Source organism: Monodelphis domestica, chromosome 6, assembly GCF_027887165.1.
Source record: "Monodelphis domestica isolate mMonDom1 chromosome 6, mMonDom1.pri, whole genome shotgun sequence".
NCBI classification, from domain to species: domain Eukaryota; kingdom Metazoa; phylum Chordata; class Mammalia; order Didelphimorphia; family Didelphidae; genus Monodelphis; species Monodelphis domestica.
This window is the reverse complement of record NC_077232.1, coordinates 300,841,288-300,900,151: the sequence shown is the minus strand read 5'-3', so window position 1 is coordinate 300,900,151 and position 58,864 is coordinate 300,841,288. Positions and strand designations below refer to the sequence as shown.

The following is a 58,864-nucleotide window of genomic DNA, read 5'->3' as shown; positions in this document are numbered from 1 at the left end:
ATTTACTGACAAAACTCCAAAAGTAAAGATGGAAATAAAAGCCCAAAACCATTAAAAAAATGAGAGAGGCAAGAGCTCAGGCAACAGCAGGGAGTAAAGAAGGGGTAAATAAGAGCAAACAACAGAAAAAGAAAAAAGAAACTACAATCGGCAGCTTCTATACAGGCAATGAACAAAGAGCAAACAGAACAGAGAAGGACAAGGGAACACCAAGCAAAAAAACAGAAACCCCAGTGAATTGGGTACAGGCTCAGGAAGAACTCGAAATACAATTCAAAACACAATTAAGAGAGGCTGAAGACAACTTTAAAAGCAAGATAAGTCATCTGGAAATAGAAAACAGTGTCTTGAAAGCCAAAATTAATCAGCTTGAAAATGAGGCAAAGGAGATGAAAGAGGAGGCAAAGAAGATGAAAGATGACCTCCAAAGAAAATCAGACCAGAAAGAGAAGGATGACCTAAAAGCCAGGGATGAAATCCCAGTCTTTAAGAACCTGAATACAACAATTAGAAGCAAGTGACTTCACAAGGTAGCAGGACACTATAAAACAAAATCAAAAGAATGAAAAAATTGAGGAAAATATGAAGCATCTCATTCACAAAACAGAAGATTTAGAAAATTGTTCCAGGAGAGACAACTTAAGAATCATTGGTCTACCAGAAGACCATGACAAAAGAAAAAGTCTGTGTAAAAATGGAGATTTTGAACCTTAGACTTAAATCCCCAGAAGTCCTTGGTATTTCCCAGAATTCCCTATAATCTCACCTGAGTCTCCACCTGGGCAAGATCATAATTAGTATTTAACTGGCAGTAATGCCTCCCTCTCTCTCTTCCATTCTATTGCAATGATGTATTAAGTAAGCTAAGCGTGGGGATTCTGAATTGGCTAATCAGCCATGGGCACATGATTTTTATTTGTATTTTCTTTATTTCTTGATTTCTAATGATCCTTAATAAACCTCATAAAATATAATATTTTTATTATGAGATATAATTTAATTTTTATACCTGGACATCATACTACAGGAAATTATCCAAGAAAACTGCCCTGGTATTCTAGAACCAGAAGGAAAAGTGGAGATTGAAAGAATCCACAGATCACCTCCTGTACTTAATTCCCAACTGACAATACCCAGGAATTTTATAGCCAAATTCAAGAACTATCAGACCAAGGAAAAAATATTACAAGCTGCTAAGAAGAAGTCATTCAGATACCATGGAACCTGTGAATTTCAAAAGTACTCCACCCTATTCAGACCATTCTTTAGAAGATCAGATTTAGCTATTTCCTGATCAATAACAATAGAGATACTTGGAATAACAGAATCAGGTCTTGGAAACTACATTCTCCACCCTACTCAGTGTAACAAGATTAGGAAGGGCTGCAGCAAACTCAAGATTTAATTATTTGAGAATATGGCCTTCAACAGACATGTGAAAAAAAGGACAGACCTCCAGAGGTCCTAAGTAAAGCTTGAGTCACCATTGGCACATGTGAGATGCAGGAAGTGAGGTAGAGAACAGCCTCTGGAGTTCTAGGGACTTCTTGTGAGGAGGGCGAGAGTTCAGTGTATCCTGGAGCCTGAGATTGGAGGAGGCCCGCAGACTGTTTTCCTCCAGACTGGTCACGTGAATGATAAGGACTGACCCCTTTCCCTGCATTTGCTCTCCAAGGCCTTAATGCCTGCTTTGGCTCAGCCTGAGCCAGAGTGGGTCTGAGTTAAACTTCTTTCCTTCTCTCCCTTTTCCTTCTCTCCCTTTTTCCTCCTCCTCCTCCTCTCTCCCTCCCTCCCTCCCTCTCTCTCTCTCTCTCTCTCTCTCTCTCTCTCTCTCTCTCTCTCTCTCTCTCTCTCTCTCTCTCCCCTCTAATATTTTCTTACTCCTGTTGTAATTAAAACACCATAAAATTTTGGCAGCTGACTTGGGTATTTTATTATTTGGGATTTCCCTTGGCGACCATTTAAATTTAGATTTTTTTTTAGTGTCAACCATAATATTCATCCTTTACAAAGCACAGTGAGGATAATACAGGATCTGGCTGCATCTACACTAAAGGACTGAAAGGCATAGAATATGATATTCTGGAAAGCAAGGCAACTAGGTCTACAACCAAGAATCAACTACCCAGCAAAACTGACTATATTCTAACAGTGAAAAGTATGGTCATTTAACAAAACAGACGAATTCCAAGCATTTGTAAAGAAAAGACCAAACCTAAATAGAAATTTTGATGCCCAAGCACAGAACTCAAGAGAATCATCAAAAGGTAATTAAAAAAGAGGGGGGTAAAGAAAAACAAAACAAAATTTTTTAAGAGACCCAAAAAGTTAAAATGATATGTATCCCTATAAGAAAGGAGATCATTGGTAAGTCTTAAAAACTGTTATTATCCCCTGGGTAGCTAGAAAAATTACACTTAGAGGGAATGGTGACAAACTGTATAGGATTAAATGCCAAGATATCAATATGTATATAAATATATGTATGCATAAATACATATATATGTGTGCACGTGTGTGTATAACTAGAGCTAAAAAAAAAGAGGTTAATACTAAAAGAAATGAGAAAAGAAAGAAAAGGGGGTAAATTTATATGTCAAAAAGAAGCTCATGGCAGAAGAGGGGAGAACATCAATACACCAGAAGGGTAACTAGGTTGGAGGTAGGAAATACTCAACTCTTACATGCATTGAAATTGATTCAGAGAGAGAAGAACAATCCAATCCATTGGGGCAGAGAATTGATTTGCGCCTGTAATAGATAGTAATTCTGAGGGTGTATATCGATTGATACTGGATAACTAATATATCAAGGTTTTCCTACCCTCCTCCTTTTATGTCTCCCTTCCTCCCCCCCCTTTCAATCTCCCTTCTTCCCCTCTTCAAAAGCCTTCAGCTTCCCCCTCCCTCTTCTTTAGTAACACTCAGTGTGAACTATGATATTTTAGAGAAAATACTCTTTTCTCTTCTTTAACTCAAGTAAGGGTTTATTGGGAAAGACAGGAAAGGATGGAGGATAAGGTAAGAGGGATAGGATTTCCCTATTATCTACAGGGAGCCTTGGTTTGGAGGATATTGGGGAAATGACAATCAGTCACTAGCAGGAACAGTCAGAGAGATATGAGGACAACTGTCTTTCTTCTTCTTCTTTCTCTGTAAATCAGCCAGGTAATCTCAGCCAGCCAGCAAAAGCTTCAGGGTCTCCACCATCCACCACAAGCCAAAAGCTCAGTCCAAAAACTCCTCAGCCCAGTTCAGCCTGGCTTGGCTCCAACTGTCTTTCCCAGTAACATTCCAATGGAATCTTCATTTTGATTGACAGTTTCTGTCCTCAACTTTCTATCTTGCATGCACTATAAATTCTCTTCCACACACCCTATAGGGAAGTAGAAGGGTAACAAATGGACTGATGGGGAAGGAAGCAGTACGAGGGAGGTAGAGGGTGGGGGGGTTAATTTAAAAAGACTATAAAGAAAATAAGGGGGGAATAAGAAGGGAGGGAGGTAGAAAGGGAAGTAAAATAAGGTGGGAATTAGGGGAACTGATTGAAACAAAACATTGGTGTAAAAGGAAATAGTGAAAAAAGAAAAGGCAGGACTAGGAGTAGAAATCAGCTGGGAAATACACAGCTAGGAATCCTAACTCTGAATGTGAATGGAATGAACTCACCCATAGAATGCAAGCAAATAGCAGAGTGGATTAGAATCCAAAACCCTATCATATGCTGTCTACAAGAAACACACATGAGGAAGGTAGATATGCATAGGGTCAAAGTAAGAGGATGGAGACAAATCTATTGGGCATCAACTGATAAAAAGGAAGCAGGAGTTGCAGTCATGATATCTGAGAAAGCCAAAGTAAAAATAGATCTAGTTAAAAGAGATAGGGAAAGTAATTACATCCTGATAAAAGGCAGTATAGACAATGAGGAAATATCAGTACTCAACATGTATGCTCCAAATGGCATAGCATCCAAATTTCTAAAGGAGAAACTAGTGGAGCTCAAGGATGAAATAGATAGAAAAATTATACTAGTGGGATACCTGAACCTTCCTCTACCTGAACTAGATAAATAAAACCAAAAAATAAATAAGAAAGAGGCAAGAGAAGTGAATTAAATCTTAGAAAAATTAGAGTTAGAAGATATGTGGAGAAAAATAAATAGGGACAAAAAGGAATACACCTTCTTTTCAGTAGCACATGGTACATTCACAAAAATTGACCATGTATTAGGGCATAAAAACATTGCAAACAAGTGAAAAAGAGCAGAAATAATAAATGCAACCATCTCAGATCACAATGCAATGAAAATAATAATTAGTAAGGTTACATGGAGAGGCAAATCAAAAATTAATTGGAAATTAAACCATGCGATTGTCCAAAATCGGTTAGTTAAAGAACAAATCATAGAAAAATTTAATTACTTCATTGAAGAAAATGACAATGATGAGACATCCTTTCAAAATCTATGGTATATACCCAGTGGAATTGTGCGTCGGCTACGGGAAGGGCAGGGGGAGGGGAGGGAGGAATAGAATATGATTTTTGTAATCAAGGAATAATGCTTGAAATTGACCAAAGGGAAAAAAAATAAACAAAATCTATGGGATGCAGCCAAAGTAGTACTCAAGGGGAAATTCATATCCTTGAATTCATATATTAAAAGATTAGAGAGGACAGAGGTCAATGAATTGGGCATGCAAATTAAAAAACTAGAAATTGAACAAATTAAAAATCCTCATATGACGGCTAAATTAGAGATCCTAAAAATCAAAGGAGAAATTAATAAAATTGAAAGTCAAAGAACTACTGATTTAATAAATAAGACTAAAAGCTGGTACTTTGAAAAAACAAATAAAATAGGCAAAGTACTGATCAATCTAATTAAAAAAAGGAAAGAAGAAAACCAAATTGATAGTATCCAATGAAAAGGGAGACCTCACCTCTAATTAGGAGGAAATTAAGGCAATTATTAAGAATTATTATGCCCAAATATATGGCAATAAATATGGCAACCTAGGTGATATGGATGAATATTTACAAAAATATAAATTGCCTAGACTAACAGAGGAAGAAATAGGCTGCCTAAACAACCCCATATCAGAAAAAGAAATTGAATAAGCCATCAAAGAACTCCCTAAGAAAAAATCCCATGTCCAGATGGATTCACAAATGAATTCTATCAAGCATTCAAAGAACAACTAATCCCAATATTATACAAACTATTTGACAGAATAAACAAAGAAGGAGTTCTACCAAATTCCTTTTATGACATAAATATGGTACTGATTCCAAAGCCAGGCAGGTCAAAAACAGAGAAAGAAAGCTAGACCAATCTCCTTAATGAATATAGCTGCAAAAATATTAAATAGGATACTAGAAAAAAAGACTGCAGCAAATTCATTTCTAGTGGAGTTGTGAATATTCATTGCTGGTGGAGTTGTGAATTGATCCAACCATTCTGGAGGGCAATTTGGAACTATGCCCAAAGGGCACTAAAAGACTGTCTGCCCTTTGATCCAGCCATAGCACTGCTGGGTTTGTACCCCAAAGAGATAATAAAGAAAAAGACATGCACAAGAATATTCATAGCTGCGCTCTTTGTGGTGGCAAAAAAAATGGAAAATGAGGGGCTGCCCTTCAATTGGGGAATGGCTGAACAAATTGTGGTATATGTTGGTGATGGAATACTATTGTGCTCAAAGGAATAATAAAGTGGAGGAATTCCATGGAGACTGGAACAACCTCCAGGAAGTGGTGCAGAGCGAGAAGAGCAGAACCAGGAGAACATTGTACACAGAGACTGATACACTGTGGTACAATTGAATGTAAAGGACTTCTCCATAAGTGGTAATTCAGTGATCCTGAACAACTTGGAGGAATCTAGGGGAAAAAAACCAATATCCACATTCATAGGAAAAACTGTGGGAGTAAAAACACAGAAGAAAAACAACCTCTTGAATACATGTGTTGAAGGGATATGATTGGGAATGTAGACTTTAAATGAAAATCCTAATGTAAACACCAAGCACATGGAAATAGGTTCTGATCAAAGACACATGTAATACCCAATGAAATTGCACATTGGCTGCAGGAAGTGTGGGTGGAGGAGAGAGGGAAATAATGTGATTATTGTAACCAAGGAATAATGTTCTAAATTGACTAAATACATTAATTTAAAAAAATTATTCTCATTTGCCAGTTCCATCAAGGGAAGATTTTATATACCTGGGGTACACATTCCCCTCCAAATATATTGGCTTCAGACTTTATTCTTCCTCATCCTCTAATTTATCTTGCCCAGCAATTTTAATGTTTTAATATTTTTCCATGGTAACATGATTTGTGTTGTCTCCCATACCTCTTCCCTCCCCACTCCCCAAGGTGACAAGAAATTGCATTGGTTTATACATGTGTTATCACTTGATATCTATTTCCATTTTATTCATTTTTGTAACAGAGTAATCTCTTAAAACCAAAACTCCAACTCATATACCCATATAAATAAGTAATAAATCATATGTTTTTCTTCTGCATTTATACTCACACAGTTCTTTCCCTCAGTGTGGATAACATTCTTTCTCATAAGTCCCTCAGGGTTATCTTGGATCATTGCATTGCTATTAATAGCAGAGTCTATTACATATTTTTTTGATCATTACATAATGTTTCACTTTCTATGAACAATGTTTTCCTGGTCCTGCCCATTTCTCTCTGCATCAGTTCATGAAAGTATTTTCAATTTATATAGAAATCTTCCATTTCATCATTCCTTACAGCACAACAGTATTCCATCAGCATCATGAGCCACAATTTGTTCAGCCATTCCCCAATTAAGGGACATCCCCTCATTTTCCAATTTTTTGCTACCATAAAGAGTGCAGCTATGAATATTTTTTCTTTTTTTTTAAAATAAACCCTTACCTTCTGTCTTGGAGTCAATACTATGTATTGGCTCTAAGGCAGAAGAGTAGTAAGGGCTAGGCAATGGGGGTCAAGTGACTTGACCAGGGTCACACAGATGGGAAGTTGTGAACCTTAAAATTTCACAGACTTATGAATGTTAAAAATTTTACTCCACATTGAGGAATCCTCAAATTCCCTACTGAGAAATATTCCCCATTTTGATGTGAGAACTCACCAGGATCAGAAATGGGAGAACCTCTATTCCACCCATACTTAATAATGCTTTAGGGCAGAAAACTCCTTGCTAAACAAAAAAAGTACTTGGATCCATACTTATGGGGTGGCAAGGAGTTCTGTGAACCAGGCCTGTTTTTAGAATTGACACGAGATGCTAGGTACCTAAAAGGATCAGGCAAGTTTTCTCAAGTTGACTCAGCTGTGTTTTCTCTAGTTCAGACTTACTGAGGATCTTGGTCAACACAGCAGCATTTTTTCTGGTTCAGACTTACTGAGGAGATTTGTCGACTTAGCAGGAATTCAGATGGGCAGTCCTTTGGAAAGCGTCTACAGTGATTGGTAGATGTAAGGACTTAGGGGAGGTGACATGGGAGAAAAACCCCTATATAAGAAAAAGCAGAATCTCTTGATGATATATATCCCTTTGGAGAAAGCCTTTTGGAGGATCTCTGATGAGGACCGCTTGGGAAGAATCTCTTGAGAGAGGCCTTTTGGAACAGTCTCTGGCTGGAAGGCTCTCTGGTGAAGTCATCTGAGATGGAGCTGGCCTGATGTCACTAGAATCCTTGTTTAGTCAGACCTTGTGGTGAGTGTTAAAAAACTGACTGATTTCTCTCTTAAGACTCAGGTCTAGGCCATATTGGCTTGAGGCCCTTCATACTTATTCCTTTCTTACTCTCTCTCTCTTTCTTCGATTACTCATTGTGTTGTTAATAAAAATCTCTATAAAACCCAATTGACTTGGGTATTTGAATAATTGGGAATATTTCCCTGGCGACCACCTTATATTTGATTTAAAAACCCAAGACCCTGTAGTGAAACATATTTTCTGCAGTCAAATTTACTCACCCTCCCTTATATCTATCACAATTTATATCTTCCACCATTTTAACTCACTACAGTTTAAGATCTCAACCATTTTAAATCTCACAGAGTGTCTGAGGCCAGATTTGAACCTAGGACCTCCCGTCTCTAGCCCTGACTCTCAATCCACTGAGCCACCTACCTTCCCCCAGCTATGAATATTTTTGTACAAGTCTTTTCCCTTATTATTTCTTTGGGTTATAAGCTTAGCAGTAGTATATCTGGATCAAAAGGCAGACAGTCTTTTAAAGTCCTTTGTTGCCCATCAATTTTAGGTTCAATTTCCTAAATAAAATGCCATTTCAATCATCTGAGCCAGATTTCCAATGTGAGTTCATATTTCTAACTCCAATTGTAGCACTTCACTCACCATACAACCTAACAATTAAACAAAGTAGGAGATTTTGATCAATGATACATGTAAAACCCAGTGGAATTGCTCATTGGCTATAGGAGGGAGGAGGAAAGAGGGGAAGGAAAGAATATGAATAATGTAACCATGAGAAAATATTCTTAACTACTTAATTACATTTTTTTAAAAACATAGTAGGCCTCCTTTTGTTCATGTTCCAGGAGACACAGACCTGAGAGGGTAGAGACATCCTTAGAATCAGGAAGATTTGGGTTCAGTTCTTCCCTCTGACCCAAAATGACTATATAAACTTGGGCAATCATTCAACTTCTCAATGCTTTCGTCTAACTCTTTATGACTATTAAGTTGCAGAAAAGTCTCAATCTCTGTTGGTACAGAGGATTTCTTCATTTGGGACATCTTTCCCATTGAAGTCAGAGGTCCAATCTCTGTGTTCTTTCAAGCCACTACCCAGAGTACTTTTCCTCTACTTAGCTACTGGAAAACAATGCTACTCAGTATTGTAAGTAGTGTCACGTATCTGCGGGAAATCCCAAAATTATGGCCTTTATTTGTGATGCTTTGCATCCTATAATTTTGAAGGATATTTTTTTCCATCCACCCAAATTGACTAGAGTGTTCTTATTCTCCTGTGGATTCCAGAAGGCTGACTTCTCCATTTCTATTCAAATAGTAGAGGGAGAAATGCAATTTCTCAAGTAAATATATCCAGAAACAAGGCAGAAAAATCATACAAATAATGAAATACTGTAAACTAGCTTGTAAACAGTTAATATACAGTTTTAAAAACACTTAACACATTCAATTTGCTTGTTTCTCTTTTTAATAGCAACCATGGCTTTCCATTTCTGGCACACTCTGGAAAGGGGCTGTTTTAGATTTTATGCTAATTTGAAATCTACTGAGTTGTCAGGACTCACAGGCAGGGGAACCACCCTTTCGGGTCTTGTTAATACGTGTATGTGTATTCATACACACCTATATCTATAAACCTATGAGTTTGGGGGGCAATATATGTAACATGCTTTATATATGTAAAATGAATAAGTGCATAAGATTGAAAATTATGTAATTAGTGATCTTTTGAATCTTTAAAAATGAGAATTCTAGAAAGATAATTGAAAATGTATCTCATGGGGCAGCTGGGTGGCTCAGTGGTTTGAAAGGTAGTCCAATAGATAGGAGGTCCTGGGTTCAAATCTAGCCTCAGACACTTCCTAGCTGTCTGACCCTGGGCAAGTCACTTAACCCCCATTGCCTAGCCCTTACCAGTCCTCAGTCTTGGAACTGATACTTAGTATTGACTGTAAAACAGAAGGGAAAGTTTTGTTTGTTTGTTTTTTTAAGTGGCCCATTCTTATATACCTGGATCATTACCATTTCAGCTGGGCATTTTTGCTAACCTTTTCAGGCCACAATTTATTAACAAAATACTATTACTTGAATTCACCTAATACTACCATTATGTGCAGGGTGTCAAATGCCAAAATAAGGAATTTGCATTTTATCACGGGGGCAGTAGAGAACTCCTGAAAGTTTTTGTCTGGAGAGTATGACATGGTAGAATGGAAGATAGAGTCCAGGATTTGAGATTAGGAACAATTGTGTTCCAGTTTTACTTCATACATTCACTAGCTATATAAACCTGACCTCAGGGACACAATTTCTCTAAGCCCCAGTTTCCTTATCTACACACTGAGGATAATATAGAACCTACCTCACATATTTATTGAAAGGATTAAATGAAATAATAAATCCATAGCAGTTGGCAAACCCTCAAATACTATATAAATGTTAGCTATTGTTATTAACTAGTCATGTGTTCAGACTTGTACCATAGAAAGATTATTTTGACGTTTCTATAAAGGATGTGCATTTGAATTTTGTGTATTTATATTTTATTCTGCTAACCTTATGTCCATCTTATTTGGAGGAATAATCACCTTTATAGTATTTCTAATGAATAGTATCTCACTTTCAGGCCAGACAATGGTGACTTTCAACTCTTGAATGACTGGATAAAATAGTTTTCTCCTTTCCCATATCCTGATTCCTACCGACAAAGAGATGGGACATAGACAGGAAAGAGTGTGAGACTTGGGAGAAGCCTTCCTTAGGATCACTTAGATGATTCAAAAACAGAAGCAAAGGAAAGAATTAACAAGGATGTTTTCCTTCCCCCAACCCCCTTTATTTCTTCTTAATTTACTGAAGAAAAACTATTCTTTTTTTCTAGGAATATACCATAAGATGGCTAGAATCTATTCTATACTTGACCTTAAGTATAAAATAAGCTTAAAGAATTATTAGATTACCTGAAAACCATGATTTTTTTAAAAGTCCAGACATCATATTTCAAGAAATGTTAAAAGAAAAATGCAAAGTAGAAATGGAAAGAATGCACTGATCATATACTGCAAGAGATCCCAAAATGTAAATCACTAGGAATTTAATTATCATTAGGGAACTTAGGAGGAAACTACTTAGAAAGGGCAAGGTTGTAAACCTGTTATGTTGAAATTATCTCAGTAGAATAGAAAGGTTAGAAGAAGAATGTCCTTGGAGAATGTTGAAAGAAGAGAAAGAATGGGGGAAATTATCTCATATAGAAAGAGGCAAGAAAAGAAGAGTTTTTACAATGGAAGAGAAAATGGGAGTGGGATGAGATCAGTGCATGAATTTTACCCTTATCTAAACTAATTCTAAACTAAACATGGAAGTAGGAGGGGAAGAGTCTAAGAGAAAGAAGAGTGGTGACAAGGAGAGTAGGTTAAAGAAGTTAGTGGACAGAAAAAGAGGGTTGATTCAATTAATCAACAAAAAACTATTTATTAAATACCTATTGTGGGCCAGGCACAGTCCTTATACTATCTCAATACAAAGAATGAAACAATCTCTACTCCCAATGAGCTTAGGACAATGGAAAGAAGCACTTTAAATCACATAATGTGTAGGCATACAAAAATCAGTAAGTATTTGTTAAGCACCTACTGTATACTAGACCCTAAATTAAAGCCTGGGAATACAAAGACAAAAGTGAAACATTTCCTGACCTTAAGGAGAATTCTATTAGAGGAGAGATAAATATATTCACAGATAAGTGAATCCAAGTAATCCAGACTCAATCTCCTCCAGCTAGGTTACCTACAATTCCCTCTCAGGCTACTAGGTTTACAGCTGATGAGATTGGGCTGGGGAGAGAGAGGTGTTCTAATGCTATCAGTTTGAGCCCCCATTTTACTATGTTCCTCCTATTATCAGCCACCAGCAAACAATACCTCAGTTCTAGTTAACCAATTAACATCAATTAAATTTTTACAAAGGAATATGAACATGAAGATAGAGCAATCCCAGAAGCACAAAGCTTTCTCCTCCAATACCTCAGGGACACACTCTATCCCTCTCTCAGCTCAGTCTCTAGGGACAGAGGCCTCAAACTTTCTACAGAGCCTTGGTCACACCAAGTTCATGCCCAAATGGGGTGCTAATGCTAGGGGAGTCCCTGATTTGGCTAACATTTGGCTCAGTCCCAAAGGTCACTCCTCAGGACCTGAGAGTCAGACTGGAAGCTAACCCTAGCCTGGATTTCACTCCAGGGACCTCCTGGGGGGTGCCCCCTGGTTGTAGCTTTTAATCTCCTTCATCCAAAATGAAAGAATAAAAGCCAAGGTAAAGAAGAGAGGGGGCACTGAGACTTCTCCTCTCTGGCATGGTCTCTTTTACTTCCCCAGAACCCTGTCAGGAAGGCAGAAGTTGGCTGGAGAGAATGAAGTGGTTTGGGTCATGGAAGGCCTTTTGAATGCCTCAAAGTTCTGCCAATCAAAAAGTCTCTGACATGTAGCTAAGAGCCTGGAAGCAGAGACAGGCTATTTGTCCATGGTCCATATCTCTGAAAGGCATTTATGATAGACGTCATCATAAAGCAGGTTCCTCCAGGCTCTTGCATCTACTGGGCACTATAAAAGTTAAAATTAAATCTCAATAATAAAAATATTATATTTTAAGAGGTTTATTAATGATCATTAGAAATCAAGGAATAAAGAAGATACAAAATAAATACCAAATGCCCATGGCTGATCAGCCAGTTCAAACACCCACCTTACCACCATCAAACTCAGAACAGGAAGTAAAGAGCTGGGACCTTCCACATCCCTGCCTAATATCCCCTATCTACAGGAAGTACAGAATGACAGGAAGTCAATGGGCTCCTAGGAAATGTAGTTCTTTTTTAGGGTAACAGATTTTCAATTATACAGCATGCTTATAAACACTGGTCTCATTAGCCAGTCCCTTTTGGAATGCAACATACTCCTTTTTGGTAAACCCTTAGCTTCCATCTTAGAATCAATACTGTGTATTGCTCCCAAGACAAAAGAGCAGTAAGGGCTAAGAACTAGAACTAGAAGTGACTTGCCCAGGGTCACCCACATAGGAAGTGTTTGAGGCCAGATTTGTACCCAGGACCTCCATCTCTAGGTCTGGCTCTTAATCCACTGAGTCACTGGGCTTCCCCTGAGACCAAACACCCTTAGCTTCATGCAGGTTCTGAATAAAAGAGGTCAGGTCCCCAGTTATATATTTATACATATATGTGGAGGCATGTAACATGCTGTGATTGTGAAGGGTGGGAGTCGATTCAACTGCAGAATCAGGAAAGATCTCAAGTAAGTGATGGAGATGCTTGATCTTGAATGGAGCTAGTTGATCCAGGAGGCAGAGGTGAGGAAAGAGAATATTCTAGGCATGGAGGAAGCTGATAGAAGACACAGGAGGAATATGCAAGAAAGAACAGGTAGACTAGTTTAGGCAAGGTTCGGAATGTAGAATGTATGAAGGAGAGAGATATGTAGCTGGGCTGCAAAAGGGGACTAGAGTCAGACTACAAAAGGCCTTAGATCCAAAAGAGAGGAATTGATAGTTTGTCTTAAAGGTACCAGGGAGGGGTGAAGCTTTTTTAAAATTATTATTTATTTATTTTTAAATATTTTTCCATGTTTCCATGATTCATTTTCTTTCCCTCCCTCCTCCCAGAGTCAATAAAGCCATTCCACTGGGTTGTACAAATGTTGTCACTTGATACCTATTTCCATATGATTCATTTTTGCTATAGTGTGATCTTTTAACCCCAAATCACATCCCCATATATACATGTGATAAGTGATGTCTTGTGTTTTGCTTTTGTATTTCTACTCCCATAGTGAGTGAGGCTTTTTGTGGAGGAAAGTGATCTGGTAGGATATGTACTCTTGGAATAGGAGTGGTAGCTTAGTAGGGGATAGCCTGGAGAGAAGGAAGCTTTGGAATTAGGAAAAATATGAGGGGGCTAATGGAATACAAGAGGAGATAAGAGATAAGAGGTTGGACTTGGGTAGATGTGGCATGAATGAGAGAGAACTGGATGGATGTGAAAAATCTCAAGGAAATCCAATCAAGACTTGGCTACTGATCAGATGAGATGGGGAGGACCTGGAATGAATGAAAAATCCAGGCTGACTCATAATTTGATAACCTGGTGGAGCTCTTGATAGAAACAGGGAAGTATGGGAGAGGAGGAGGTTTGGGAGGAAAGATTGTGAATTTTGTTTAGGACACGTTGCATTTGAGATGCCTACAGTCCATCCAGGAGGAGATGGATGCAGGCAGCTGGAAATGCTGGACTGCATCCCAGAAAAGATATGAGACAAGGGCTGGATGTGTAGATTAGGGAATTATTAGCATGAAAATTATCACTGAATCCAGTGCTAGGGTAGGCAAGGGTAAAGAGAAGATGTATGTCTACACCTTAAGGTATGCCCTTTCCTAGCTGAAAGAGACCTTAGAGGTCACTAGGCCAAACTTTGAGGATGGTAAGGCCCAGAGAGGCTAAATGGGACTCTGGGTCACATAAGACAGAGGCAAAGTTCAGTCCATCAGTCTGCATTAAGTATTTACTTTGAGCCAGGCACTATGCTGAAAGCTAAGAATACCATGAAAAGCAAAACCAGACCCAAATCAAAGAGCTCATATTCTAATGGGGGAGACAAGATGTCAATAACCAGACCTCAAAGACATATAGGATGAGAAAGAAAGAAATCTTATTGGTGAAGGAGATCCCAAAAGGCCTCCTGGCATAGATGAGATTTGAGATGGTCCTTGAAAAAAGCCCTGAAACTGAAAGAACCAGTTTAGGGGATAGCAGAAACAAAAGAACATACATACAACAATATCTAGATCAAGGAAGGTGACTGTAACTGCATCACTAATGGTCTAGAAGGGTCTAAGTTAAAGGTTGCTGATTGATTTCATTAAAATAGACAAAGAGAGATAATTCTATCTGCAGACTTGAGAATTTTTTCTTAGAGAGTTCATTGATGGCTTATTCAAATTCTTTTTCTGAGATTTCTGAGAATATTTAAGTATTCCATCTCCTCTTTTGTTAATCTGGGCAATTTAGATTTTTTGTAAATATTCATCCATTTCACTTCAGATTTATTGGTATATAATTGGACAAAATAGTTCCTAATTGCTTCTTCATTTGGTGGTGAATATGCCCTTTTCATTTTTGATTTTCTTCTTTCATTTTTTTTCTTCTAAAAACCCTTATCTTCTGTCTTAGAATCATTACAGAAGAGCAGTAAGGGTTAGGCAATGGGGATTAAATGACTTGCCCACAGTCACACTAGGAAGTAAGCGCATGAGGCCAGGTTTGAACCTAGGACCTCAACTCTCAAATCACTGAGCCACCCAGCTACCTCCTCTTCTTTCACTTTTAATAAAATTAACCAATGCTCTATTTATTGTATTTGTTTTTTCATAAAGCCAACTAATAGTCTTATTTATTAGTTTAATGGTTCTCTTTGTTTTATTAATTTTTTCTTTTGATTTTTAGCATTTCCAAATTAGTCTTTAATTGGGGATTTCAAATTTGTTCTTTTTCTAGATTTTTTTTAGTTGTATGCCCAATTCATTGATCTGATTTTTCTATATTTTATTGATGTAAACATTTAGAAATATTAAATTTCTCCTAAGCACCACTTTGGCTGTATCTCATAAATTGTGATATATTGTTTTATCATTGTCATTCTCTTTCATGAATTTGTTTCTACAATTTGTTCTTTGACCTACCCCTTTTTTAGAATTATGGATGTGCCCTGTGCTGCTGAAAAGAAGGAATATTCCCTTTTATCCCTATTTAATTTTCTCCAGATATCTATTAAATCTAATTTTTCTAAAATTTCATTTCATTCACTTCTTCTTTGTTTATTTTTTTGTTTGATTTATCTAGTTCTGAGACAGGAAAATTGAGGTCCCCCACTAGAATATTTTTACTATTTGGGGCTAAATCTCATTTAACTTCTACTTTAAAAATTTTTGAGGTATCATTCTCATTCAGTTATGATAATTAACTATATTCCCTTCCCTCTTACTTTCCACTCTTGATCCTGCTTTCTTCTTTTACTCTGTCCCTCCACGTGTTTTGCTTTTAATCACCCCTTTCCTCCACATTTCCCCCTACTTCTCTATAAGATAGGATTCTATACCCAAATGAATATGGTGGCTATTCCCTCTCTGAATCAATTCTGATAAAAGTATGGTTTAAGCATTGCCCATAGCCATTCTCATCCTCCCTCCACTGTAATATTTTGCCTCTCTGTAAGGGAGATAATTTAATGGTTTTATCTCCCCCTTCCCTTTTCAACTAGTGCAAACCTGTTTTTTTTCACCCCTTGATTATTTTTTTGCCATATCATGCCATCCTAATCAACTTACTCTCACACCCTCTCTCTATGTATATTCCCTCTAACTGTTCTAATAATGATGAAAATTTAAGTCAAAAATATCAACTTTCCACATAGGAATATAAAGTTTGACCTTATCCAATCCCTTACATTTTTTCTTTCTTATTTATGTTTTTATTCTTATCTTGAGTCTTGTATTGGAACATCAAGTTGTTGTTTTTTTTAAATTTATGTCTGTTCATCAAGAATGCTTGGAAATCTTCTACTTTATTAAATGACTATTTCTCCCCTGAAAAAAATGTACTCAGCATTGTGCCTTCTTATCCTTTAATGTAAGAAGCTTCTAAGTCCTGTGTAATTCTGACTGTGGTTCCATATTTGAACTGCTTCTTTCTGGCTGCTTACAATATTTTTGCCTTGGCTTAGGATAAAATGAAAGTTTAAAAGATGCCTTTTTGATAGTTAAACATTGCCATCTTCTGGTCAATTGACTAATTTCAGGAAGATTTCTGTTGAAGCAATATTTCTCCCTTTAGTAGAATCCCACTTGCCCACAGAAGGAAAATCCTACTTAAAAATTAGAACTTTTTCAAACCAAATTTACAAGAAAGATTCCTTCAATATTTCCAAACAGCAATGGACTATGCATCAAGTTTGGAATCAGGAGGAGAATCTAGCCCAAACTTTTATAATCATCTGCAGAGTAAGCCAGATCAAATTATCTAACTTCTCTGGACATCTGTATGACAAGGGGATTGAGCTAGTACTAATATTATGATGATTATAAGTTTCATTTGTTATTTTACTATTGAGTCATTTCAGTCAAGTTCAATTCTTTATCACCCCATTTGGAATTTTCTTGGCAAAGATGCTTGAGAAGTTTGCCATTTCCTCCTTTAGCTCATTTTACAAATGAAGAAAGTGAAGTAAAAAAGATTGAGTGTCAGATCAGAACTTAGCAAGATGTCTTCTTGGATCGAAGGCTAGTCCTCTATCCACCATACCACCTACCATTCTTATTATTCATTATAATAACAAAATAGTTGTGTAATGCATAATGTAATTAATAATATCACTAATCATAATAATAATAGGATTTATAAAGCACTTTAGGGTTCACAAAACACTCTTTCATCCAATCATCAAAGGAACTCTAAGAGATGTGTTATTATTATCTCCATTTTACATTTAAGAAATCTGAGGAGGGTTATACAGTTCGTAAATGCCTAAGGTAGAATTTGAATTAAGGTCTTCCTGACTCCAGGCCCAGTGTTTTTATCCATTATACAAAATATCAGCTTAATTCTGACTATGGCAATTTATTTTGTATTTTGAAAGCACTTTTATATTCATAGCACATAACCATAATAATATAGGTTTGTTGTCATTTGTATTTTTTAAAGTTATTTCATTTTGCCTAATCACTAGCAAGTTGTCTTTTTTAATGGTCACTGACCTCCTGGGGGCATTTCAGCCTCCTGCTCCATCCTAGGTGAGATTGGTTAACTCATCCAGGATGATTTAAGAAATTCTACCCAATAGCTACCATAGAGATTTTTTGAATTGAAGACACATGATTCTAGAGATTTTGTTATCAAGCAGAGAGAACTCATTTGAGCCAGGGAGACTTTTGCCAAATCTTGAAGAAGAGGGTGAAATTTGTAGCTGTCATATCTGAGTTTGGTATTAGTGGTGACTGAGATTCTGAATGGACACAAAGTGTGGGAAACTGACCACTCTATTCCCTTCTAGGTGCTCTGGGATCTAGGGACACTGACTTCCTGGCTAGTCCCACAAAGAAGACACTCTATCTCCAGAATCAGGGGCATTTTCTCTGATTGTGCCCCCATACCTGGGATGTTCTTCCTCATCTTTGCCTCCTGCCTTCCTTCAAGTTTCTGCTAAAGTACTATTTGGATTTTATCACCGTTCCATATTTCTGTGTGCAAAAATGTATATTGTCTCCAGGAAAAATGTTGCTTCTTCAGTTAAGCAATGCTAGATCTTTTATGGGAATTAAATAAAGATTGAGGGCAGATCAGTATCACTGTAAATAAGATAGTTCCTTACTGTATACAATGTTCTCTTAGTTCTGTTCTTCACAATCTCATGTGGGTCTTTCCATGTTTTTCTCATATCAACCTGTTCATCATTTCTCACATCATAATAATACTATGCCATAACTTATTCAGCCATTCCTTAATTTTTGGGTTTCCTTTGCATTTCCAGTTCTTTGCCACCATTAATATGATATAAATATTTTAGAACATGTAGGTTTTTTCTTTTTTTCTCTGATCACCTTAGAAAAACAACCTAATAGTGGTATTACTGGGTCAAAGAGTATACCCAGTTTTGTAACTTTCAGGAAATAATCCCAGATTGCTCTTCAAAATGACTGGGTCAGTTCACAGTTCCACCAACAGTGTATTAGTGTCCCCATTTTCCCACATTCCCTACAACATGTCATTTTGCCCTTTTATCATTTAATTCAATCTGATAGGTATGGGATATCTCAGAGTTGTTTTGGTTTGCATTTTTCTAATCAATGACTTGGAGTATTTTTGTCATATGGCTATAGATAGCTTTTCTTCTTCCAGAAACTGCCTGGTCATTCCTTTGACTATTTATCATTTGGGGAATGAGTCCTATTCTTATATATCTTTCAGTTCCCTAGGTGTTTGAGATATGAATCCTCTGTCAGAAAACTCTAAATTTTCCCCCAAATTTTCTATTTTCTTTCTTCTCTTGGCTGTCTGTTTCTTCGTGAACCCATCTGGGGCTTTCCTAGAAAAGACAAATGGCAATGAAGGGATCCAAACCATAGACTACCAAGGCCACATGTTGATTTTTTTTCCCTTTTTAAAATTTAGAATATTTTTCCATGGCTACAGGATTCATGATCCCCTCCCTTTCCTCCCCCTCCCAAAGCCAACAAGCAATTCCACTGGACTATATATGTATGATTGTTCAAAACCTATTTCATGTTATTCATATCTGCAGTGGAATTGTCTTTTAACATCAAAACCCTAATCATATCCTATTGCACTATGTGATCAATAACATATTTTTCTAATGCATTTTTGTTTCCACAGTTCTTTCTTCTAAATTCCTCTGGATTGTCCTGGATTATTGCATTGCTACTAGTAGAGAAGTCTATTACATTCAATTGTGCCACAGTGTCTCAGTCTCTGTGTACAATGTTCTCCTGGTTCTATTCCTTTCACTCTGCATCCATTCCTAGAGGTCCTTCCAGTCTCCATGGAATTCCTCCAGTTTATTATTCCTTTCAACACAACAATATTCCATCACCAACAGATAGCACAATGTGTTCAGCCATTCCCCAATCAAAGGGCATCCCCTCATTTTCCAATTTTTTTTTGCCACCACAAAGAGCACAGCTATGAATATTTTTGTACAAGTCTTTTTCCTTATTATCTCTTTGGGGTACAAAACAAATCTACAAGTGTAGATTTGTCTCACACTTCACAGTTCAGTAAACTGAGGCCCAACTTCACATTTCCCCCATCAGGCGCCAGAAAAAAGCACCCCAGACTGGGTCTCATTCAGTGAGAGGCTGTCTCGCTTTTTCCGTTTTCAGTTCCCTGGCCTCAATGTCCTCATCTGCAGGGTCCCTTGTTTCTCTGAATTCCCCTCCAGCAGCCCAGGGACAAGTACATGCTTGTAGGAAGACTTGTGCCTATGTTGCATCCTCCAGGAGGTGGGGTGGGGAAAGAAAGCTCACCGGACAGGCTGCGCCTGCGCAGAGAGATAGAGGCGTTTTTTTCCGCCCACAACAGGACGCCAGAAGTTTCAAAGAAGAGCGGGAAGCGGTGGGAAGGGCTGAATGTGATAATTTGCGCCTGCGCAATGGTGGAGACGAGGGAGGAAGTCGAGTTCACAGGACCTGGTTGCCCTTGCGCGGAACTGCGCGCAGGCGGACGACGGCACTGCGCGTGCGCTGCTCCTGCCCCGCCCCACGCGTTCGTGGTGACGCTCCCGGCGCGGTTGCATTTGAAAGCTGTGGCCTGGCTGTTGTGGGGCCGACTCGCGCCCGTGCGGCTCGACCTGACTGTGACCGCAACCATGGAGCTTCAGCTCACCCGGGACCAGGGCATAACCCTGCGCGGCAGCGCCGACATCGTCGCTGAGTTCTTCTGTGAGTACCACCCCTTCCATACATACACACACGCGTCTGCGATGCCTCAGTTTTCCCGTCTGTTAAGTGGCCACAGGGGCTGGGCAAGGGGTCCAGAAGCGCCGATCTCACTTGCGGCCGGAAGCCAAGGACCCATGCCCTCCTTGCCCTGCTCCTATTACATACAGGGAAACTGAGGCCCGGAGACTGGAGCCCTCTCCCCCATTAAACACGATCTGGAGGGCAGTTAGAGTCCCCAAGCCCACGGATCCAGCCCCGTCTGCCCTTGGAAATCACAAGGCACTGAGGGAGGAAGGGAGCTGGAGGACATTTGGCCATCTCTAAATCTACAGCACCAATACATATTTATATGTTGCTCATGTGGTGCGTGCATATTACTATTACAGATTACTGCTACGTGCCAGTGGCATAGTAAGGGATCCAAAGGCACAAACAAGCCAGACCTTCTACAGGAGAAATGGATGAAGAGGGGCTGAGAAGACGAGGGATAGGGGAAGGTGCCTGGCAAGCTGGAGAGGGAGGACAGTCCAGAGAATAGGAAGGTGGGCACAGCTGAGGCCCCTCGTGAGATGGGCTCTGACCTGTGATAATGGCTCACCCACTATCAGAATTAAAAGTAATTGAGGTCCAGGCAAGTCACCCGGGTAATAAGACAAGATTCATTGTCTGACCCACCGGGTTGCCTACAGTTTTGTCCCCTGGACAGCTTTGATTTTGGTGATAGAATATTGATCTCATTGTGAAACTTGATTCATTTCAGTGTTTACTTTTCAATGAAATGAGCACAGTATTGGGTGAGCAGTCTCTCCACCAACACTTGTTGACTGACCAAACAATTTTATTTAGGCTATATTTGGGAGTGGGGAAAAGGAGAGCTAGGGGTAATAATAAGCTCTTAGTGACTTGTACTGTTACTGAAGGGAAAACATGGTGAACCTTTGATTTCATCCATGTTAATGAGCATACACCTTGAGGTCCTTTCATACCTCCACTATATCAGATACCTCATTTTGTTATCAGTGACTTTGGTTTTCTCTTAGGATATCAGCAGAGTGCAAAACTATCAGTTTGGAAAACCTCTTTAGTACCAGCATAGTAATAAACTTTAAAAACTAGTTAGCTAAATTTCGAAAGGCTCATCATAGATAGTCAGTCACTCCATGATTAATAATATCTTTGTCTTTAGCAAACTTAAAATCTGTAAATGCCAAACGTTATAGATAGATGATGTTTTCTATTTTCATATATTAGCTATTTTAGCATTGCATTAAGACATAAACATGAGAAAAGTAACATTTTTGTGGCCATACGTCAAGAAGATTATTTCTATCATAAATATTTACTGGCCACAAAAACTTAAATATTTTCTATAGGAAAAATCAAAGTAGGAGGAGTGAGTATGTAATTGCATTTTGTATAAAACGTGATTTTTAGAGGGGGATTTAATTTCTTTCCTGCTAAAAATAGACTTGAGTTAAAGCATTTTGTGACCTATAAAAAAAATTCCTGTTTTTGTTTGTTTGTTTGTTTGTTTTTGCTTTCAGCATTTGGTGTCAACAGTATATTATATCAGCGAGGTATATATCCATCTGAAACCTTTACTCGAGTACAGAAATACGGACTTACTTTGCTTGTAACAACAGATCCTGATCTCATTAAATACTTGAATAATGTGGTGGACCAGCTAAAAGGTATTTGAGCTGAAATAAGTGGTTTTGTCTATTTCCAGAACTTGCCAAACCAAATAAGTATAGGAGAATCTCTGTTCTTTGTCCAAATATCAAGTGCTGCTGTTTTTGTCATACCATTTCAATGTCACATCAGCCAATAAATATTAAGTCTCTTCTGTGTGCCAGGAGCTGTACTATCCTAAGCACTGGTGATCCAAAGAAAGAAAAGACAATCCCTATTCTCAAAGGGCTCACAGTGTAAGAGAAGACCAAAAACTGTGTATAAGCAATATATACAGGAAATAAGCATCAGAAGAAGGCACTTGAATTAAGGAGGATTGGGAAAAGCTTTCTGAAGAAAGTGGAATTATAACTGGGACCCAAAGGAAGCCAGGGAGTAGAGATGTGGAAAGAATTCAGTGCATGGTAGATGGCCACTGAATTCCTGGAGACACTGGAGAGGATGGTCTTGGAAGAATAGCAAGGAGACCAGTGTCACTGGGTAGTAGGGTACATGGGAGGGGGGGATGGAGGTATAAGGGATGAAAAAACTGGAGGGGGGGGAAGGACAAAAGCAATTTTCATTTTGATCTTAGAAGTAATAGGGAGCCACTGGAGTTCACTGAGCAAGGGTAGTGGGGTGATGGGGCAGAGTTCTGCTTTAAGAAGATCACTTTGAGTAGAGGATAAATTGGATGGATTGGAGTGAAAAGTGACCTGAGGCAAATGGACCCCACCAGCAGACTATTGCTGTTATCTAGATGTGAGGTGAGAGGAGAGAAAAGGAGTCATCCCAGAGAATATTGCTCAGGGCAAATCAGGGTTGGTCTTGGCAATAGCTTGGATATGAGGGAAGGGTAAGGAGTCCAGGATAACTCCTAGGACGAATGCCTTAGGGACTGGGAGAGTGGTAGTGCCTTTGACAGTAAGAAAAGTTAGACAAAAGATGTTTAAAGTTCACATCATTGTAACAGTATTTAATATTGTAAAGGTTAAATCAGGAGTTTTGACAAAAATAAGAGAACAGCTTTTAACAAATTTTAATATAGGAAAAGAGAAATATGGGAAATCTAGGAAAGAGATAAAGAGAGATTGCCTAACTCCTAAAGTGATAACTACCTATAACTATCTATAATTGTCTATAACTTCCTAAAACTATAAAGTCCAACTGATCAATAGCAACCACCCCTCACAAAGTTTCAATTCAATATAGTGTTTTTCCTAAGATCTGCCTCAATCAAGAATGTCAAGATCTCTCTTCAGCCACTCCCAGCCAACCAACTCCCAACTGTCAGCACCTAACTTCCATCAACTGACTTTGGCTCCTTTTATATACTTTTTTTACCTTATTTCCTGTCATTGTGGGCTGATTTATCCCTACACATCTCTATGGTAAAAGGACCACTAGGTCCCCTATTAAAAACAGGAATAAAGAATTCCCTTTTACAATATCAAGAAACTGAGGGCACTTGGGTATCACAGTAACGGAGTTGGGTCTGGAGTCTGGGAGACCTGGGTTTGAATATTGCCCCTGACAGTGACCCTAGGCATGTCACTTGATTTCTTCCTTTTCTAAGTTTCCTCATCTGTAAAATGAAGATTTAAAAAATCTGCCATTCTTTCACAGAGATCAATTTAGTTAACTTATAAAATGCTTTGCAAACCTTGAAGTGCTATGTAAATGCCACCATTAGAGCACTATTAGGATTTTTTTTTCATTTTCTCACTTTAGGATTTTGTAGTATGGATCACTGCAGGAGAGGGAATTAAAGGAAATTAAAAATAGGAAGTTCTCCAAGCCCCCAGGGTGGCATGGTTGGGTTGATGGAAGGATACACCCCTCTCAGGAACAGTGACAGGTAATTTGATGTTTCTTCCAGAACTGGGGTCTAGTAGTATTTGGGGAGAGATCATCTCTCTTCAGGAGAGCAGGGCCCCAGAGTATTCATTCCTCCAGGACCTCATCTCCAGAAGAGAGTTGGCTTTTGGTGAGGAGGCTGTAGAATAGGTAGAAAGATGGAAGTAACTTGGGTGCAGGGCCTTTCTTTAAGCTTGCCTTTTAGTGTTCCCAAGAAAGGAATTTCTCCACTGTGGCCCCCCAGTAAGTCAGAAGAATATTAGCCCATATATCTGCATTTTCGGCTCCTTATTTTAAAAGGAAGTAGTAGGAAGAGTGAAGTTAACCAGCTCTGATTAAGCCCCCACCTTCGGTGCCAGGCATTCCACTAAGCCCTAGAGATACAAAGAAAGGCAGAAATCCCTGCTCTCTGGGAGGACACAGCCTTAATAGGGAGACAATATCCAACCACAATGAACAAATAAGACATTCATGTTAAGTTGTGTGTAATCAAAAGAGGAAGGCACTCAATAAGACAGATGGTAAAGGTTTTTGTCTTTTTTTAGAATATTTTTCCATAGTTAGCTGATTCATGATTCCCCTCTCCTTCCAGAGCTGACAAGCAGTTCCACTGGGTTATACTTGTATCATTGTTCAAAAACCTATTTCCATGTTATTCATATCTACAGTAGTGATCTTTTACCATCAAAACCCTAATCCTATCGAGCTATGTGATCAATCATATGGTTTTCTAATGCATTTCTGTTCCCACAGTTCTTTATCGTAAGTTCCTCTGGATTGTCCTGGGTCATTGCATTGCTGCTGGTAGAAAAGTCTATTACATTCTATTGTGCCACAGTGTATCAGTCTCTGTATAAGGTTCTCCTGGTTCTGCTTCTTTCACTCTGCATCAGTTCCTGTAGTTCATTCCAGTTCACATGGAATTCCTCCAGTTCATTATTCTTTTGAGCACAATAGTATTCCATCACCAACATATACCACAGTTTGTTCAGCCATTCCCCAATTGAGGGACACACCCTCATTTTCCAATTTTTGGCTACCACAAAGAGCACAGCTATGAATATTTTTGTACAAGTCTTTTTCCTTATTATCTCTTTGGGATACAAACCCAGCAGTGGTATGACTGGGTCAAAGGGCAGGCATTCATTTAAAGCCCTTTGCACCTAGTTCCAAATTGCTCTCCAGAATGACTGGATAAATTCACAACTCCACCAGCAGTGTCTTAGTGTCCCATTTTGCCACATCCTCTCCAACATTTATCCCTTTCCTTTTCTGTCATATTGACCAATCTGCTAAGTGTAAAGTAGTACCTCAGAGCTGTCTTAATTTTCATTTCTCTTAATCAGAAGGGATTTAGAACACTCTTTCATGTGCTTATTGATAGTTTTGATTTCTTTCTGTAAAAACTGCCCACTCATATCCCTTAACCATTTGTTGATCAGAGAATGGCTTGATTTTTTTGTAAATTTGACTTAGTTCCTTATATATTTGGGAAATTAAACCTTTGTCAGAGAGTTTTGTTATTAAAATGTTCTCCCAGTTTGTTGCTTTCCTTCTAATTTTGGTTGCGTTGGGTTTCTTTGTATAAAAACCTTTTTAATTTGATAAAATCAAAGTCATTCATTTTACATTTTCTAATGTTCTCTATCTCTTACTTGGTCTTAAATTAAGAAAGTAAAGATTTTTTAAAAAAGAAAAGAAATTATCATTTTGGAGGTGCCTTATTTTTGGTTCCCTCTTCAGTTCCTGCTATTAGCTTGTAGCTCTTTGCCCCACCCCTTTGTTTCAGTTGGACCTCACTCTTAGAAATAGTAATTCCTGCTGTAATTCCTTTGTCATTGATTGTGCTCATTTTTATTATTAACCTTTGCCTTCCCTACCTATGATCATTTATTCTTCCATTTGTCTCAAAATGTTTCTTCCTTGGTTCATGCCTCCCTACTCTTTTGGGTGATAAAATTGGTTATAATTTGATTGCCTCCAAATATTGACATCATTTTGTTGGCAGTAGATACAAATAGACATTTGATCATGTTACAGACTGGTTATACAAGTGTTCGGTTCAAAAGCTGGTGGTAGTGATTTCAAATATTGAAAGTGGTGAAGTCCTTGAACGATGGCAGTTTGATATTGAATGTGACAAGACAGCAAAAGAAGACAGGTAAGTACTCATTTGGGTTGCTTTGGGGGTTTTTTATTTCACTTTTTCCCAATAACTATTATCAGTACTAAGTCTCCAATGGAAAACATGCAAGCAACAACACATTGGCTTTGTGCTAAACTTTTTTTTTTTTTTGAGATTCAGTCTCTCTATTTTGTACAAGCTAGAGGCTGTATAGAACATAGGCCTGATGCTAGGAGTGATCAATATAGAAGTTTTAGTGATCAGTACAGGTGGTTTCCCTGGACCTGTTTATTCCTCCATAGTTTGCCTGTTGGCTCCCAGCCAACTCTCCATATTGATACATACTTAGGGCCAAAATCTAATGGGCCTTAACCCTTCTGTAGCTGAGAACTCTAAGACTCAAGCAAGCCACCAGTCTCAAGTAACAGGGATTTGAGACATGTGCCCCTAATCCTTTCAGACTGCTTTTTGCTAGTCTTTTTTTTTTAAACTCTTAATCTTTTGTCTTAGAATTAATACTGTGTATTGGTTCCCAGGCAGAAGAAAGGTAAGGGTTAGGCAATGGGGGCTTAAGTGGCTAGGAAGTGTCTGAGGGAAGTTAGATTTGAACCCAGGACTTCCCTCCCATCTCTAGACTTATCTCTCAATCCACTGAGTCACCTAACCATTCCACTGTAGTGCTAGTCTTTCAATTAAATGACAAATGCCCCATCAATGACCTTTCATTTTAATTGTACTTTCTAGAAACTAAATTTCTGAATATTAAGTTACTGTTCTATTCCTCAGCATTTTGAGGAAATTAGATTCAAATATATTGTTGAATCATTTCAGTAGTGCCCTGCTCATTGTGACCACGTTTGGAGTTTTCTTAGCAAAAAAAAAAAGGTTTGCCATTTCTTTCTACTAATAAGAAAACTGAGGCAATCAGTGGCTTGCCCAGAGTCATACTGCTAGGATGTATCTGAGACTGGATTTGAACTAAGGAAGTTGACTCTTCCTGATTCCAAGCTCAATGCTCTTATCCACTGCACAACCCCACTGCTGTATAGAACAGAATCTTAACATGTCTTGCAAGTGGAAATGAGGCAGGATAGTGGATAGAAGGTCTAGAAATCTAGGTCTCTGTGACGCTGGATCTAGCATTACTCTCTCTACTTCAGATTACTTACTCTCAGAGTAGAAATAGAAGCTTGCTAGTTTCTTTCCTGGGAGTTTTCTAGCTTGACGATATCACAAGTGCAAACCTAAAAGCAGAGACCAACTCTTACCACAACCCTAGGGATGGAGGTGTGTGGCCAAGTCTGAAAAATAGAAAGGAATAAAGGGGCTGTATTTGGGAGATGGTCATGAGGACTAACTACTATGTCCTTACAGGAATCAGGAAGTAATGACTTGACTTTAAGTTGCTTTTAATAAAATCAAAATCAAGTTATTAGCACCTTCATTTTTCATTCTTGTATCTCTAAAACCCAATACAGAAACTTAATCTGTTATAGTCCTTTGTTGTATTATCTAAAGTTGTCACATAAAGGAACTAGAAATGTAATGTTTAACTTTTAAGAAATTATGAAGATTTGGCAGGTTAAAAATCCACTAGTCAGGGGCTGTGATCTCATGATTTTTTTTTAATGAGCTTAGTTTTTCTCAGGAACAGCTGTTAGACTTAACCTGCTGTTATTTTATTTTATAATGATCTTAGGAAGCCTTTTGTTACTTTTCATTCATTCAGCTTCATGAACTAATATATTTTGTTTCCTTTTGTAGTGCACCAAGAGAGAAATCCGCAAAATCTATCCAAGATGAAATCCGGTCTGTGATTCGACAGATTACAGCCACTGTGACATTCCTGCCATTGTTAGAAGCAGCTTGTAAGTATTTGGTATAAACCTTGTTTTCTTTGACCACATTTGAATAATTCTGAGATTGGTTCCTGCCCTTTGGAATCTTTTGTTCAACTTAAATGTGATTGAAGGAATTTTGCAGCTTTGGGATCATGTAATGAAGCCATTAGGCTGGCAGATGGATTCCCACTTATGAGAGGTCTTAGAGCTAGTTAGTGATGAGGTCTGGGACAGAACCCAAGGCCTCCCAGGTCTCAAACCAAAAAAAGATCTTATGTAATGAGCAAAAAGATGAAATAACTAAGGAAACAAAGGTTTGCTCTTCTGAGCATATAGATCTATTAAGTAATGCATGACAGTCACCTAAGAAATCGGATCTAAGTCCCTGCTTCTATTTAAGGCTAGACCCAAAATACAAAAGAAGACGGTCTACAATTAATCAAATAAGACCAATTAATTAAAAGGAAACAACACATTAGATAATCTAATTTCTAACTGGACAAAGTTTTCATATTGGGAGGGGGAGAACGGACAGGTGCAGTTCCCTGAATTCAGGGAAAGAAGTGGCCTACCCCTCTAAATATTGGTAAATATTCAAAGGAACACGAAACTAGAAGTGATTGATCATTATGGGGCCAGTTTTCAGGTAAGTTGTGAATTGCTTGTGATGTACAATTATGTGAAAACTCCTTACATCAATCTTAGGATCTGACTGCATTTCTGGTCAACAGTTTCTAGGTCCTTGTTTAAGGGTCTCTAAACAGCAGCTACAGCTGGTCTGGTTTCCCAGCCATGCAACGTTAGGTTCAAACGAAGCAGTAGAAGAATTTTCTCCCAATTCCTAAGACTGAATTTGGACTAGGACCGTAATTGAATAGAAAAGGGAACTAAACTAGCTCCAAAATTCAGCCACAAGATGGAGTCAGTGTAGTTCACTCAGTTCCCACAATTAACCACTTGCTGTCCTAATCCCCTCAGTTCCTTCAATTTTCTCACATTTTTCAACATACTTGTTAATTAAGCAGAAGTCATGTCCCCCTCCCCCCACATCACTGAAAGTGCTTTAGTTAATACTTTTTTCAAACTACAATGACTTTGTCACAGATCTTGGATGAAAGAATGGGACCAAAGGAACCAGACAGAAACAAACAAGTTTAAGATTTGAAACCAGAACTACTAGATCTGGGTTCAAATTCTACCTTGACCTATGAGATCCTTTTTCAAGTGACTCAAGCTCCCTAGACTTTGGTTTCTTAAAGTAAGAGGATTAGATTAAGTATTCATAAAGTCATGGTCTTAATCTAAATTTGTCTAACTTAGTCAATAGTGCCGTGTTTTCTATTTTGGAATTTTTTCATTTTATATGTTCTCTATTGACCCACCTGATTATAAATCTGTTTTCAGTTTTACCAAAACATACAAAATATCTTTTTTCAAAATTCCCATAATGTGCTTTAGGATTAAACCAGCAACTTATACTTTCTTTTTTATTTTAATCTGTTTGTACTAATAAGTCCCTAGTTTGAACTGATAATCAGGAAGACTTTTCTACCCAAATTCAAGTCTTCCCTCAGATACCTACTGGCTGTGTGACCATGGACAAGTCACTTAACTTAACCTCAGTTTCCTCACCTCTCAAATGAGATGGATAAGGAAATGGCAAACCACTTTGCCTAGAAAACCCCAAATAAGGTCATGAAGAATCAAATGTGACTGAAACAACATCAACTGATAAACCCCCTATGTAGCAGTCCAGCCCATAGGCATTATGGGGAGACAAGGATTGTGAGTGAGCACATGGCCATCCTGCGCATGGCAATGGGCTCTATCGCCAGCATGGCTGAAGTTTAGGCCCGAAACCTGGCTTTCCTTTGTCTCACTCTCCGGGGATAATAACCCCACCTTCACCTTGTCATAAGTTGCGTTATCCAATGGCAATACCCCAGGTAACTCATCCATATGCATTGAGGTATCATGTAACTGTTCAATATGTATTGAGCTCATTTGTATATCAAAGACAATAAAATGAGCAAGCCACAGCCAGCCCGCCCACTTGGAGGACACCCACGGGTTTGCAAAGGAGCATCTTCTCCCCTTTCTCGCTCCTCTCTATCTTTCTCACTAAGGCCTGGCATGCCTTCCTTCCTCTCTCTTTCTTCTAATGCTAATACCTAGCATTATCTGCCTCCTTTAGTTTCTGATCTCCTTTCCTACTGAGCTAGCATTATCCTCTGACCAGGGCAGTGTTAAATTGAGACCATTGGGTGGGATAGCCTGGATAGTAACGCCCAGTAGTCGGAGCTGCTGTGGCTCCTAAAAATGATAATTGTTTACTGACTCGGTTATTTACATCTCTAAAGTCGGCTCTTCACGCCCTTCGCGGGATCTAAAACTTCTACCCTGTTTCTATCTTCTCTCCTTGCAACCTCTCGCGGGCCGGGAGGTTGTACCCTAACTCTTAGCTAGTTTTGTGTTTTCTGATTTTCACAGAACCTCTCCAAAAGTCCAGTTCGCTGTCCATAAAATATCATTTTGAGATCCCTCTCTTCTTGAGCTGTGTGTCAACAAACTAGATTGAATCTCCACTTCACCAAAAAGCTGATGATTCGAATCCTAGTATTTTTTTTAATTGCTTTTAAAGAAGTGTTTTCCTATTTGCAAACTTTGAATGTTCTATGAATTTTGATGATAAAAGAATTTGAGTTTCTCATATGAAAGTATTCAGTAAGGAACATGCTGGTGTAAACCATATCTAACCAGCAGTATCAAAAGAGGAGGTACATTGCTCTGAAACTAGCTGATTAAAACAGAATGCCCATTGAAAATAACTTCTCACCAACTCCATTATTTTCCCTCATTCCAGGTTCATTTGATCTACTCATTTATACGGACAAAGAACTGGTAGTCCCTGATAAATGGGAAGAGTCTGGACCACAGTTTATTGCCAACTCCGAAGAGGTCCGCCTAAGGTCCTTTACCACTACCATCCACAAAGTAAATAGCATGGTGGCCTACAAAATTCCTGTCAATGAATGAGGGGCATGGATAGGAAAATAATGTATGTGTGATTCTCAGATCTCATTTCCCTTAAGATAATTTAACTAGAATTGGTGCATTCTATTTCAGTGGTTAAACATTAAATGGGAAAACTAATTGTCGGCCGTAGCGGGCATAATTATTCCACTGGCTGTACATACTTGACCTACTGTAGGGCTAACAGCATGGCTTAGAGAGGATTTTAGTGCTAGCCTTTCATTTTATTGTGTTTTTGGCTAAAATAGGTTAGCGCAGAGACGTGGTGAAGCATTGCTCAGTAAATGGAAGAATATATTCAGTGGCAGATGCTAAAGCATAATTAGTGGTCAGCCTCTGAAAGGAGTAGGCATTCTTTTCGATCTTTGGTCTAGAGTTGACACTTACTTCAAATATGATGTGAGAGGTTGATGAATGTATCAAAAGAGGCCTAAATATTACAATTCTTTGTTCTTCAGTTTTGATTTTGTTCTCCTGGGAGTAGTGAAAAAGATTGATATTATGAATCCATCAGTTGTAACAATGACGAATTCATTTTGTCACAGAATGTCATCTACCTATATACTTCTTTGAAAACCAGGATCTTAAATACTATCAGTATTTGTATAGCTGCTTATTATGCTCCAGATTTTTCTACTCTGACTTCAGGACAAAACTAATTTTCTAAAATGTCTGTCTTTTTTATATGTTCTGCTATAATCAAGCCTTAAATGATGAAATAAAGTTAATTTTGTGGCTTGTTTGTGTCGGTTATTATCAATAATTACATATCGTACCCTAAAAATATAAGTTTATGGACCATGCATCCAGAGACTGGAGTAGTAGAAGGAACACAGGGTTTGGAGGCAGACAGTGTTGTTTCTCCTCCTTGACATTTGTTTCACGTAGTTCTCTGCCCCTCATTTTTGCCATTATGGTGATGGGAAGAGGGTTGAATTCTTCAATTTGTTATCTTTAACCAGTATGGAACAGCTCTGTAGACAGAGGACCTGGATTCAAATCCGGCCTGTCAGTACTTGTGTGACCATGACCAAGAAACAACATCTCAGGGCCTCAGTTTCCAGTGTGTAAAATGAAAGAGTTAGACTAGTTTAATGTCCTTTTCACTTTTAAAACTATGATCCTATGAACAATGAGTTGCTAGGAAGTAAAATGGTTTTCTGCACTAAAGTGGGTAAACAAAAGCTAACATACCGGGTTGTCTTATTTGCTGTTCTCTTGGCCTGAGCTTAACATTTTATTTCGGGAGTTAATTCCTCCCTCAAATCTACCTTTTCTAGTCAGAGCTATCCCTCAGCATCCCAGAGATGTGCCCTTCTTATTTTCGCTCTTGTGATCCTCTGGAATGCCTTTTCTTTTACCTACACCTCCCTGTGCACACCCTATCTACACTTCACTAGAGTTTCAGACACTCATCTAGGTAGCCTTCCCTTGCTCTGGGCTACATAATATAATGCCCTTTTCTCCTTACATACAGTTTAGCATTTGATTCAGTCACCTGAATGAGGTGGGACTGTGGTCCTAGCTCTCTGCTAAGCCCTGGGGGATACAATAAAAAGCAAAAGACAGCCCTTGCCCTGCAGGAGCTCTGACTGACTAGGGAGAGGACATGCTAAATACAATTAAGCTATACAGGATAAATAGAAAAAGCAGAGAAAGACTTCCTATGGAAGATGTGATTTTAGCTGGGATTATCGGAAACTAAAAGACAAAGCATTCCAGTCATGTATAGATGACAGCCAAGAGATGTCTCTTATTCATGGAACAACCAGGAAGCCAGCATCATTGGACCAAAATATGGGGAGGAGAGGAAGGAAGGTGGGATGAATTGGAGAGAATTCTCTAGTGCTGGAAGTTATGGGAAGGCCCTGGAGTTTGAGTAAGGAGGTGACATGGTGACATGGGCACATAGGAAGGAAGATCATTTGGGGGGCTGAATGCAGAATGGACTACAGTGGGGAGGAGTATGCCAGGCAGACCCACTAGCAGTGATAGTCCAGGGTGAGGTGATAGGGGTGGGGGCATATTTGAGAAAGATGCTGCAAAGGTGAAATCAATAGATCTTGGCAATCAGCTTGGACATGAGGGGTGAGAGGTTGCAAGCCTAGTGACTAGAAGGATGGTGGTGATGCCCTTCCTTGACAGTAAATATATCCTGATAGGAAGTGCGAGCTTGATATTGACTGGGAGAAAATGAGTTCAGTGTTGGACCTTTTGAGCTTAAGGTGATTAATTACAAATCCAGAGATTAGGAATGCATGAGTAGATCTGAGAGCTGATGTGATCAAGTGAAGGATAGAGGGAAGAAGAGATAGGACCAGCAACTGGAGGAAGAATCAGCAAAAAATGATTGAAAAAGAACTGGAAAACCTAGAGATGAGGGACATTTGTCTTGGGCCAACAGTGCCCCTACCCCCATTCTCTCCCCCCCCCCCCCATTTTTCTCTCTCAATAAAGCATATTTTTTAAAAAACAGCAACAACAAACCTAGCGGTGAGAGTATTGAAGATAGAAGTCAATGGCTGCAGAAAGGTCAAGGGGGGGAGGATTGAGAAAAGACCATTGGATCTGGCAATTAGGAAGTCAGTAACTTTTGAGGTAGTCATTTCTGTTCAATGATAAGGTTATAGAAGCCAGGTAAGAAGAGAATGAGGGGAGGATGTCGAAGCACCTATTGTAAATTCCCTCAAGGAGTGTAGGCAGAAAAAGGCAGGAGACATACAGGGTGACGGGGGATGGAAGTATTAAATGAATGGCATGGGCAAGTTTATAGGCAATAGAGAAGCACCTAACAGTAGGGGGAGCTTGAAGACCTGTGAGGGAATTTACAATAGGTGCCTGGACATCCTGTCCTCAATCAGGAAAATATAGGATTGAATGGGATTGGAAGAGAAGCCTGAAGGTTGGCCTGGCACAACTGGTGATATGATAGTGTAGTGTAGAGTTGAACTGGTTGGACAAAGAGTCAGGATGGGGAAAGGACCGGAGCGTGGCTTAGCAGACGGGTGATGGTTTGGAAGAGAACTGAGATTGGTCATGATGCAGACCAAGAATTAGAGAGCTTTAAAGGTTCACAAAGTGCTTTTTTTACAACCTTCTCAGGGCAGCAAGGGAGTGCTTTGATTGGAGAAAAAAATGGATATTTTTGCCAACATTCGGAGGGCTGTTGGGCCAAAAAGAAATTTGACTAGAAGGGTAGATGTAGAAGCCCTGGCTGGGCAGGAATTGCAGAGGAGCAGACACAAACTGAACTTCAGGAAGATAGCTGTCCAAACTAAAAGCAGAAATACTTACAACTCCACATCGGTCCTGTCAACATGGAATCCAGGAATCCCAAACTTGCAGCCTCGTGGGATCTGAGGAACCCCAAGTTTCAGGACTAGCTTATAGGTTGGAGACCCCAAAGCTTGTCCTTGTTCCCTGTTCCCAAGGGAATCCCAGGCTAGCAGTTTCAGACTGAGTGGGGGACCCTCTGGGGAATGACGATCCACTTCAGGTGGGAGCTAAGCCCAAGCCCAAGTAGAGTGACTCTTTGGGGCTATAAGCAGTGTGTTGGTCTAAGCTAAAGGTCACTAGTTCAGTCCTCAGAAGGAGGGTGTCATATACTGGGAAATGGCTTCTGGAGATGAAGTCACTCGATTTCGGATTGGATTTAGCTCCCACCTGAAGTGGTCCCCCCACTCAGTCTGAAACTGCTAGCCTGGGATTCCCTTCAGGGTAGATTCCCTTGGGAACAGGAACCCCCCCCCCCCCCCCCATTCTTTGGAGGCGACAAAGCTCAGCGCCGCAGAAGGAAAGCAGCCTTGAAACCAGGACTCTCCGCTACTCTCCGGGATTTCTTTCGGATGGTGGCGGAGAAGGGATCGCTCACCTCCGGGAGGCTTTGACCGAGAGTGAGATCGGGGAGTCTCTGGATAGCCCGGGAAAAACCCCGAACCACTAGAGCAGTTAGAACAGGGAGCCTTTAACCAGGAAGGAGATGAGTTCAATATTGGGCTCTCCCAGATTGGCATCTCAGTCTACACTGCACTACTAGGAAACAGGAAGCCCTAGACAGGATTACCAGGGAGAGGCTGATGCTTTGCAAAGGATGCCAAAAGGAAGGGTGCAGCCCAGGGCTGGGCTACCCCGAGAGGACTTTGATACCAATTACGAAGACAAAAGGGTGCTTACCATTTGATTTAGGTCGGCCATAGGGTCTATTTTGTTCCCTGGAAATGGGCCAGTCCGGGACTTCCCTGGGATGAATTCCCGGAGGACTGGGGCGGACTTGGGGCCTCCAGATTTCAAGCTGATTCAGCCTTATTTACCAGAGTGTGGATTAGGAGTCCAAGGCCTTGGGTTCAAATCCTGACTGGCATTTACTGCTGTTGGCTGTTCTGAAGCAGTGACAAAGACAGCCATCTCTGCTCCTTCATTCTCAAAGCTCTGCAGGGGTGGGTGGGGGGAGCATGTTCTCTCCTCCCTCCCCCACCCCTTCTCAGCTCCCTTTTATGTGTTTAGAATGGAAGCACCTTGAGGGCAGGAACTACCTTTTTAAAAATACTATTTATATTCCCTGCTTCTGCACAGTGTTTGTCTATTGACTCCTTGAGGGGAGTTTAGGCAAATCTCTTCTCTCTGCCAATCAGTTTTCATTTACTAAAGCCAGGCATGCTGGGTCCGGGTTTCTGGACCTCAGGATCCTCATCCCTCCAAAGAAAGCACGAGCCACATTACGGAGGAATCTTCCCCAGTTCTAAACCTACATACAGCCTGGTCCTCTCTTCTTATGCTCTGCTTTCCTCTGAGGTGGTCTCTGGGATCGCGACTACTTTAGCTAGCTGCGATGCCCGAGAGAGGGCAGTCCCAGGGAGGGGAAGAGACTTGACCAAGGTCACACAGCCAGCACGGGCCAGAGGCCGGACGGGAACCAGGCTTCAAGTAGAGATCTTTCTCCACCTTGCCCTTGTCTCCCAAGTTTTGTGACACAGGGGAAATATTCGGCGCCATTAGGGTGCTAGGAAGGAATAATGGGGCTTTCTAATAGAGGCCGCGTTTCTTTCTTAGCCCTGCCTTGTCTGGAAAGTTTTCACCAAGTTGTTTTTATTTATAAAAGTTTCTCTCGAGGGCAAAGCCAGGGAAATCCCACGTTGCCCTCCCTTGCGTCGCCGATGCTGTCCACCAGGGGGCACCCATGCCGTAGATTTGAAGGCGCAGCCTGTGCCCCTGAGCCCTGTTCTTTCTTACCCGGTATTTAGGCTCTCTCAGCCTTTGCCGGATCGGTTTCTGCGGCCTTTTTTTCCGCGTATTGGGCATTCTAACCGTCTGCTCGAGATCCGGCCAAGGAAGATCGGAGCTGTTCTGGAACCCGTGCGGCCTGCTCAGCTCTCCACCTCCATTGTCCCATCTGTAAAATGGGGGGTGTGGGGGAGAGACCGACAGAGAGATAGGAAGGAGGGAGGGAGGGAGGGCAGAGACGTTAGACTGGAGCGACTCTGAGATCCCCTCGTCTATGACTCTCAGCACAGCAAAGAATAGCACGCCAAACCTCAATTCCCTAACCGAGGGACTGAGCGAGGGGATTCTGTAAAATCAGCAAATGATAGAGACTATCTCCAGGTTAGCCAGGTATTTGACAAGATCCCCCATTTGGGGGCGCTAGGTAGTACAGTAGATGGCGCAGCAAGCCTGGCGTTGGGAGGCCCTGGATTCAAGTCCGGACTCAGATCTACCTAGCTGTGTGACTGTGGGCAAGTCACTTAATCCTTGCCACTCTTCTGTCCTAGACCTGACACTAAGACAGGAGGGGAAAGGTTTTTAAAAACGGGCCAGCCCCCATTGTCTTCTTGGACAAACCAGCAGACTTTTGTGTTCTGTGAGGAGTAGACTGGTAGGTAATTGGAGAGTTTCAATGACGGATCTCTCCCAACCTGCAGGGAGACAGCCCAGGCACAGCACACAGATGGAGGTCTGGGAATTTTCAGATTTCCAAGGGACAAAATGCCAGGAAGGCAGCTGATTCTTTGGGTGCCAGAATGAAGATTGAAAAGAATGAGAGGCCTGAGCAGATGTGAAATCTTCCAGAAGTATTGCAGGTAGCCTTTAAAGTAGGTTAAAAAAACAAAGCTTCTAGAAGGACCCTTGCCACAGAGCCTTAATACTGGCCATATCCTTTGACTTGCTATTTAGGAAAGGGGGAGATACCTAAAGACAGTTCTACCTTTGAAAACTAAAGGCTAGAAAAACTCTCAGTTTATGGGAGAAGGAAGTATAAAATCCAAGAAAGGCAAGTGTGAGTGAGCAGTCAATAGGCATTTATTAAGTACCTACTATGTGCCCAGCACTGTGCTGAATACCAGTGGAGACACTGAGAGCATCTGTTGGAGGCTGTCCCTTCTATCCTCAGGCCACCGGCACTAGCCTTCCCCCCATCTCTCTGGGCAGGAGATTTAGCCTATTCATGAGGAGCTCCGTCTCCTCCAACATCTATACCTCAAACCTCTTCAAAGTTATCCTTCCGTGTCCCCTCTCGTATGCTCCAGCCAAAGAAGGAGGGACATTCGTCACCTTTGTTGTCCCCTCAATCTGATCCCTTCCTATTTCCTTCAGCCATATGCTCTTCTTTAGTCTTCAGGCTCCTGTTATCCACAGGTACCTTCTGTACCATCCCCTGCTCTTTGTCCAAATACATCCAGGTCTCCCTCATCTTTAAGAACCTTCTCTTGATCCTGACACCCCCTCACCCAATTATGCTGTATCTCTTCCCCCTTCCACTTCCAAACTCCTAGAAAAAGCTGTCTACATTCATTGCCTCCACTTCCTCACCTCCCACTCCCTTCCCAACTACTCACAATCTGGCTTCTCCTTCCATCACCCAAATGAAGTGGCTTTCTCCAAGGTTACCAACCATGTCTAGACTGCCTTTTCTCAGTCTTCATCTTCTTTCCTTTAAAAGTAGTGCCTGGGGAGCCCCCCACCCCCAATGGTATGTTGCTTTGCCCTATTCCTTTTTTTTCCTTTTTTTTAAACCCCTACCTTCCATCTTGGAATCAATACCCTGTATAGGCTCCAAGGCAGAAGAGTGGTAAGGGCTAGGCAATGGGGGTCAAGTGACTTGCCCAGGGTCACACAGCTGGGAAGTGCCTGAGGCTAGATTTGAACCCAGGACCTCCCATCTTTAGGCCTGGCTCTCACTACACTGAGCTACCCAGCTGTCCCCCTTTGCCCTATATTTCTGTATTACCTAAGGCTCTGAGTGCCACTGATAGCCTCTACCACTCTCAGGCACAACTGACATCTGTCCATCCCCCCCGCCCAACATCCTGAGATATGCATATCAATATAATGAGGATAACCTGGTATGAAGAAATAAGGAAGTCCTCCCCCATATAAATAGGGCAGCAGGGCTCTACCTCCCCAGCTCCAATCTCCCTGGAGAATGTAAGAGAAAATCTCTATTCTCTCCAAGGGATGTCTTCAAGGGCATCCCAGGTCTTACAAGTAGCAGAAGAAATATTTGTTGCCCTTTGCTTCTATTTGTAACAAGGATAAGCAAATAAAGGAAATTTCTTCAAGCATTCCTAAGCCTTCAGCAGTCTGACTATACCTCTGGGAATCAGAGAGCATAGATCTCAATTCAGACTGGCTTAGAAAAAAGATCCTTGTTCACTTCTGAAGCAAAATGAGAAATTGGATTCCAAGTGCACATTTTTCAAATGACAGGTGAGGATTTTCATGCCAAGGCTGAGTAACTATGGCATATTATATTGAGAAGAGAAGAGAAGAGAAGAGAAGAGAAGAGAAGAGAAGAGAAGAGAAGAGAAGAGAAGAGAAGAGAAGAGAAGAGAAGAGAAGAGAAGAGAAGAGAAGAGAAGAGAAGAGAGAAAGATGAATCTTTCACAAGCTCTCCTCCCTCCCTCAGGCAACTAAATTATCAACCAATCAAAAACACTTATTAGTCCTTACTAAGTACCAGGCATCATGTTAGACCCTGGGATAAAAAAAAAAAAGAAAGAAAGAAAAGAAAAAAACCATCCCTGTGTAAGGAGTTTATATTCCAATGGTGGCAGCAATGGTGAGAGAGGCTGGCACTAAAGAAAAGTGCCAGGCTGAAGAGTGTGTGAAACTGATCACCTTGATGGGGGAGGGACCCCAAGGGATTGGAATCTTGAGGAGGAGAAGACTCTGGCTGGTAGAGGAGTTGGTCTCTCAGTCTTGAGAAACTGGAGAAGTTGGGAAAATACTTTCTCCTGAGGGTTACCCACTTTTCCTGCTGGTGATTGGAAATCTTTTCCCCCAACACTTCTCAATTGAAGGGACTTTCTGAAGAGAAATCTGAGCAGACTTTACCTCAGCTCCTGTTGCCCAGGGGTGAGTCAATATGACTTTCTCTCAGGGGGCTCAGGCTGCCAAGGCCTGAGTTCCCCCCAAACTTGAGAAGGGAGGGAAAAGGGTTTAGATAGAGACAGGGAACCCCTTTCCCCACTTTCCTTTTCCCATTCTTACTGCCAGTTATTCCTTTGTATTATCCTTATTGAGTGAACATTAAAATAGTTATCTATTCCCCAAGCTGTGAAGCAGTATGAGTGAGCAGATCAAGGGGAGAGACCCTTTGGTCTTGAGTAGTGGAGGGGGGACAAGAGGGACAAGAGTGAATCTGGGAGAGCAGCTTTAATTAAGGAGGGAAGGCAGAAAGAGGAAAATCTTCAAACCCCCTCTCCTCTCTCTGATCCAACCTTAAACATCAGCTGTCTCCCCTGTACCACACTTTGTGAAGGGAGATTCTCATCTCTTTCCCCCTCTCAATACTGAAAGTCTTAACCCCCTCTGTTACAAATTAACCTCCCCTTTATAATACAGTGGAGAAGACCATCTGCAGAATATGGCTTTTGAGCTGCATCTAAAAAGCAGCTAGCGAGTCCATGAGTCAGAAATTAAAAGGAAGAGCATTCTGGGAGTGAAAAAATCAGGCCAGTGATACAGAGGCATAAGGTGTAGAATAGAGAGCCAACATAGGGGAGTATGGCTGGTACATGAAGTTCATGAAGATCAGTAAAGTCAAGAAAAACTAGAAGGGTAGGAATTGAGATGAGCTTTTATTGTCAAAGGACTTCTATTCTGTTTGGTCCCAATTGGTCCTGGAGGTAAGAGAGATTTACATCAGGGAAATTGGTTAGAACCATGGTGGCAAGCCTATGGCATGTGTGCCAGAGGAGCACTCAGAGCTCCCTCTGTGGGCACATGAGCCTGAGGACTTTTCTCAAATCACCCACCCCTCTAAAAGGTTCACCATCAATGGGAAAGCTATTGCAATAGTCTAAGTAAGAGATGATAAAGGCTTGGAGTGAGTGGGAGACATAGTGTTAAGGTAGAAATGACCAGATTTGACAGCTGTTTAAATGTATGGGCCAAATGAGAGTGAGTAGCTGAGGATGACACCTAGGTGGAGAATATGGGTGACTGGGAGGATGCTGGTAATCTCAGACATAATAGGAAAATTTGGAAGGAGGGAGGAGACTCCATGTTGAGTACATGTATAATAACCAAGGCCAGATGCTTCAAATATACCCTAGAAGTTCATAACCCAGCCTGTTAAAGACAATTACTAGAAGGACAACTAATGGGACAATCCAGTATCTTCCAAAGTATGATGTAGTGTGGTACCATTCATGCCACTCTCCTTTCTCAACAATAGTTTGGCATCATGGAATAAAGTTGGGGCAACAAAGATAACTAAAAGTGTTATAAAAATAAATCCAACTGCACATGTTCACTCTCTCAGCAAACTTGCCCACACACTTGGTTTATTCCATTTTCTCAGTCCTCTTGGCAAGCTGACCTTCCCCATGCCAGGTGCATGGCACATGCAAACCCCCGGTCTTTGTGATTACTGTAATTGAACTGGATAAAAATAAAATTCCTCTAAGAGCACTAGAGGTCCTAGAAGTCCTTTAAGAATTTTTAATGAAAAGATGCTTCCAGATCTCCACAAGCTTTAACATTTCTTTATAGGGATAGGATCACTGCAATAGTGTCCCATTCCATACCTGCTCCAGCTGTGTTAATAAAAGACTCATTTGACTTCTGGCAGAATTGCCCATTGGGCTTGGCTAATACAGCCTCAGCATGATCTCAGATGATCCTAGGGATCTAAGGATGACCTCTAAGAGCTTGGCTTCCAACAACCACCTCCTCATCTTCTCAACCCTCCCACTCTCCACAGCTGATGTCTTTCCCTGTCACCATCTCTATTCAGTTGCTTTCTCTTTTCTTCAGGGCTATCAACCCCTTTTGGGGATCTCCCTCTGGTCCTGCTCACCCACACTTTGGTTATGGACAGGGATGCAGCTGATTTTCGTTAGTACTTTTCCCATCCAACCTTGATCACTCTCACTGTCAAAGTAGCACACTCCATCCCACTGCTCAGCCTCACAGTGGTACTCTCTCTATTGATTCTCAAGGTGTGATCTTTAAATACTTCAAAGCCTCAACATCTTCCTGAAATCTCTCTGCCCTTAGCCTCTGCCAGGAGCCCATGCTCTTTCAGGCAGGGGAGAGAATAAGTAGGACTCATTCTTTTTAGAATGTTGCCTATAACTGAAATCCTCAAGCCAGAGGAAAAACTCCATTTAACCTTTAGGAAACTAAATGGAACTCAAAATCCCATGTAATCCTTTCATTTAAAAAGATGGCATGAAATAGTTCCTTTGTCTTCAGGATGTATTCTTCCAAATTTATAGGATATCTCATTTTCTTTTTAATTCTTTTTAATGTTAATGTTAATGTTTGTTAAGGCTAATGAATGTTAAATTCCAATTTCTCTCCTTCTCCTCTACTCCCTCATCCACTTAGAAGCAAAATTATGAAATGGATACACGTGAAATCCTGAAAACACATTTTCATATTAGTCATATGGCCAGCAAAGCAAAAGAAAGCAAAAAATACACACTTTAATTTACACTTGGGGTCCATCAGTTCTGTCTCTAGAGATGGGTAGCATTTCTTTTTTTTATCACAAGGCCTTTGGAATTGTTTTGGATCGTTATACTGATCATAGTAGCCAAGTCTTTCACAGTTGCCTATTATTACAATGTTGCTGTTACCATGCACACTGATCTCCCAGTTTTTATCACTTCACTTTGCTTCAGTTCATTTAGGACTTGCTATGTTTTTCAGAAAACATCTCCCTTATCATTTCTGATAACTCTATAGTATTTTATCACAGTCATATCCTAAAACTTATTCATTCATTGCCCAACTGATTAGCATGCCTTCGATTTCCAATTCTTTACCACCACAAAAAGAGCCCCTATAAGTAATTTTGAATATATATATATATTTTTTCTTTTTCTTTGGCTGTTTGGGGTACAGATGGCAGTGGCAGTGGTATTGCTGATTCAATGGGTGTGCACAATTTTTTAGGCTTTTGGATATAGTTCTGAATTGTTCTCCAGAATGGTTGGACCAGTTTACAATTCCACCAGCATTTATCAGTGCGCCTATTTTCCTTCATCCCTTCTGGCATTTTAAATTTCTGACAGTTACGAAATAGTACCCCAGAACTAGTTTAATTTGGATTTCTCAAGTAATTAGTAATTTATAGTATTTTTCCATGACTATAGATAGCTTTGATCTCTTCTAAAAACTGCCTGTTTTTTATTTGACCATTTACTTAACCATATATTACCCTTGCCCAATTCTAATTTATTTTTTTAAACCCTTACCTTCCACCTTAGAATCTATACTGTGTATTGGTTCCAAGGCAGAAGAGTGGTAAGGGCTAGGCAATAGGGGTTAAGTGACTTGCCCAGGGTCACACAGCTAGGAAGTGTCTGAGGCCAGATTGGAACCTAGGACCTCCCATTTCTAGGCCAGGCTCTCAATCCACTGAGCCACCCAACTGCCTCCTCAATTCTAATTTTTTTAGAAATTATTTTCTTCATTGAGTTTTTATGCCTCATTTTCCATTCATCCAGTTGTGCTTTTTAGTTCTAAAGTGATTTTTTTTTAATTTTTCTGTTTTTTTTTTGTGTACCTCCTTTTCCATTTGGCCTATTTTGCTTCTTCCATGGATTTTTGAGTCTCCTTTTACCATTTGAACTATTTTTTTAACTCTTAACTTCATCTTAGAATCAACATTAGGTCCAGGACAGAAGAGTGGTAAGGGCTAGGCAATGGGAGTTAAATGACTTGCTCAAGATCACACAGCTAGGAAGTGACTGAGGCCAGAATTGAACCTAGGGCTTGCCATTCCTCGACCTTGCTCTCAATCCACTGAGCCACTTAGCTGCTGCCCCTATTTGATTTTTAAGGTATAATTTTCTTCAGTATTTTTCGTGCCTTTTTTACTAAGATGCTAAATCTCTTTTCATAATTTTCCTGCATCACTTCATTTCTTTTTCCAATTTTCCCTCTACCACTTTTATCTTTCTTCAACTATTCCACAAATTCTTGTTGGGCTTACATCCAATGAGTATTTTTCTTTGAGAAATTGCTTGCAGCTGTTTTCACATTGTTGTCTTCTGAGTTTATGTCTTGGTCTTCCCTGGTACCATAATGGTTTTTATGGTCAAGTTTTGACATTGTTGTTTGTTTATTTTCCCAGTCTGTTTCTTAACTTTGAACTTTATCATGTCTACTTGCTTGCTTCTTCTTGTGTGGAGTCATCATACCCTAGTTGTCTGTCAGAGTCACAGTCTGCAATAATGAAGGTTACAGAGCAGCCTTCTGAAAAGATGAGGCATTCACTGATCCCCCTCTATGTGACTTCTCCCTCTAACTTTCCTTATTAATTGAATTGTTATGAATATTGTTCTCTTCCCAGTATAGAAGAAATAACATAAGAGCAAATACTTATAGGGTTAACACACATATGTACACATATGTCACATATGCCCCACTTTAATCCCCCCCAGATTATTACCCTAAAAAGATTACATTCACAGAAATAAAACCCAAAGATCATCAACCATTACCCCTCCCTTTTCCCTCTTAGCAGAGTTACACTCTGAGGCCCCGCACCCACTGTTAGCCAAACACATGAGCCACAATCAATCACTCCTCTGAAACATGAGTAACTGACACACTTTGCTGATTTGCTAAGTTTACAATAGCCAGGCAACATTGCCAAGATACCTTAATGAAACATAAGAAAAATGTAACCTGGAAATTGAGGAAATTCCTGATTCTGGTCTATCTTAAATTACCCTCTAACCCCATACCTAGCTATGAAATGTTTTGTTACCCATCTCCTAATTGTGATTGATTGTGAAAGCTGATCAAAAGCAACAATGATTCTCCTAGCTGGTCATCCCACAGGTCTGGGGAACTAACTTCCAGATCACCCTGTCCATGTCATTTATCTACATCACAAACCTTTCTGTTGTAGCAACATTGTGGATGATCACAGAATGTTGACTAAGTGATTTCTTAATGTGTGACATATCCAATTATCTGTAGAAGATCATGTATGTTGAAAAATGATTGTGTGCCAGAAAAGCATGTACTCACTAAAGCTATAAAATAAATGAACCCCTGTGCTATGGAAGAATGGCTGGATGATGCCTAAGTGCAGGTTTGAGCACTCAGTCATTTCTCATCCCTTATTCGCCTGACTGCTCCACCTAGTCACAAGGACCCTGCCCTTTGGGAGGCCATGGGCTTGGCTCTCAAAAATCTTCTAAGCTTCTGTTTTTTTCATGCTGCTGTTTTCAGAGCTAGTTCTCGGGTCTGCAAATTTTCAATGCTTACAAGGTGACATAATCCTGAGAGAGGTGGGGAGACTGATGCCAGTCTGCATTCTGGTCTTTAAACAGGAGGGGTATCTGCTCCCTTGCAGCCACAAGCACTAGTCCTCCTCTTGGCCCTGCTCTCCTATAGTCATAAATACTGGTGCTTCTCTTTGCCTTGGAACTGTGATCAGGGCTCCTGCTCCCTTGTGAGGGACCTGAAGTGCTCCTCTCGACCCTTGAACTGCAACCCAGAACTACATATAGGAAATAGAGTTGCCAATCAGTGCAAAAGGTCCCCTATAATCTCTTTTTTGACCCAACCACCTAACCATCTCTAGGCTTACAGTTTTGAAGTTCCTGCTGCTGCATCCAAACCTCACTGCTGGCACTGCCTCCACATGGGCTCTGGCTAAGTTCCCACTCTGGTGTCACAGATCTGCTCATCTCCTAAGTTGCCCTCAGCTGGAAAGATGTCTCATCGTGACCTTTTGTTGGCTCTGCCACTTCAACATTTGATTAAATGGGTTGTTTTAAATTGTTTCGAGGGGAATATTGGGAGAATTCAGCTGAGTTGCTGCCTGTAGTCCACCATCATGGTTCTACTTAGGATATCTCATTTGCAAGCCAAGGTTAATATATACATACATACATATTTCTGAATGCATATGTATGTATATGTATATGTGTATGTGTGTATTTCACCCAGGAAACAAGATTTGTAAACTCAGTAGAATTATATAAAGACATTGATCAGTCCAGTAGACAGTAGAAAGTTCTAGATTATGCCAATTTGCTGCCTGAACAAAGAAAACTAAGAACTCAGCAGGAAAAATAGCATACTATCTAGCACATTTATTGAATAGAGTCTGTCCTCTACAGAAAAAATCTATTTTCACTCCTTTTTCAGCTTGGGTGTAATCCTATTTCCTTTGTTCCTAAGGTCCTGATTTTTATCCAGACACATTGTCTAGACTAGATTCAGTCCTGGAGAGCAGTCTCAAATTAGGTTAGGCTCCCTTTTCTTATATTCTTTGTTTCCCCATACATACTTCAATGTCCCAGAAAAAAGATTTCACTTAGATTTTGGCCCATTTATAGGGTTACCCAAAAAGGGGGCTAGCAAGAGATACTCAATGTCCAATAGGAATTTTATGCAAGGACATGTAATTTGTTCCTCCATGTAAAATGCTAACCATGAAGTACTCAGTAGGCGTTAACAGAATGATTTTTAAAAGATTCACTACTTTAACTTAAAACTGCTATTATAATCTACTGAGGGGCTGATACTGAAGCCTCATCAGAAAACAGAAAAGTTTACAAGACTGCTAATTAAACATATCACATTTCACGTCGTCCTTTCTGCACTATCCAAACTATTTTCAGTATGCCTGTTGGTAAAAATGACAGGATCTAACCAGGCTTCTGGTGGGTGGCCATTCTCTGTAAAAATGCTAAAGTATTTGTCAAGAATAATTTCTTTGCTTCCATACATCATAGATCCAATGGGACCTCTGGACCTCACAAGGTTGCCTCTAAGCCAGGAAACAACCATCTAGGAAGAAATGTAGTTTGACTAAGAAAGGAAAATCAGGAAAGAACAAACACGAGACAAAGCCTAACGTAGGCTCAGAGTTGCCTAGTTAGGACATGTGCATTAGATAGCATGTACCACATTGAGGATGGGAGAGGTTGGTAATATGGTAAACTGCCTCTTTCTCACACTCTCCTCTTGGGAAATAATTCAGAACAGTCAATATAATTCATAACTAGAGCATCAGAAAGAGACTGAAGTGATTGTTACACCCTGAGCCATCCGCTCTTCCAATTCCAGACAATGATTTTGAGATGATAAAATCTAAGCCCTTTAGGCCCCAAATACACATAGCCAGAAACAGGGCCCCCCAAACTTCCACATGGCTGTCTAGACTCAGTAATGGCAACAGTGAGCATCCCTCATGTGATCATCCCAATGAGCCAATGCAAGATCACTATATTGACATGTGAATATCTTGTCTCCTCTGATAGAATGTAAGCTTCTGGAGGGCAGGCACTCTGTAGCTTTTGTCTCTGTATCTCCAAAATCCAGCCTAAAACATAGTAGATGCTTTAGAAAGACCTAGTCAATTAAATTGAGGAGGAATAACTAGCATCTCAGAGGTAAATGACTGGTCTCTAGGTCATATTATGGCTATGGTGTTGGACTTGGAGTAAAGAAGACCAAGTTTCAAATGCCACTGACAGGTAATAGAGAAAGTATAGAGGATTTGGGGGAATCTCATAAAGATATAAAAAACCTCAGTGGTTCATGAGTTCCCCACAGGATGTGATCTCATTGCTGCCAGCAGGGCAACCACCTGACCTTTCCATGAAAGTCCTATATCCTCCTGCTTCCTACATAGTTCTTCAAAGACTCATCTTACCTCTCCATGGTTTAGACCTCTGGAAGACAAGCATACTTTGGGATTACTGGCAACCCCTTCCTGCAGGTCTATACTGCTGGACTCGTCCATTATAATAGTAGAGTTGGCAAGGTTCCCTCTATCTTGTCCTCTGGTCATGGTTTCAATCCAGTTACTATTGGTAATCTGCATTCCAATGATGACACCTGTGAAATATTCTTTCTTCAAGAAGCACTCCCTTTCTCTTTCTAGCAGTTCAAATCTGCAAATTCTTTAACTTGAGGGTTATTCTCAGGACAACTCTCAAAGCTTGAAAGAAAGGGGAAAATTAAAAGCCCAAGACATCTCCCTTCCTTGCTGGAAAGCTAGATTCCAGGATTGTACTCACTAGGACATTTTGACTTCCTCTTCATTAAACAGCGCATTAGGTTTCGTTAACCTTGCTCATAATCTCCCCTCTCTAACAATGCCGGCAAGTTCATGTCCGTGTCTGTTGTGTGCTTCTGTAGGAACTCTCTGATATAAAATACTTAGGAATCTATCTGCCATGACAAACACAGGAATTACATGAACACAACTACAAAACACTTTCTATACAATTAAAACTAGATCTAGGGGGCAGCTGGGTGGCTCAGTGGATTGAGAGTCAGGCCTAAAGATGGGAGATCCTAGGTTCAAATCTGGCCTCAGACATTTCCTAGCTGTATGACCCTGGGCAAGTCATTTAACCCCCATTGCCTAGGCCCTTACCACTCTTCTGCCTGGGAGCCAATATACACAGTATTGACTCCAAGACGGAAGGTAAGGGTTTGAAAAATTAAAAAAATAAATAAATAAACAAGTAGATCTAAACAATTGGGAAAACATTAATTGCTCATGGGTAAGATGAACTAACATAATAAAAATGACAATCCTATTGTGATAGAGGCTGGCACTAAAGAAAAAGTGCCAGACTGAAGAGTATGTGAAATTGATCACCTCGACAGGGGAGGGACTCCGGGAGTCAATTTCCGGAGGAGAGAAGATTCTGGTGAGGAGAGCAGTGAGGGTCTCTCCATCTTGAGACCTCAAAGAGAGAAGGTGGATAAAGACTTTCTCCTGAGGGTTACCCATTTTTCCTGCTGGTGACTGGAAATCTTTCCCCTCAACACTTCCCAATTGAAAGGACTTTCTGAAGAGAAACCTGAGCAGACTTTACCTCAGCTCCTGTTGCCCAGGGGTGAGTCCATCTGACTTTCTCTCAGGGGGCTCAGGCTGCCAAGGCCTGAGTTCCCCCCCAAACTTGAGGAGGGAGGGGAAAGGGTTTAGATAGAGACAGGGACCCCCTTTTCCCACTTTCCTTTTCCCATTCTTCCCTGCCCATTATTTCCTTTTGTAGTACTGATTGAGTTAACATTAAAAGTTATCTGTTTCCCAAGTGTGAGTGAACGAATCGAGGGGAGACCTTTTGGTCTCGAGTAGTGGAGACAAATTGGGGAGAGTGGCTTTAGATAAGGAGAAAAGGCAGAAAGGGGAAAATCTTCAAAACTCCTCTCCTCTCTCTGAGTCAACCCATTATATCTGCTATCTCCCCTGAACCCCACTTTGTGGAGAAAAGGGGTTTCTCCTCTCCTTTCTCTCTCTCCATACCTCGGAGTCCAAGCCTCCCCTCCCTTGGGACTACATTCCTTTTCTTTTTTTTATTTTTTTAAGACACTACCCAAATTAATTGACTTATTTAGTGCCATACCTATCAAACTACCAAGAAACATTTTTTTTACTGAATTAGAAAAAAAAAACTATAACAAAATTCATTTGGAAGAACAAAAGATCAAGAATAGCAAGGGAAATTATGAAAAAGACTGTGAAGCAAGGTGGCCTAGCAGTATCAGATCTTAAACTGTACTGTAAAGTAGTGGTCTTCAAAACAATATGGAACTGGTTAAGAAACAGAAGGGAGGATCAGTGGAATAGACTTGGGGTAAATGACCTCAGCAATACAGTGTATAATAAACCCAAAGAACACAGCTTTTGGAACAAAAACCCACTATTTAACAAAAACTGCTAGGAAAATTGGAAAACAGTATGGAAGAGATTAGGTTTAGATCAACATCTCACACCCTACACCAAGATAAATTCAGAATGGGTGAATGACTTGAAGGTAAATTTACTATAGGTAAATTAGGTGAATATAGAATAGTATACCTGTCAGATCTATGGGAAAGGAAAGATTTTAAAATGAGGCAAGAGATAGAAAATATTACAAAATATAAAATAAATAATTTTGATTACATTAAATTAAAAAGGTTTCCCAATTTGTTGCTTCCCTTCTAATTTTGGATGCATTCATTTTGTTTGTACAAAACCTTTTTAATTTGATGTAATCAAAATTACTGATTTTACATTTTGTGATTTTTTTTCTAGCTCTTGATTGGTTTTAAAGTCTTTCCTTTCCCGAAGATCTGACAAGTATACTATTCTGTTTTCGCCTATTTTGCTTATAATTTCCTTCTTTATATTCAGGTCATTCACCCATTCTGAGTTTATCTTGTTGTAGGGTGTGAGATGTTGATCCAAACTGTATCTCTCCCATACTGTCTTCCAATTTTCCAAGCAGTTTTTATCAAAAAGTGGGTTTTGGTCCCCAAAACTGGGATCTTTGGGTTTATCATAGACTGTCTTGCTGAGGTCATTTACCCCAAGTCTATTCTACTGATCCTCTTTTCTGTCTCTCAGGCAGTACCAAATTGTTTTGATAACCACTGCTTTATAGTATAGTTTGAGATCTGGGACTGCAAGTCCTCCTTCCTTTGCATATTTTTTCATGATTTCCCTGGATATCCTTGATCTTTTGTTCTTCCAAATGAACTTTGTTATGTTTTTTTTCTAATTCAGTAAAAAAGTTTTTTGGTAGTTCAATGAGAATGGCACTAAATAAGTAGATTAATTTGGGTAGGGTTGTCATTTTTATTATGTTAGCTCGTCCCACCCATGAGCAATCAATGTTTTTCCAATTGTTTAGATCTGAACCCCATTTTTCAAAGACAGCCTTTCATCAGGGGATATCTCTCTCCTTTTACCTTACCAGCATCCATATTCCTTCTATCCCTTCAACTCCTTCATTCCCTGTTATAAATTCTTCCTTATTCCCTGTACCCCTTCAAATCCTATACAATTCCTTTAATTATTACATTAGGCTGGGCAAGTCCAGTAGAGGTTACTCTCTTCTAGGGCATAGTGACAAAAATTCTATAGGGGAACACTTATAATTGCTGAGTTTTTCTGCCCCATTGCAGTCATTGACAGTTCCCAGGGAGAGCTCAGACTCCTCTATTCTTTCATGTCCTGCAATCCTAGGCCTACTCTGGCTCTCTTCTGAGCAAGAAAAAGAGTTTTTTTTTCTTTTATTGGACCTTCTAACTGGTGTCAGTTGATCCCCTAGTCAACCTTCTTTCCCATTATTATTATTATTATTATTATTATTATTAGCTCCTGAACTCATTTTACTATTAGGAACTAATGTTCCTAATTATTAGAGCTAATCCTGACACCAAGCCTAAAGACTTTTTTCCTCCTGACTGCAAGCCTAAATCCACCACCATGCAATTGCCAAATGTAACCAGAAGCTCAAGCCTAGTTGTATAGTATTCCCTTTATTGGTAGAGATGAACAACTTGATGTTTTGTGCCTTGAACCCAAAATTATTTCTCCTAGACTAAAAATATTTGGAGATCCAATAGTATAATTCTACTCCAGTGCCCCTCTCTGACAAGAGGAGAGTGGACAGTCTCTAGTCCCAACCTCTTCCTTCTCTCTTGGCAGGAATCAAGGTCTCCCTTGGAGAAGGGTAGGTGGAACAAATTATAGATATATCTAGTCATGCCTCCCCATGAGCCACATCTAGACAAACCCCCATGTTATTGTATTATATCATAACATATCATTTTTATATATAGTATATGCTGACACATAATTTATATGGGAAACACATATACTGTACACAAAAATTGCTCTTATTCTGTTCAACTCAGAACCAAACAAAACAAGTGTCCAATGAGAGCCCTTCAAACACTTAAAGATGTATGCTGTCCCTCCCAAGTATCTCTTCCTTAGGCTGAACTTCCTCTATTCCTTCACTCCAACTTTGTATAACATGAGCTCGAGACTCTTTCCTATACTGATATTGCCTTCCTCAGAATGATTTCTAGCTTGCCAATGCCCTTCCTAAAACATGGTGCCCAGAACGGAACAAAAGCACTGTAGTTGTAGACAGAAGGTATGGGTTTTAAAGAAGAGATGACAGCTTTCTTGCCCTCTGTCCTGGCCAGACCACACTTACACTCTCCATAGTCCACACATGGAACTGGTCCATTAGTTCCTCTCCCTCAGGGAGCCACTGCCCACAGACAATTATAGCTGGCATTTCTAGAATGCTCAAAGATCGACTAGGTGATTTCCATACATGGCTCCATTGGATCTTCACAACCCTGTGAAGTAGGTGCTATTCCTATTTCCAATTTAATGTTGAGGAAACTGAGTCTGAGAGGGGTTAAAGGACTTGCCCAGGACTTGCCAGTCACACAGCTAATAACTATCCAAGGCAGAATTCAAACTCAGATTTTCCTGACTCTACCCAGGAGTCTACCACTATGCTAAGTCAATGACTGGACAGGAGATAGAGAGCAGAATGGAGGATGGATGGCCTTTGGTACACTCTGAAGAGCTTTAAGCTTCCCTCTGAAGCAAAGTCTCATCTTTTGAACCCTAATATTTGTCTTGTTTTAAAATGGTGTGACTACAGTTTATGGAATCACATTATCTCTGAGGTAAAATTTGAGAGTCATCCAAAGGCCCCTGGACAGCTACATGGTGGGTGTGAGTAGCCTATCACATTGGACCAATGAAGGTCCTGTCTTCTCCAAAGAGAATAATCCTAAACACTGTTCTGTTAGGACCATAAAGAATTCCTGTCACTAGTTTTGGCCTACAAAAGGCATTCAGCAGAGCATGGTAGTAGCCTTCAGAGAATGTGAGGCCCAATTGCAGCTCTGCCACCTCCTGCTCCGTGTCCTTGGTTAATTCACTTCCCCCCTGAGGATCTCAGGCTCAGGACTTTGGCCATTTCTGAGCTAAATTCTTGAGCTGAACTAATTATTCCGTGGTCCCTTCTCATTTCTAAATTTTTTGGTTTTCAGTGGAATTAGCTGTCAACTCCAGGAGTGGGGAGGGAGACAACATGAATCAAGTAACCCTGGAACAAATTTTGTTTTTAATTCTTCGGTTTTAGAGGTGTCAGCTCGGCTCTGTGAAGACAGTGCTGGGCCTGGAGACAGGAAGACCTGAGTTCAAACGTGACCTCAGACTTGTCATTCAACCTCTCTGTTTCTTAAACTCTAAAAACTACAAAAAACTTTAAAAAAGAAACTATAAACTATAAAAACTCTCCTACCTAACAGTGTGCTGTCAGGATCAAATGAGATATCTGTAAAGGTCTTAGCGCAGTGACTGGAAAATAGTAGCTATTTCATCAATATGTGTTTCCTTCCTGCTCTATGAATTTCTTCTTACAGAAGAGAGGCTAAGGTTACTGTTGTTGCTTTATTATTGTTACTGCTATATCATATATGGAGACTGTGAGTACAGCCCCATTTTGGGACATGCTAGCCTAAGTAGAAGAGGTTTAAAAAGCCGATTGTTATTATTAATTAGAATGTGTGACCATCTCCAGACCTGGCCTCTCAGGGTTATGGTGAGAGAAAAAGATAGTATTTGTAAAGTGCATAGCACAGTATCTGCAAATAGTAGGCATTTAATAAATGCTTGCTAAAGTTTAAGTGAAAAAAATGTAATCCTATTTGCTTTTATGAGAACACATTCATAGTTAAGGCATGGTTGCTTGTTTCCTCCTAAAACCAATGGAGAGCTACAGAACATCTTTGCCCAAGATGGTGGGTGACATGATCAAGCCTACATTTTTAGAAGATTAATTGAGCAGCTGAATTGATGAATTAAGCAGATCAGAAAATAGATTAGAAACAAGGAGCCAGTTAGTAGGCTAGTGTAACCATCCAGCTGAGTGGAGACGAACTAGAAACATAAACCATTGGCTCTTAAAGTTTCTCTAGTCCAAAGGACTCATTTTATAAATGAGCAAACTAAAGCCCAGAGAGGTGGTACTGTCTTCAAGGTCACACAGGAAATCGTAGCAGAGCCAATACTGCGAAAATGGTCTTCTTAGCCATCGGTTGGTTCAGTGCCCTTCCCACTGGTCAACAGGCTTCCTTCTGGCAGTTTGCCTTCCCCTTCCTTTCCCACCCCTTCCATTATTCCTTCCATTCTGTTCCACCCCACCCCCAACTCCCTGCCTGCAACCCCAAGGGAGAGTTTATTTTAAAAAGACAGAGGTTAAATGTTACAGGATATTAATTCTTCAGTTCATACACAAACACCTTTTCTCTTGGCTCGCCTCTGTGGGTTTTTGGTATCTGGTATATATTACACTGCGAGACGGACTTAGAAAAAGAAATGTGCAGCCAGGAAAAGAGCAGGCAGTGAGTGTGAGGTGATCTCACTACAGTGAGCCCAGTTTAATCTGGCCTTTGAGAACATAGGAAAGAATCCGTGATGGACTTGGGAAGGAGTTCAGGTAGCTTCTAAGAGCTGACACTGGCCTGGCTGTGGAAAAATCCATCCTCATTTAGCTTGTGCTTGAGAAAGTTGAATTCGATGCCGAAGGTCCCGAGGGAGCTGCCAATGGGACCGAAGGCACTCCATCGGAGTGGGTTTCATTTGAAAAGCTACAAATGGGAAAAGAAGCAAAAAGGATGAAGACTGAATAGAGACCACTTCAAACCCACCCAGCTGTGGCAGTATTCAGCCAAAAAAAGCCATCTGTGGCATGAGCTTCAAGATTCTGAATTAGTATAAGGTAGAAGTTGAGGAAGGAGTTGGGTTCTCCTCCCCTACCTGCTCCCCATACACATGATGTAGCTATAGGATGTAATCACAAATGATGAGGCATTGTCGGCTTAATGCGGGGTAAACAACAAGAGATCCCTTCATGAAATATTCTGACTACTCTTTGTGTCAGAAAGGAACAATGCTTATGGGTGGGTAGTGATGGGCTATGCCTGTGGTTACCTCTTAAAAGACAAAATCCAGTCAGTTTGAAGCAGTGCTAGCAAGAGCCATAGGAGAGCAAGAACTTGGCCCCTGAGAGAGATGGGAGGGAGAGAGAAGTCCTCCTCCCCACCGATTATGAGATAGGTCTAAAGAAGAGACACCCAGAAAGAGATATTCTATCCAGCAATTGGAGATTCTGTTTGAGAGAATTTAACCCACAGCTGAGAGAGGAGAGACATGCATCACAACAAACATGGCTACAGAGAGGCAATCTCTCAGGGTCAGCACTATCTTCAAGGAGCACACCCTCTGGCAGCAGAGAAGAGAGCAGACTATGGATGGGAAAGAAAGCTAGACTTCAAAATATACAGTTGGGTTATAAAGATCACTGAACAAACTTAGAAAGGACTTTGAGGCTTGGCTATTGCGAAGTTACGAACTTCTCTGGCCATGGGTTCATACAAATGTGCCTCTCTAAGTTTGTGCCCACTCTCCCCATGAATGAACTTCTTGTGACTTTGTGGGACAGCGTTCCACAGCTTTGGGAGGGGGGGGGAGTGTTTTGAAGCTGCTGTTTTTACTGCACCATCTTAAATATCTTTGCCAAGAGCCAACTCTGATCTTCTCCCTGATTATGAAGGAAAGCACACCAGTGGGGGCTTGTGAGCTATAGTTTTAAAATTGGATACCTGCAAGGTACTTCTAAAACTATAACAGTCCTTCTCAGGAAGTGTGCATCCAAGAAACTAATCTCTAACATTTAAATATTAGGATATTGGGATCTTGGATATAAGACGTTTTTGTGAGAGAAATGAATAGAGAACTCTCTAGCCCCTTGAATTCATTCCATACATACATAAGGCCAGCCTTGAGTTCAAGACTGCAGAGGATTCAGGATACTATTCCCTGATTTTGTTTTAGCAAATCCAAACTTTGTTTTATGCTTCCTTATGCCATATTACTTCATTGTTATTTCCTAATACAAGACTGTAGACTCTATAAGTTCTTTTTTTTTTTTCTGAAGCATATACCTGGCTAAGCAGTTAAGTCAACAGAAAAGATGTGTCCCATGTGTTCCAAGAAACTGACTCTTTTCTTCTGGAAAGATGTCCATTGGAGAGGACTTGATCTTTTAAGCTGGTTAGAACACCTGCGTGGCATGCCTCTTAGCATGGACTCCAGTGCTCTCTGGTCTGTCTCCATTACCCAAACTTGGCCCTAAAACTGGCACTGCTGGGTTTCCAGAGAATGGCCACTGCCATATGGTTTTGCTCAAACTCTCTCAGGGAAACCTGGTTCAACTCTTGGCTTAACCACTCACTAACTGGGTCCTTCCTTACTTCTAACTAATTCACCTTCTGTGAATCATTTAACCTGAGCCTCAGCTTCCTAATTTAAATAAGGGATTTGGTGGCCTTCAGGTCCCTTCTCAAGTGCAATCTATGATCCTGTGAACTAGAGGAGGTCTTCTAACATGTTGAATGAACCTCTGGTTGCAGAATTACAGCCAGGCATGAATAAGAACCATGCTGGAGGGGAAGCATTAGGAGACATGGGGTTTCTAGGAAGAAGGAGTTGAGAGTTCTCAAGTCCCCACCAGAGTGATTCCTATTTACACAAAACCCCACTCTCCTTCCAATGATGACACCTTTGGATAGCAAACAAAACCATCTATAACAACACAAAAGCAATTTCTCAATGCAACAAAAGTTTAGAAATAATCTATATATCACTTAAACCTGAGTCATACTATCCCACCAAGGTACTCAGTAACTGTGGGTAAAAGTGGGCAGACACTTACAGAACCTTATTAGGAAAACATATGAGTAAAGAAAACCACGTTATTAAAATATTATGAGTTTTAACCTAAGACCTTTACATTTATGTGTATCAGTTACATGCAAATGAATAGTTGATGGACCACAATATACCCAGCCATCTGTCTTCAAACCTTCCATGTCTCTGAAAACTGTTTCCTCAACTTACTTTTTAATACATTTTTTAGTATATAGAATTTTGTCTTCTCTTTCAGCTATCAAATAATTCCATATTCAAAAGGCTCATTATTTTACATCCTCTAAAAGTGATTTAGACTTTTTTATTGACAGAAAAATTTATTGTCTGTCCCTTTTGGTCTTCCAACTATTCACATCTTCTGTGAAAACTGCTTTTTTTACACATATAACAATATTTGACTAGACAAAAATTATTTTTCTGCCCCCATTCAGTCACCGAAGTCTTCACTATGAAGGGAGCACGCTACCTTACTTACATACTTCACAAGTTGACTTATTTCTTTTTTATGCAGAAATACTTTTCCAATATCCCTCTTTTAGCAACCAGCAAAGGAAAAGAAAATTGTCTCCCCTAAGGAAGAATACAAAAGAAAGAAGAAGTCTTGTGACTCTAATTCTTATTTGTTGATTCAACTAAACACCACTGCTGGAAAGAGGGCACAGAAGAAAGGTCTGGAGCCAGAATTCAGACCTGAGATTACCAAAGAGGGATTGGAATCCAGCCTCTGTGGGCTGGGTCACATTCTGGGAACATGCTTAGTGGGCCGGGCTGATCAGTCTTTGGCTCTTGAGAGAAGAATTCAGCTTTCAAATATGTACACTAATTAAATTATATTTTTATTCACTGTAAAGCCCCCGTGAATTTAGTTAAAATCCAACATGGGTTAATTTAAATGGCAGCTTAACTGGTGCCTTCAACTCTGCAACATGTTTACAGTTATAGAGGAGAGGAGAAAGAACACCCCCCAGCAATGGTGTAATCAAACTTAAGGCATGTAATCTTACAGAGTGCTAGAGCTAGGCTTTAGTAACCACTGTGCAATATATCCTAGCACAGCTGGAGTTTCCGGGGATCATAAATTTCGAGCTGAATAGTACTAAATCTTACATTTTACAGAAGAGGAAACCAAGGCCCATGGATATTAAGAATATTGGCCAAGGATACACAAAGTAATCAGCCTCAGAGGCAAGACTGGAACCAGCACTCTCCTCTTTGTACCATGACAGTCCCAAGCATCAGAGAAGTGGATGTATCTTATCCCATCCCAAGAAGCATCCCTAGAGATTCTCCATTGGCCAGGATAAATTCGTTTCTCTTTGGAAGGGTACTTGAGGAGAGCAAGAAGTAAGGAAGGACCCAAGACCCAAATCCTCTTGCCCTGCCATCTTTCTGTGCAGAAGGATAGAAGGTGGAGGGAAGGCAGTGTCCCCATGCCTCAGCAGCCCAGTGCTTCAGGAGCACTCATTGAATTCTCCCTGTCTGGTACATTGTGAAAGTTGAATGAGGAATGAAGTGGAAAGACTGTTGAGGAAGTTACCTTGAGCAAAATTTAGAGATTTCCAGAGCTCAGTGGGAAGGCAAGGGAGGAGTGGTGGGGACTGAGGGTGTGCCAGGCAACCTTCCCCATGGCAGACTTTTAAGATTCTGAATGAGAAACTAATCTCTGAAGACATTCTAGAGGAAATCTCAAAAGAGTTGTGTAAGGCAATGACATAATTACCAAGTCCCTTCTTTAAGTATAAACTCAAATAATGGTATGAAAAAAGACTTGAGAAACCAGGAAGAAGTGAACTCAGATGAATAGAATTTTCTCTGATGAATATTTTCGAGCCTTCCCCCTATGGCTCCAGCCTTTCCAGACTTATGATGCTTTTCTCCTTTCATATATTCCATGTTCTAGACAGAATTACTTGGTGTTCATGATAACAATCCATCTCCCATGCAGCTAGGTGGTGCAATGGATAGAGCCCTGGGTCTGGAGTCAGGAAGACCTGAGTTCAAATAGCCTCAAATTCTATCTATGAATCAGCCTTTGTCTGCCTCAGTTTCCTCCCCTGTAAAAGAGGAATAATTATAGTACCTTCTCCCCAGGGCTGTTGTGAGGATCAAATGAATTGATAGGGGTAAATGCTTAGCATGGTCCCTGACACATAAATGATCATCCTTTGTTTCAAAGAGGATCAAGGATATCATGGGCTGATGTCTTGACTTGCACAGGAATTGGATTTAACTGAAGCAGAGTTGCACAAAGTCTTCAGCTTCATTCTCTTCGAGAGTCATTGAAGTCCAGCATCTGAATAGAAATTGGGATGACTGTCAATGGTTCCAGATGTGATGGATACCCTTGGCTTCTTTCAATGTCTGACCAAGCTATAAACTCTCCACAGCATGTGCTTCAGTTGCCCTCATGGCCATGGAACAAATTGTTCTCCTCTGCCCATTCCGTTAGGAAAAGTCTTCATCTCATTGGAGTAGCCAGCCCCCAAACAGACTTAAGACATGTCAGTTACCCTCAACCTGGTTTAGCTCATCTGCAGAGATGGTTTTACTGGAATGTGGCTGCTATGCATGTTATAGTATCTTGGAGTCTCAGAAGTTACTGTGACTAATGTCAAGAGCACAACAAAAGTGAGGGAATAACCCTGAGAAGAGCTCAGCAAGCTCTCACACCAAAGGTGTTAATCTTCCCCATTTTACAGATGAGGAAACTGAGGAAGGAAGGAAGGAAGGAAGGAAGGAAGGAAGGAAGGAAGGAAGGAAGGAAGGAAGGAAGGAAGGAAGGAAGGAAGGAAGGAAGGAAGGAAGGAAGGAAGGAAGGAAGGAAAGAAAGAAATTTAAATAATAGCAGGTTCTACACCAACACTGGTTGCCAAAGATGAAGATGTAGAAAAATTCTACTAAGAAATTGATAAGATTATTCAAATCAAATCAGCAATCACTCTGCTTTTTGGTGACTTCAATGTAAGGATGAGAAAAGATGAGGAAGGAGAAGACTATATGGGAAAGGGTGCTTCAGGAATATTGGATGAAAGAGACCAAAGCCTTATATATACAATGGCCTTGTGCCTTTATATT

At 40.3% G+C, this 58,864-nt stretch overlaps 1 protein-coding gene and 1 long non-coding RNA gene across 2 annotated transcripts; both read left to right on the top strand.

Annotated features, from left to right (window-relative positions):
• Positions 1–7,576: 7,576 nt before the first annotated feature.
• LOC130455138 (uncharacterized) lies at positions 7,577–19,327 on the top strand. The gene is made up of 3 exons (XR_008913064.1): positions 7,577–7,728; positions 17,850–18,003; positions 19,190–19,327. It is a non-coding gene; the product is annotated as an uncharacterized LOC130455138 (long non-coding RNA).
• A 658-nt stretch (positions 19,328–19,985) lies between these two features.
• MAD2L1 (mitotic arrest deficient 2 like 1) lies at positions 19,986–31,518 on the top strand. Its single transcript, XM_001371509.4, has 5 exons — positions 19,986–20,253; positions 21,798–21,944; positions 25,822–25,942; positions 27,671–27,774; positions 30,611–31,518. Exons 1-5 carry the CDS (start codon positions 20,181–20,183, stop codon positions 30,781–30,783), a joined length of 618 nt encoding a protein of 205 aa, XP_001371546.1. The 5' UTR covers positions 19,986–20,180; the 3' UTR covers positions 30,784–31,518.
• Positions 31,519–58,864: the final 27,346 nt, after the last annotated feature.

Excerpts from the sequence above, each read along its gene's own strand:
- MAD2L1 (XM_001371509.4), top strand. The coding sequence starts at position 20,181 with ATGGAGCTTCAGCTCACCCGGGACCAGGGCATAACCCTGCGCGGCAGC. Across the intron at positions 20,254-21,797 it reads CATCGTCGCTGAGTTCTTCT|CATTTGGTGTCAACAGTATA; the intron begins GTGAGTACCACC and ends TTTTGCTTTCAG. Across the intron at positions 25,943-27,670 it reads AAGACAGCAAAAGAAGACAG|TGCACCAAGAGAGAAATCCG; the intron begins GTAAGTACTCAT and ends TTCCTTTTGTAG.